This window comes from Ornithorhynchus anatinus, chromosome 14 (genome assembly GCF_004115215.2).
Source record: "Ornithorhynchus anatinus isolate Pmale09 chromosome 14, mOrnAna1.pri.v4, whole genome shotgun sequence".
Classification (NCBI taxonomy): domain Eukaryota; kingdom Metazoa; phylum Chordata; class Mammalia; order Monotremata; family Ornithorhynchidae; genus Ornithorhynchus; species Ornithorhynchus anatinus.
This window is the reverse complement of record NC_041741.1, coordinates 12,588,075-12,659,908: the sequence shown is the minus strand read 5'-3', so window position 1 is coordinate 12,659,908 and position 71,834 is coordinate 12,588,075. Positions and strand designations below refer to the sequence as shown.

Sequence of the window (71,834 nt, the reverse complement as noted above, 5' to 3'; positions counted from 1 at the left end):
GAACCTGCCCCAGGCCCAGAGCAGTCCCTCCCTGAGGATCCTGGCTGGAAAATATGGACCTTTTTGGGGTGATGACCATATGGAAATGAACCAGTACCCCAGCCCCAAAATCTCCAGGTCTACCACCCCAGGGACAGTATCCCAGGCCCAGCAACCCACAACAAGCACCTTCAAACATACCATCCCAGGCCCATCATCCCCAAATCTACCACCCACAAGGCCCAATACCCCAAACCCAGCATGCCCAAATCTACCATCCCAGACCTATCAACCTACGGGCCTCCATTCCAGACCAGAGGAACTAAAGTTCAGGGCCACAGCCTGGCCTCTTTTACCATGAGACATTACAAAATGCCTGTGAAGAAAGAAACTCCCACACAGTTGGGAAATCATGTCCCAGGTTAACACTTCCTCCTTTCTCTTCAGGGCCGAGAACTACCCGGTGTGAAACTGGAACTTGTAGGGGGAAGAGGCGGGTGGGACCGGTGATGGCTGTTAGGTAACAGTGAACAGAAGGATGGCAGTTTCACACGTCCACACTCCAGTAACTGGCTCCTGGGGAGATTAAGGACTCTGAGGCCCACTCACCACCGAGCCCCCAGGATGGTCCCCAAAGCCGGGGCCATGGCGGGCACATCCATGGCTTTTCTCCAGACCGTCGGGGTCATGCTACCTTGATTCCCAGGGAAGAAAAGATGAAACCAGGTAGGCAGGAAGCAGGCTGGTCTCTGGTGAGCTTGAGCCATTTGAGCACTGCTGGGGCACCACTGGCCTCACCTAGCTGCCCAGGACAACACTGAAGAGTGGATTTCCCTGAAGATGGAAGCCCAGAGGACTTGTGGATTTCCTGTAGCTCACCACATTGCCTCTGGCCCAGCCCTCACCCCTGCCTCCTGCTGGAGTCAGATCCCCGCGGAGTTCGATCACCAACGTAAAGTCCCTTGGGAACCCCGAAAATGGAGCTGGAGAACAGCAGAGGGAAAGAGGAAAACTTTCCATCAATTACGAGGGCTGTGACCTGGCTGTGGGCTTTCCCAGGAGAGCAGAGGAGCACCGAGGACCCTGGACAGGGCCAGGGAAAGGAGAAATGGGAGGCAAGAGAGCTGGCTATCAAGTGGCAAGGGACTTTGGGGCCACTGCCTAGTTTTCTGTATGTCCACAGCCTGATTTTATCTTAGTCTGCCTCGATCAGGTAGGCATTTGCTGTCCTGCTAGCTCAGGGGCTTAGTGTCCTAGGCAAAAGGCCTATGAGCTGGGGTCTTGGTTGGCAAGCAAAATAGGTCCAGAGGTTAGAACCACTGGACTGTGCGGCCCCCCCAAGACCACCCAAACCAGAAACCCTGGGGCAACTTGACTCCTCTCTAGAGTCAGCCAGTCAGCTCATTCTCCTGGATCTGGCCATGCTGAGCCCATCCCTACCCCTCAGTGTAAGGAGTAGGAAAACAGGGATGGGCACTGACTGTGAAGAGAGCTATTTACTGGGTGCCTGGCAGTTCACAGGGCACCTATTATTTTCAGAGCTCGGTACTGGGAGCCTACTATATGCATAGTGTTCTATTGTGTGTGTAGTAGATGTTGAATGCTATCTTGGGCATCAACTGTGCAGAGCACTGTACTGGATTCCACCTCTATGTAGAGCAATCTACGGGACATGGCTGTTTGCAGAGTGCTGTACTGGATGCTTGGGACTATGCAAAAAAATGTGATAATAAGAATAATCATCACAATAATAATTGTGGTATTTGTTAAGCACTTACTATGCTCCAAGCACTGTACTAAGCACTGGGTTAGATACAAAATAATCAGTTCCCACATGGGGCTCACATTCTAAGTTGGAGGGAGAGCCGGTTTTGAATCCCGATTTTGCAGATAAGAGAAGTGAGGCACAGAGGAATTAAGTAATTGCCTGAAGTCACACAGTGGGTAAATGGCAGAGCCAGGATTTGAAGACGCAGTTCCTGCCTTTGAGGAACTTACAGTCTAGTGAGGGAGACAGATCATATACAGATAAAGGCAGTGAAAAAGGGAAAACCTAGATACAACTGGCAACCACAAAAACAAACTATGAGCAGTCAATCAGTGGTATTTATTGAATGCTTACTGTGTGCAGAGCACTGCCTGCCCACATGGAGTTTACAGTCTAGATTAGTGCTAGAAGAAATGGTAGAGAATAAGAATAGTTACACGAGTAACAGAGTACATATTCTAAACCAAATAGTACATTAGTTACAGAGAAGCAGCATGGCTTAGTGGAAAGAGCATAGGGTTGGGAGTCAGAAGATGTAGGTTCTAATCCCGGCTCCGCTACTTGTCTACTTTGTGACCTTGGGCAAGCCACTTAACTTGTCTGTGCCTCAGTTACCTCATCTGTGAAATGGGGATTAAGACTGTGAGTCCCATGTGGGACAACTTGAATACCTTGATTTCTCCAGCTCTTAGAACTGTGATAATAATAATAATAATAATTATTATTATGAGTATCAGTGGGCTAGGGTGAGCATCAAGTTCTTAAGGGTTACACGGCAAGTCCACAGTAGATGCAGAGGGGAGGGTGGATAGTGAGGAATGAACAAATGTAATGTGAGTGATGTGGGTAGCCTTCAGGGTTGGACAGTGCAGTGGCTTTGGGCTGGCATTCCAGTGGGTAGCGGAGGTTGGCAGCCACTCCCGAGGCCCGAGTCTCACTCAGGGTGAGCTGGGGGCGGGGCCAGATTAGACGCAGAGGCATCCAGGCCCCCTAACTCGGGCATCTCCCTGCTCCCTCAGAACTGGTCTGGGAAGATAATAACAATGGAAATGATAATAATAATAATAATATTTGTTAAGTATTAACTATGTGCCAAGTCCTGTACTAAGTGCTGAGGTAGATACAAGATAATCGGGTCAGACATAGTCCCTGTGTCCCATGGGGCTCCTGGTCAAAGTAGGAGGAAGCACAGATATTGAGTCCTTATTGAGGGAACTGAGGCATAGAGCAGTTAAGTGATTTGCCCAAGGTCACACAGCCGGCAAGTGGCAGAGCAGAATTAGAACTCAAGGCCTGTGACTAGTCAGGCTGACCTACACCCCATTTGCTTTAGCTCCCTGGCCCACGGCTCCTCCCTGATCTCATGGCTGTTCCTCACCCCTCACAGGCATAGTCCCCAGTCCCCAGAAACCTGGCACAGGGGAAGGATTTTTGGCAGTCACCAGCCTAGCATCAGGGTCCGGAGAGCCACGGAGAGGCAGCAAGGTGGAGCTAAAGATTGGGACTGAATCCTTAGTCCTTCTTTGGTGGGGGTGGGGATGGTTTTCCAGAAACAGTTGCTCATTGCCCACGGAGCAGGGATCATGCAGACATACACATATACACACCCACCCACACAGCTGATCCCAAGAGCAGTAGGGCTCGCCTCTGCCTATCTGAAGAGCCTCTCTGAGCCAGCCCAGGATGCCACAGCGTACTCCCATCCTCCTCTCCGCAGACCGTGAGGGTGACTGTAATTCCTGCCCATGGGGACGAAGCGCCCTGTGAGAATCAGGAACTTGGCCAGAGGCGGGGCCAGGGGTTGGGGAGGGAAACGGCCTCAGCTTCAACCTTTGGGGAAGTCAGCCCACCCTTGACCGCTTGGGGAATGGTGAATCCCACAGGCATAGGGGCGGCCCTGCCCGTGCTAGTCTCCCCACTCAGCGGGCTGCCAGCAGCTGGAATGCAGTTAGAAAACACAGAAGACAGAGCAGGTCTCTCTGGACAGACAGTGAGCCTGAAGAAGACCAAGGTGATGGCCCAGCTGGCACCTGGGAAACCCAAATGCCGGGGATGAGTTTCTTCGACACCGTGGAGTTTGAGGCTGCTCCGATAGCAGGCCAATATCCAGTTATACCCAGAGAGCCAGAGGGTAGAAAATGGAATCAAGAAGGTTCAGACCAAGCCAGCAGACACTGAGAGGCTTGGGCCCCAACGCTGAATCTTTGACTGCTCTGTGAATGTCGTCTACGAGCTGTGCCACAATAAATGGCCAAACAGTATCCACAATAACGAGAAAGAACCGGGGCCTGGGTGTCAGAGGACTTGAGTTCTAATCTCGAATCTGCCACTTGTCTGCTGTGTGACCTTAGGCAAGTCACCTAACCTCTCTGCCTCAGTTAACTCATCTGTAAAATGGGGATTAAAATACCTGCTCTTGCTCCTACCTAGACTGTATAAGCCCCATGAGGAACAGAGACTGTGTCTGACCTCATCGCCTGGTATCTACCCCAGCACTTAATACAGTGATTGGCACATAGTAAGCAGTTAATTATTATGATTATTATTATTGTTATTATCATCATCAAGGACCTAGAATCCTGACAACCCACACAATTTCACTCTGTGGAACATGGGAGGTACCAGATAAGAGTACGATATTACTGCGGCTGCTGTAGGGTGGCCTAGGTAATCATCATCATCTTCATTATCATCTTCATCAATATCATTAGTATTGTGGAGCCACCAGGTGCTTAGAAATATAAGTGCCTTCAGTGCTTCGGTCAATCAACCGAACAGTGAGCAGTTTCTGTGTGCAGAGCACTGCTCTAAGCACTTGGGGGAGAGTACAATGTAACAGAGTTGGTAGACACCTTCCCTGCCCACAGTGAGTTTAAAGTCTAGAGGGGGAGACACACGTTAATATAAATCAATAAATTATGGATATATACGTAGGCATTGTGGGGCTGAGGAAGGGGTGAATAAAGGAAGCAAATCCTCCTGCATGCAGGAGGGAGTGGGAGAGAGGAAATGAGGGCTTAGTCAGGGAAGGCCTCCTTGAGGAGATGTGCCTTCAATGTGAGCCCGTTGTTGGGCTGCGATTGTCTCTATCTGTTGCTGAATTGTACATTCCAAGCACTTAGTACAGTGCTCTGCACACAGTAAGCACTCAATAAATACGATTGAATGTATGAATGAATAAATGAATAAAGCTTTGAAGGTGGTGAGAGCGATCCTCGGTCAGATATGAAGAGGAAGGGCATTCCAAGACAGAGGCAGAACGAGGGCTAGATGTCGGTGGTGAGATAGACGAGATGGAGATACAGTTAGTAGGTTAGCATTAGCATGGATGGGTGAGGCTCAGGTCTGTCCCCTTGGGTGTGTGGTGAGATGTGCAAAGAGAATGAAGCTGGAGGCCTTTGGCTGAGCTCAGAATGGAGGAGTCAAGGTTGGCCTGGTCATTATTCAGCCCTCATATTTGCCTTTTGTCTGATTAGTTTCCCCATTACTGGGGTGGGGAGTTTGACCTCAGAGGTCTGAAAACGCACTGGCAGACCTGACCCCAAAGGAGCTGTGCTGGGCCACAAGTGTCCAGACATTATTGTCAGGGATGAGTGACCTGAGGCTGGCCTTCGGTCCATCTTTGTACCTAGTTCTCCAGTCACTTCTGGAGTGGGCCCCAGTCCTCAATTCTCTCTGGAAGAGTGTCTTGGGCAGTCTTTTACCATCCACCCATCCCAGGTGATGCCACCATTGCATCAGTGGTCCATGGCAAAGAATGGTTTATGGGGATTGTCATTTACTATGCCACAGGGTGATGTAAAGGGCGGTGGGGGTCAGGTAGGAGTCCTGACCCTGCATTTCTCAGGGTAGAATCCAGACGAGGCTGTGTGTGTGAGTATTGGAGGAGGGTGGGGGATAGAATTTCTGAAGTCATCTCTGGCCCCCTCTGGGGATCGGGACTCTGCTCTGGGGTCTCTCAAGGCTCCAGCCCTAACAGAATGGGCCTGAGGCAGCGCCAACCCCAGATCATCTCCTGGGGAAGCTAGGCCTGGATCAGACTCTGCCTGATTCACTTTCTGCTCAGAGCCAGGCAGAACCCAGGCAGGCCTCCACCCCTTGGGGTGAGGCTGGGGGGCACGAAGGCCTCGCCCTGACACACTTCCCTGTTTTTCTTCCCATGTATGGGACATTGGTAAGGGTTTGGCAGAGGCCTCAGCCACCTCCTGGTCCCTAATTACATAGGGGAAGGGGTGGAGAGTGAAGCCTGGGTGGGTACAGGGGAAAGAGAGAGAGAGAGATGACTTCAAAAGCCAAATCCAATATGGGAGCCAGCAGGTGTGGAGAAGCTCAGCCCAGACCCAGCATTCTCCCCCTGGTACCACCAAGGACCCAAGCATCTGGGCTTCTCTGAGGGGAGTTTGTTTGGGTTGCCCTTGCCCCAGTGAGAGCAGGTCTCTATTTGGTATTCTTGAACCTGGTAGGGAGCTGGCCCTCATCCAATTAGTCAATCAATCAATTGTATTTATTGAGCACTTATGGTGTGTGGGACATTGTACTAACCGCTTAGAAGAGTACAACACAACAATATAACAGATACATTCCCTGCCCACAATGAGCTTACAGTTTAGAGAGGGAGACAGACATTAATATAGATAAATAAACAAATCATTGATATGTGCACTAGTGCTGTGGGTCTGGGGGCCGTGGTGGTGAAGCTAGCCAGGGTGACCCAGAAGGGTGTAGGAAAGGGGAAATGAGGGCTAGGTCGGGGAAGGCCTCTTGGCAGAGATGTGCCTCCAATAAGACTTTGAAGATGGGGAGAGTAATTGTCTGTTGGATATGAAAAGGGAGGATGTTACAGGCCATTGGCAGGTTGTGGGTGAGAGGTCAGTGGCGAGATAGACGAGATCGAGGTACGTTGAGTAGGTTGGCATTAGAGGATCGAAGTGTGGGCTGGGTTATAGTAGGAGAGGAGCGAGGTGAGGTAGGAGGGGGCAAGGTGACTGACAGCTTTAAAGCTGATTGTAAGGAGTTTCTGTTTGATGCAGAGGTGGCTGGGCAATCCCTGGAGGTTCTTGAGAAGTGGGGAAACACGGACTGAATGTTTTTGTAGAAAAATGATCCAGGCAGCAGAATGAAGTATGGACTGGAGTGGAGAGAGACAGGAGGCAGGGAGGTCAGCAAGAAGGCTGATATAGTAATCAAGGCAGGATAGAGTAAGTGCTTGGATTAACGTGGTAGTAGTTTGGATGGAGAGGAAAGGATGGATTTTAGCGATATTGTTTAGGTTGAACTGATAAGATTTAGTGATAGATTGAATATGTGGGCTGAACAAGAGAGAGGAATCAAAGATAACGCCAAGGTTATGAGCTTGTGAGACAGGAAGGATGGTGGTGCTGTCTACAGTGATGGGAAAGTCATGGGGAGGACAGGGTTTGGGTGGGAAGATAAGGGGCTCTGTTTTGGACATTTTAAGTTTGAGGTGATGGCAGGACATCCAAGTAGAGATGTCTTGAAGGCAGGAGGAAATGCAAGACTGCAGAGAGGGGAAGAGACCAGGGCTGGAGATGTACATTTGGGAACCATAGTCATAGAGGTGGTAGTTGAAATCATGGAAGCAAATGAGTTCTCCAAGAGAGTGAGTGTAGATGGAGAATAGAAGGGGACCCAGAACTGAACCTTGAGGGACCCCCATAGTTAGAGGGTGGGAGGCAGAGGAGGAGTCACAAGAGAGACTGAGAATGAGCAGCCAGAGAGTTAGGAGGGGAACCAGAAGAAGACAGAGTCAGTAAAGCCAAGGTTGGATAATGTTTCCAAGAAAAGCGGGTGGTCAACAGTGTCGCAGGCAGTTGAGAGGTGGAGGAGGATTAAGATGGAGTAGAGGCTATTAGATTTGGCAAGAAGGAGATCATCTGTAATCTTTGAGAGAGCAGTTTTTGTGAGTGAAGGGGATGGAAGCCAGATTGGAGGAGGTCAAGAAGAGTACTGTGAGCCCATGAGGCCGGCGGTCAAGCTATGATCCAGCCCAACCTTTCTCTATACATTCTTCCCTTCCCAGACTCCCTGGTGGGCTGGCTGGCTGGCAGGCAGATGGGTGGGGCCCCCTCCTTAGCCCTTTGTGGGGAGAAAACCGTTTGGAGGAAATTTCAAGCAGAACCGAAGCGATAGCACGGCTCCCACCCCCGCCACCCCCATGGAGCTGGCCACGACAGTCACATCTTATCGGCCAGACCTGAGAGCTTCCTCCTGCCTGGAACAAATGGGCAGAGATAATGCAGCCCCTTCCCACCCGCCTCTCGTTATCTACTCATCTCCAGCCTTGCAGGTTTTGCTGCAACAGCCAAACAGCCACTCACCCCTGAGTCAGCCTTACCCAGCTATAGATTGGACACTAGGCTCATGTAATCACGTCCTGTTAGTGCTGCAAGCCATCCATAACTCGCTGAAGGTCTCTTCTAAGCAAAACCTCTCATTTGGATGTCCCTGTGCTGATATCAGTAGGGGTGGCTAGGTCCGTACTGTGTGCAGAGCGCTTTAGTGAACATCTGTGTGCAGAACACTGTATTGGGCACCTTGGTGAGCATAATGTTGCTAAGACCCTTGGATTTTTTAAAAGACCATCTCAAAACTCTCTCTGAATAAGGCTGTAATCCCAGGACTGTTTACCTTCAGGAGAAATTTAGGCCCAGTGGAGGAGAAACCATGTTCTAAAGAGCCATTCAGAGTTGGGTACAGGAGATGCAAGAAAAGGAGGTTCAAGAGCATGAAGTAGCTTCTGGTTGAAAGTAGGCTAATGGTCAGGGATCTATTGTCAGGAAAGACACAGGCTGAAAAGAGGCAGGATTACAGTTTGTGCAGATGCGGGAATGGAAATGTTCTCCCAATCCCACAGCACCAGAATGCAGAAGGATCCCTTGGCACTTGAAGGAGATAAGTTTGGAACAAACAAGAAGAAACATTTCTTCATGGTCACGGGTTCTAATCCCATTTCTGCCACTTGTCTGCTGTGTGACCTTGGGCAAGTCACTTCACTTCTCTGAGCCTCAGTTACCTCATCTGTAAAATGGAGAGCCCCAAATGGGACAGGGACTATATCCAACTCAATTTGCTTGCATCCACCCCAGCACTTAGTACAGTACCTGGCACATAGTAAGCGCTTAACAAATACCATTACTACTTTTCTTGGCCTAGTTGGCTGTACACCTAATTGGAGTCCTGAACGCTGGCCACTGTAGAAGCAGAAAATACCAGCAAGCTCCATGGGGTTGGAGTGAATCTGGTCATTTGGGGTTTTGGATCATGAAAAGGAAAATGAGGGAGGGAGGGAGCCAGGAGTGTTGGTTGGATGGATGGATGGCCCAGCCCTAACTATGAAAATGGGCTCAATGAGGCCAAATTGACTCCCAAATCATCTCCCCAAAATTCTGGCCTGAGCTGGGAGGGAGGAACTCTGAACATGGTAAACTATAAATACCACTGATTGATTGGTTGAGGAAGGAGGTGAAGGAGGGTGGCCTAGTGGAAAGAGCATGGGCCTTGGAGTCAGAGGACCTGGGTTTTAATCCTGGCTCCATAACTTGCCTGCTGTATGGACTTGGACAAGTTATTTTAACTTTTCTGGGCCTCAGTTCATCATCTGTAAAATGGGAATTTTATAACTGGACTCCCTTGTACTTAGACTATGAGCCCTATATCTGGCCGGGACTGCGTCTGTTAAATTTATCTTGTATTTACTCTAACGCTAGTGCATGCTAACCACTGTATTGTACTGTAGTCTCTTAAGCATTTAATACAGTGCTCTGCCTATAGTAAGCACTCAATAAATACCATTGATTGGTGGGCACAAAATGATCATTATAAGGATAGATTATAAATTCTTTACTTATATTAATGTCTGTCTTGCCCTCTAGACTGTAAACTCATTATGGACAAGGAACGTGTCTGCTAATTCTGTTGTACTGCACTATCCCAAGTGCTTACTACAGTGCTCTGCACATAGTAAGTACGATTCATTGATTGATTAATGTCCCTCTGGCCAGGAACCATTCATTCAATCATTCATTCAAGTATATTTAGTGAGTGCTTACTGTGTGCAAAGAACTGTACTAAGTGCTTGGGAGTGTACAATATAACATTAAACAGACACATTCTTTGCTTCCTGCGAGTTGTTATGCACTAAATGTCAAGCACTGTTCTAAGCTCTGGGGCAGATACAAGTTAATTATCTTGTTGGGAGTCAGAGAGGCATGACTCAAGGGCATTCAGGTTCAGATCAAGGAATCTAAGTGCTCCGAGCATGGAGCCGCTGTCTCTCAGCATCCTCTGCAGGCTCTCCCAGACCTGTGCTCTTTCCAGTAGGCCATGCTTGGGGGCCAGGGAGGGTAAGTGTTCTCCCTAGTGCCCTCAGCCAGGCTCGGCCTTGCTTGTGGTGGGACCTGGGGCAGCCACCCTTCCACCAGCCCTGATGGTGACACAGTCACCTTTTCTGTCAGTCAGTCAATTTAATTTTGGGAGCACTTATTGTATGCAGAGCACTATACTAAGTGTTTGGGAGAGTACAAAATAACAGGCACATTCCCTTCCCACAACAAGTTTACACAAATACCCTCAGTTGGAGTCTGTATTCAAGCAACAAGCAAAAGTCTGGGTCCTGGGAGGGAAACAACGACCCCAAACCCAGGCCTTGTCTGGCTTTGTCTTCTTGGCTAAGGAGGCCAGGCTGCAGTGTTATCCTTCCCTGATGGACAACTGTTCCCAGGCTGGTGAGAAACATGTAATTCAGACTTTGGCTGTGGAATTGGGGGAAGGGACCCCCACCCTGTTTCAAACATTTTTGCCCCCACCCAACAGCCTCACATACCAAGGCTATTAGCTTTGCGTTCCCTAAATTTAGAGACCAGACATCTCCCAGATGATTTCTAAATTCCAGAGCAATTGCCGTGGAGATGTTTAAGAGAAGAGGAAGACAAAATCACAAACAAGAATTGGTCACAGAACTGGAGGCACTTCCTAGAGCTGAACAGACCAGCTTCTAGAGAAGCAAGGAGGCCTAGTAGAAAGAGCACAGCACTAGGAGTGGGGAGTCCTGGGTTCTAGTCTGAGCTCTGACACTAGTCAATTCCTTTAATTCTTTTGAGCCTCAGTTTATTCATCTCAATAATGGGGATTAATGATACGTAAATTTAATGACAGGTATTCTGCTGAATAATAATAATAATAATAATAATAATAATAATGATGTTGGTATTTGTTAAGCGCTTACTATGTGCAGAGCACTGTTCTAAGTGCTGGGGGATACAAGGTGATTAGGTTGTCCCACGTGGGGCTCACAGTCTTCATCCCCATTTTACAGATGAGGTAACTGAGGCCCAGAGAAGTTAAGTGACTTGCCCAAAGTCACACAGCTGACAAGCAGTGGAGCTGGGATTAGAACCCATCACCTCTGACTCTCAAGCCAGTGCTCTTCCCACTGAGCCATGTGGCTTCTCTATAATGATGGTATTTGTTTAGTGCTTATTATGTGCCAAGCACTGTACTAACCGCTGGGATAGATACAAGGTTATCAGCTTGTCCCACGTGGGGCTCACAATCTTCATTCCCAATTTACAGATGCTCTTCTCACAGTAGATGCTCAGTCATTGCCGTTGATGACAATACTGATGATGGCATGGACTTTCAGAGCATAATAATTCATGTAGAACAGCTCCTGCACGAGTGATTCAAGGCCTGTTGAACGTCAAAACCGTTGAGCTGGCTCAGGAAAGCAGGGAGAAAATATTTGTCATCACCTTATGACAGCCTGCACTGGCTTAAGTGCTGCAAAAGACACTGAACAGAATCAATGCTAGTCTGCCAGAGCCCATGTTCTCAAGAAGAAAGCCAGAAATGGCCAGTTATGTTTGAACAGCTCCCTATTTGTCACCATTAGGAATTTGAATTGTCCAGGTCATCAAAATTGATGGGCGTGCCTTCCACGAATCTCAAAATATCATCATAGAAGGCATGGTACCCCAGGATAGCAGCAGCATGTAAAAATCAAATTTAATAAGTAACTTAATAGCATTAACTTGATGATAGGAAAATAGAGAACACAGCCGTCTGCTTGTTGAACAGGATTCAGTTAGCAGGTGGTTTCTGGAGTAAGAGCCCATCCTCCCCTACAAAGCCTTATTGAAGGCACATCTCCTCATTCAATAGTATTTATTGAGCACTTACTATGTGCAGAGCACTGTACTATGTCCTCCAAGAGATCTTCCCTGTCTAAGCCCTCCTTTCCTATTCTCCCTCTCCCTTCTGTGGTGACTTGTTCCCTTTATTCATCTCCCATCTCAGGCCCATGGCACTTATGAACATATCTATAATTTATTTATTTTAATATCTGTCTCCTCCTCTAGACTGTAAGCTCGCTGTGAGCAGGGAATGTGTCTGTTTATTGTTATATTGTACTCTCCCAAGGACTCTGTATACAGTAAGCGCTCAATAAATATGATTGAATGAATGGATCAATGAACAGTGCCTCGCACTGACTTCCCCAACAGTGTAGACAGCACCACCATCCTTCCTGTCTCACAAGTCTATAACCTTGGCATTATCCTTGACTCCTAACTCTCATTTAACCCACATATTCAATCTATCACTAAGTCCTGTCAATTCAATCCCCACAACATCACTAAAGTCCACCCTTTCCCCTCCATTCAAACTGCTACCACATTAATCCAAGCATTTATCCTATCCTGCCTTGATTACCGTATCAGCTTCCTTGCTGACCTCCCTTCCTCCTGTCTCTCTTAACTCCAGTCCATATCTAGACTCTGCTGGCCGGATCATTTTTCTACAAAAACATTCAATCCATGTTTCCTACCTCCTCAAGAACCTCCAGTGATTGCCCATCAGCCTCTGCAACTAACAGAAACTCATTACCATCAGCTTTAAAGCACTCAATCGCTTAGACTGTGACTGCCCCGATCTGCTTGTATCCACCCCAGTGCACACAGTAAGTGCTTAACAAATACTACAATTCTTCTTCTTATTATTATTATTCTTAGCCCCCTCCTACCTCACCCCACTATTCTCCTACTACAACCCAGCCCACACACTTCGCTCCTCTAATGCCAACCTTCTCACTCTACCTTGATCTCATCTATCCCGCCACCCACCTCTTACTCATGTCCTGCCTCTGGCCTGAAAGGCTTTTCTTTTTACAACTACCCTCCCCACCTTCAAAGTCTTACTGAAGGCACATTTCCTCCAAGAGGCCTTCCCTAACTAAGCCCTCATTTCCTCTTTTCCCACTCCCTTCTGCATCACCCTGATTGGCCCTCTTTATTCACCACCACCCCTCAGTCCCACAGCACTTATGTACATATCTGTAACTTATTTATTTATATTAATGTCCGTCTCCCCCTCTAGCCTGTAAGCTCTCTCTGGGCAGGGAATGTGTCTGTTATATTGTCATGTTGTACTTGTCCAAGGGCATAATATAGTGCTTTACACAGTAAGTGTTAAATAAATACAATTGATTGGCACATAACAAGTGCTTAACAAATACAGTAAAAAGGGAAAGATGATTAGACTCTCTAGAGAGTGTGAGGAATTTATATTTGTTGTCTTTCCCCTTTGCCCCCAGCTGGATATGTCTTCCAAAGGAGAAACTTTTCTCTGGATTTGCCAATCAGCCTTCCCGGGGAGCACTGAAAACCCTAGAATTACCTCTCTCTCCAAGGTGCAGTGATACTTACTTTGGGTGAGCCCCATATAGGACGCGGAGTGTGTCCAACCTGATTAGCTTGTATCTAATCCACCCCTTACAGCAATGCCTGGCACATAGTAAGCACTTTAACAAATATCAGAGTTTTGTTTCTTTGCTTCTCATGGTTCAAAAAAGTTGGCCCCGTTTAGCAGAAAGGGTTTTTTTTAATCCTTGATGCCTTACAATTTTTTTAACCTAGTGTCAGATTTTGAAAACATTCTCTCCTTTGATTAAGAAAATGCTACCTTCCTTTAATTTTGTTAAAAACCCCAGAAGCCCCTACAAGAAAGGAATTAAAGATAAGCAAAAATGAATGAAACTGATCTTTAGCCAATGATCCTTAGGTATCCTGGTCACCAACCCCTCTTCTAACTCCTGTGGATGGAGATTTGGGGAGTGGGAAAGGATCAGGTGGTGAGAGAGTGCCCAAATCTAGATCAACACAACATTAAAGTTGGAATTGTAAACTGCAATCAAGAAACCACAGATGTGTGCTTTCCCTGAGACGCTAATTCTCTCCCATACTCTGTTATTAATTTCATATACAATCCAGAATCCTTCCTCTTTCAGGAAGCAAGTTAGCACTGTTTTGGGAAGCTCACCTCCAGCATGGTCATGCTACCTGCTCTCTTTACAACTGTTAAAAGTCATAGCCTCAAGGGAATCTTAAAAAGAGCTCTCCTTAACTCATTGTCTTCCAGAGGAGGTATTCATTGAAGGAAAAGCAGTGAAGGAGGTTCTTGAAGGTAGACTTGTCAGATTAAATAGAGGGAGCACATCTATAAATGTTGAAAATCCTCTGGTCCCTGAGCCAGAGACTGTAAAAAGGTCTGGGGACCACCAAGGAGCTGCCCATCTTGGCCTTGCAGCTTCTTCCCATGGGAACCAATCAATCAATCAATCATCCAATGGTACTTATTGGGCACCTACTGAGTGCAGGGCCCTGTACTAAGTGCTTGGGAAAGAACACTACCATAGAGTTGGTAGACATGATTCCTACCCTCAGAAAGTTTACAATCCAGGGGGAGAGTCTGGAATGAGAGCTGCTGGTGACAGGAATCCCGTGAAGGTGAGCAAAGGCACAGGGCAGGGTCTGGGATTCCTTGTCCAGGTGATGGGGCTGGGCCAGAAGGGCTGCTTGGAATTCTGGGCGCCAGCGTGGGAAGCAGAACGGAAGCCTGCACAGGAGTTGGATTGTGGCCCTCTCAAGGTGGAGATTCTCCCGGGGCCATCCCTATACATTCAGTTACATTATTAAACATTTGGTTTGTTAATTAAGTTGTTAATTAAGCATTTGCTATGTATTAAACACTGCCAAGATACAAAATGATCAGATCAGATGCGCTCTCTGTCCCACAGGGGACTCACAGTTTAAGAGAGCCGGCTCTGGCAACAGGCCAAGCTCTTTTCACTAGAATCATTCCATCAATCAGTGACAATTATTAAATACTTACTCTGGGCAGAGCACCAACCTAGTTGTTTGCTATTGTAGACAGACATGATATATTTGCCCTCGAGGAGCTTACAGTTTAGCTACAAGCTGTCCAAGTGGCTCATGTACTGCATCACTGCCTTGCTGACTCAGTTCCCCCAATCCAGCTGGCCTGGAGGGAGGCGAAGGGGTTGATGCTGATGCCTTATACGTGCTCCTTTCCAAGACTGGCAGCCACTTTATCATAGGGGTGGGCGGGCAGTGACTCAACAGAGTGGCTGTGTCAACACCCCTTCCCTGGCTCCAACATGTTCTTTGGTCTTCTCCCTGCCATGAGCCATGTTCCTTGCCTTCCCCTTCCTCTTCCCTCCCACTCCCACTCCTTCATATGCTTCTTCCTCCTCCTCTTCCCACTCTCCTCCTGCTCCCTGTTCCACTAGGGCTCCATGGCCCCTCTTACCTCTCCCCCCCCACCCCCACTCACTCCTGCTCCACTCCTCTTGCAGAATACTCTTCAAAGCACCTGAGCGTGTACCTAAGGCAACAGATAGGATTCCTCTACTCCAGGAGCTTATTCATTCATCATTCATTCAATCATATTTATTGAGCACTTACTGTATGCAGGGCACTGTACTAAGTGCTTAGGAGAGTACAATACAACAATAGACACATTCCCTGCCCAAAATGAGCTTAAAGTCTAGCCTGGGGGCTGGGGGAGGAGGGAGAAGACATTAATATAAATAAATAAATTAGAGATATGTACATAAGTGCTTAAACTCTAATGGGAGAGACATAGATACAGAGTATTTACAGATGGTGGGAGAATCTGGCTGGGCTGAGGAGAGCTGGCTGCTCCCTGATGGGTATTTTATTCTCCATCCGCACACCCTACCACAGGTTTGTACCCAAACCCCAACAGCCCGTTCAGCAATCAATGGTATTGGGAGAGTACAATTGGCTTGGGAAAGACTACAATATAACAGAGTTGGAAGACACATTCTCTTCCCAGAAGGACTTTACAGTCCAGAGGGGAAACAGACATTAATGCAAATAAATTAATTACGGATGTGTATGTAAATGCTGCAGGGCTGAGGATGGGTTGGAGTTCAATTGCCCAAGTGCATAGCTTACACAGAACTGGAGAGGAAGTATGAGAAATGAGGGCTTAGTTGGGGAAGACCTCTTGGAGGAGATGTGATTTTAATAAGACTTTGAAGGTGGGGAGAGTAAGAGTCTGTCAGATGTGAAGGAAGAGGGAGTCCAGGTCAAAGACAGGATGTGGGAAAGGGTTCAGTGGTGAGATAGACAAGATCGAATTACAGTGCACTGGAGTAGGAGTAGGAGTAGTAAACGCTTAGCATAGTGCTATGCACACCCTAAAAACTCAATAAATAAATACTATGGATTGATTGATTGGGGGAGGCCATGGTTTTTATGTTCCTAAAGCCCCACTTCCTGCCTGCATCCCTTTCCCCTCTTTTCCCCTCTTTCTGGGCTTCTTTGTCACCCTCTTCCAACCTGGCTTTGAACCTTCAGGTCCCCTCAGGCCAGGTAAACTGGGAACAGGATTTACAATCAGCTTCTTTGGCAGCAAATGGGTCATTTTGTCAGGGCTAGTAGACTTGTTAAAAACAAATCTCTTAGCCAGTGATTTTACCTTCCATTAGGAGGTTCTCCCCACAGAGACTGAATAGCATATCGGATTAAGTGGCAAACACTTTTACAAGTTTTGAAGAAATCTAAACCTAGAATTAAAGCAAAAATGTCCCAGCTGCTCTGCAAGAGGAAGTTTATCTTTCCCCAATGGGTGACTGTCTGATTTCACATCAAGAGCCAAATATCTTGCCTGCTGCATCCCAGAGCAAGCTGGAGATTAAGTAGGCGTAGGCTGAACCAGTGGTACCGGAGAAGTTTCTGTGGACGGCTGCACCCTCTGACGTGCCCATCCCCACCCCATAGATTACCCTGGAAACTGGAATTCTCAGAAGCCTACAGGACCACAGGGGCAGAACGACACTCTGTAAACAGATCTAAAGTTAACTGGTATTTACAACCCGCCCAGGCTGGACTCTGGGTTTCAAGGAAGCTGATTGATTGAAAACAGATGGTTGGATGGCTGGGGAGAACAGAATTATGACTGTGTGTATAAGAAGCGCGAAAGTGAACTCCTCTCCCCTCCATTAGCAATGCAGTGTCCCGTTGGGTCAAAGGGTGTTGTCTATTGGAGACAGATTTCACCCTGGCCAGAGGAAAAGTCCACAAGGTCCACACCTACTTGCCACAAGTTAGTGATTTCCATCAAGCAGCCTAACGGGGATAGGAGCAAAACAAGTGGACTCTGAAGAAAATCCACCATCTTAGACATCCCACCCCCCAACCCCTTCCCCACCAATGGTCTCCCAGTGCAGTCCTGAAATCTCCTGTTCATGAGAAGGCAATCCAGTGGTCTAGTGGATAGAACATGGGTCTGGGAGTCAGGGGTTCTAGTCCCATTCCTGCCACTTGTTTCCTATCTTAACTGCGTTCTACCTCAGGTTCTCATCTGTAAAATCGGGTTAAATACTTGTTCTCCCTCCCCTTTAGGCTGTGAGTCCTGTTGTAGGACAGGAACTCGGTCTGATCTGATTAGCTGGCATTTGCCCCAGTTCTAGAAATACAGTAAGCACTTCATAAATACCATTATTGTAATAAATATCACCACTACATTCCTCAACTATAAGGTCTTCATTTCCTGTACCGAGATTAGCAGCCATATGGTGTTTGGGATGGGGTTTTCTCTGGCAAAGCTAATTTGGGTTTGCCTTCCATCCATGATTGAGGAGCTAATCTGACTTTTGACCACTTTTATTCCAAGTTTGATTAGTGGGGAAGCTAGCAAAGGAAATTTCAAATATGATGCTTAAGTGCATCCTTTATAACTCGTGTTTTAATTATAGTTTCATGACCTGCCTCAACCTTTGAGTTGGAAAAAATCTCAATGGCAGAGTTTTCTGGGAAACTTTCTGTCCCTTCGCTCAGGAGTCGACCTGGGAAACAGCCCATCAATTCCTCTGGAATTCAAGGATATGTCTAATGCCTCTGAGTTTTCAGAGTGGATTGTGCCATTGTCTGTGCACGCTCAGAAAAGACTGGAGAGGAATGGGGTCTGAAAGCTGGCTGGCTCCCTCTGCCCTCCCCATTGGATATATCCCGGAAGGGGCAGGCAGCCATATTCCCCCAGGGGAAGGGGGACTTCCCCTAGTGAATCTCCTTTCTCAGAGTGCCTTACAGCAGGGAGCCCTGGACTACTCTATGCTAATGAGCTGCTGTTTCTGTGGTGTGAGGTTGTTGGGGGGGGAACGACAGGGATGGGGGGTTAGGAGGGTCGACAGTTAACCTAAGGTTTTTCACGGAGTTGCAGGCTTTGGGCTGGCTGCCCTTCAGGGGTCTGTGGGGTGCTAGTCTTCTGAAAAGTCCTGGGCAACAACAAGGGATTGGAGAATGGAACTACTTATTTATTTGTAGGTCAGAAACCAACCCTTGGTGTTATCAAACAAGTGATTTATGCCCCGTTTTGGCTTCTCTCCAGTTAAATTTAAGGAGGGGAGAGAAGAGCTGCTCTTTAAGTTGTCACTATAAATCCAGGGCCATGCCAAAGCTAATTACTCCTGTTCTGAAGGCACAGACAATGGGCCCAGCCCTTGACCACGTCTGCAACGTTCACTTATTCTAGAGCTGAAGTCTGGATTTCTGTGAAGTAACAGCCCCCGCTTCCCTACACCCACACCGCCCACCCCCCCCCCCCCAAACACAAACCACCTAAGATGGGGCTGGCATGCCGTAGAAATCCCATCCATGGGAATGAGAGTGAATCTAAGTAGCTCTGCAAGGCCATTGGAAGAATTCTGCAGGACTAATATAGACACTCAGCAGGGGTACCAGCCCAATGGGAAAGTAGCATAGCTTAGCGGAAAGGGCGCAGGCCTGGGAGTAAGAGGACCTGCATTCAAATCCAGGTGGGCTCTGCCATTTGCCTGCTGGGCGACCTTGGGGAGGTCACTTAGTGTCTATGTGCCTCAGTTTCTTTATCTGTAAAATGGGGATGAATTACTTGTCCTTCCTTCAACTTAGGCTGTGAACCCCATGTGGGACAAGGATTGGGTCCGATTTGATTGTCTGGTATCTTATTATTATTATTTCTCAGTGTTCAGTACAAAATAAGCACTTAAATACCACAATTATGAGAAACAGCATGGCCTAGTGGATAGAGCATGGGCCTGGGAGTCAGAAGGCCCTGGGTTCTAATCCCGGCTCTGCCACTTGTCTGCTTTGTGTCTTGGACAAGTCACTTAACTTTTCTGGGCCTCAGTTACCTCATCTGTAAAATGGGGATTAAGACTGTGAGCCCTGTGTGGGGCAGGGACTGCAACCAACCCAATTACCTTGTATCAACCCCAGCGCTTAGTACAGTGCCTGGCACATAGTAAGCACTTAAATACCACAATTAATATTATTACAGTTATTAAAGGGACAAAGGGAGCCATTGCTTCCATGGGATTGGCATAGTCAGGGCAAAATCATTATCTTAATTAGACCCGGAGATTTTTAGGCAGCTGGCTTTCCACCCCTTGGAGCCAGATGGGAATCGGAATTAGAGCCAAGATGGCAGCTCCTTATTGCTCTCTTTCTCTGATTGAGAAAGATGATGAGTCTCTGACCACTTCTAAGATACAGCCTACTTACCGTGGTGTGAGCAGTCAGCCATGACGGCAGGACCATGACTCAAGAGTGTGGGAGAGCAAGGACTAGTGGATAGAGCATGGGTCTAGGAGTCAGAAGGACCTGTGTTCTAACCCAGGCTCTGTCACTTGTCTACTGTTTGACCTTGGGTAAGTCACTTCACTTCTCTGGGCCTCGGTTCCTTCATCTGTAAAATGAGGATTAAGACTGTGAGCCCCAAGCGGGACAGAGGCTTGAGTCCAAGCTGATTAGCTTGTATCTACCCCAGTGCTTAGTACAGTGGTTGGCACATAGTAAGCACTTAATAAATACCATAAAAAATTAAATCCTTGAATCAAATAAATCTTCTTTAATAAAACCACAATGTGGAGGGGTGATGGCCCCAGAGATCAATTTTCAGCGAGATGATTGATTTATAACACTCATCCCCCTCTCCCCCAGCAATCTACTGCTGAGGAGTGGCTACCTTCCACCCAAGTGGCCTGGTGATCCCTCCTGACTCCTCCTGACCCAGCCTGTCCAGCTCATCAGGCCAGATGGCCCCCATCAGGATGGGAGTGGGTGGCAGAGCAAGCTTGTCACCACTAGCCAGCATTGATCAGGCTGACTGCTCTATGGGGATCTTGTTACCTAGCTGACAAAGGAAGAGGCAAACTCAGAAATGAAGTGAAGCAGAGAGGGCCAATAAATCTAGGTCTGTCTCTTCCTCCCATCTCTGCACCCCAAGCTCACCCCATCTCCTCCACCGTCCCTCACTGCTTTTTCTACAGGTCTATCGCCACCGGGCCCAACAGAGACCTCGCTGCTCCTGGCACTGCCCTTCCGCTGTCCTGGTTCCTTCTGAGCCTGCTGATTTTCACCTCCCAGGGCTGCAGAGTTGGGGGGTTGGAGACAGACTGGGATGGGATGGGGAGAACAAGTAGGAAGAGTGGTGTTAGTGGGAGGTGGTGGACAGGGAGGAGAGAAAGTCTCAGACTTCTCCCCCAGTCCCTCTCTCCACTACCACTCCTGCCTACCTTCTCCTCCCCCCTCGCCCTGGGACCCCCAGCAGCAGCCCTGAAAGGGAGGGACCCTCAGCGGCAGAAGTGGCTGGATTGGGGGTGATGAAACGGAGCAGGAGGGACGCTGATGTGACCCAGCAGTGCTAGGGCTGTAAAACAAAAAAACTAAAAACATCAGCTAAGAGAAATGCAACGGTAATGGAGGGGGCAAGTTTGGAGTGCAGAGAGACCATCTGAGTACATAAACACTTCACTGGCACAGAGACTCTGAGGACCAATTTCTCTCCCAACCCACGCACTCACCCCACCCCCAACGTACTCTCCCCCCAAGTTCCCCACCCCTCAACCAACACTCTCCATCATCTCCCCCAACTGCAACTGACAAATAAATTAGTGGGAGGGAAATTTATCTACCAACTCTCTTTAGGGTACTCTTCTAGAGTACTTAGGACAGTGCTCTACACACATTAAGTGCTCAGTAAATGCTGCTGATGATGACAAAGCCCCTAGATTACTAATGCACAGGAAGAGCACAAACTGCTTCATCATTTATGTAAATATGGCAGGAAAATAATTATTCAAATCATGGGCTCTCTATGAGAAAATGAGGACACCGGGATTCTGGGCCTCCTGGACTCCTTCTAAAGTCCGGGGTGCAGGAGACAGGCAAGTCTAACTTCTGTCCTACCAGCTCTGGGCACTCCCTCTGGCAGATGGATCTGACCAATATAAGGGCTGCAAGAATAGTAGTTCCCCTGAACTGGTTTTGCATCTCCAGATTTCAGCAGCAGCTCAGAGAGGAAGAGACTGGGGCTAATTATAACTGGAGGAAACTGGGGGTTTGGCCCTGGGGCTTGGTGCAAAGGACAAGAAATTGGGAGCCAGGAAATTTCCTATATGGCTTAGTGGATAGAGCACAGGCCTGGGAGTCAAAAAGAACTGGGTTCTCATCCTGGCTCTGCCACGTACCTGCTGTTTGATTTTAGGTTAGTCAGGTAACTTCTCTATGCCTCAGTTTCTTCATCTACAAAATGGGGATTCAGTGCCTTTTCTTTCTCTCCTACATAGACTGAGTTCCATTCAGGACCTGATTATCTTGGGTGTACCCCAGCTATTAGTATACCATAATTACAACTGTTCTAATCCCAGCTCCACCATTTGTCTGCTGTGTGATCTTGGGCACGTCACTTAACTTCTCTGTGCCTCAGTCAGCTCACCTGTAAAATGGGGATTAAGGATGTAAACCCCATGCGGGACATGGACTGTGCCCAACCCAATTAGATTGTACCTATCCCAGTGTTTAGTATGCTACCTGGCACATAGTCATACTGCATAGAGTACAGACCTGGAAGTCAGAAAGTCATGGGTTCTAATCCTGGCTCTGCCACTTGTTTGCTGGGTGAACTTGGTCAAGACACTTCACTTCCTGTGCCTCAATTACCTCATCTGTAAAATGGGGATTTAGACTGTGAGCACCATGGGGGACAGGGACTGTGTCCACCCTGATTTAGCCTGCTGTGGGTGGGGATTATCTCTTCTTATTGCTGTATTGTACTTTCCAAACTGTATTGTACAGTGCTTTGCACACAGTAAGCGCTCAATAAATACGACTGAATGAATTGAATGAATTTGCTGTATCCACCTCAGCGTTCAATACAGTGCCTGACATATAGGAAGTGCTTAAAAAATATCATTATTATTATTAAAATATCATAAAAAAGAGATCTGGGTTCTCATCCCAGTCCTGCCACTTGCCTGCTGGGTGACTTTGGGGAGGACGCTTGGCTTCTCTGCGCCCCAGCTTCTCCATCACTTCAACGAAAGCCACAGTTGTTATAAGATACCATTATCATTATTAAAATTATCATAAAAGGAGAGATCTGGATTCTCATCCCAGTCCTGCCACTTGCCTGCTGGGTGACTTTGGGGAAGACAGTTAAGTAAGAGTTTAAAGGGAGGCGTGGTCACGGGGGGTGGGGGTGGCCTCGTGACGTCGTAGGGAGGCCCTGCCCTCCACCCCCCTGTGCAAAAGGCTGCACCGCCGCCCTGGAGGAGTTGGGGCAGCTCGGCCTGCCTGCTCCCTCCCTCTGTCCGGCCCCAGCCCAGCCCTCTGACCGGGCCCTCGAACCCATGCCCGGGGTGGCAGGGGTCCGGAGCCGCTGACGCCTCCCGGGGAAGGGGTCCGGGCCCGCGATGCCGCTGGGCCCCGCCATGCGTCTGGACCTGGAGAAGCTGGCGCTGGAGTACATCGTGCCCTGCCTGCACGACCTGGGCTTCTGCTACCTGGACAACTTTCTGGGCGAGGTGGTGGGGGACTGCGTGCTGGAGCGGGTGAAGCAGCTGCACGGCGGCGGCCAGCTGCAGGACGGTCGCCTCGCCGGGCCCCGCGCCGGGGTCTCCAAGCGCCACCTGCGAGGGGACCAGATCGCCTGGCTCGGGGGCACCGAGGAGGGCTGCGAGGCCATCAGCTTCCTCCTCTCCCTCCTGGACCGCCTGGTCCTCTGCTGCGGGAGCCGGCTGGGCAAGTACTACGTCAAGGAGCGGTCCAAGGTGAGGGGGCGGGGGCGGAGCTGGACCCACCGGGCTGGACGGAGGGGACCCCCCCGAGGGGGTGGAGGGGCTCACCCCGGGAGGAAACCCCCAGCTGGCAGAGGCTCCCGGACTCTAGGGGGGGAGGAAATAATGAAGAGGTTGAGGTCGAAGCAAGACAGAAACAGCATGCCGTGGGATGGAGCACGGGCCTGGGAGCCAGAAGGTCATGGTTCTGACCCCAGCTCCGCTACATGTGACCTTGGGTAAGTCGCTTCACTTCTCTGGGCCTCAGATACCTCATCTGTAAAATGGGGATTAAGAGGGTGAGCCCTGGTGCGGGACTGGCTCCGACCTGACTGCCTTGGATCCACCCCAGCGCTTAGAACGGTGCTTGGCCCATCGCAGCGCCTAACGAGTACCCTGATTATTATTTCCAAACCAGTTGGCCGCCCGGACCTCTCCGGCCCCAGGGGGTGCCTGCCGCCGAAGACTCGGACACTGGGCGACTTTTATCAAGTGGAAACTAAACGTGTACCTTCAGTAAGGGCCGAGGCCCAGATACTCCATGCGCTAAATTTACCAAACTCACCGTGGGTGTATTGTTACTGTCATTACTGTTAAGTCCTTACCATGTGTAAACCCACTCTTCTAAGTGCTGGGTTAGATACAAGTTAATCAGATCGGACAGAGGTCCCTGTCACATAAAGCGTTCCTCATCTAGGAGGGAGTACAGGCATGGCATCCCCACTTTACAGTCGAGGAAACTGAGGCACAGAGCAGTGTGAGTGCCTCGCCCAAGGTCCCATCTCCCTCTGCTTGCTGTCCCTCCAGTCTGCTCCGCCCCTGCCCCCCACCGCAGCGTATGCCCTTGGCCTGTTGATACCAAGGTGTAGTTAAGCCAGTTGGTTGATACTGCAAATCCTTGTTCAAGTCCTTCCTTTCCTGCAGCCCCCAAACGCATTGCCGAGGTACAGATAATAAAATGCACCTGAACCTGATTAATTGACCACAGGGGAGTAGTCACGTCCCGAAATGAAAACTTCACCTCTTCTTAGGTGCTTCCCTTGCTGGTGACATCTTCTCCGAGATGTTTACAGCAGGTAGATTGGCAGAGCCATATGGAAGGTGGAAAGTACGTTAACTGTTGCACGTAGGCGTCTCTGCGCTCCCCTCAGTGGCATGCAGACGCTTAAGTTGTCTTTAGATGTTGCTCCAGCCGTTTTTTTTGTTCCCAGATGTTGTTTCAAGTGGCCTACACCATTTTTTTTTTATCATGGGCCAATCCTGAATTCAAAAGCTCCTTAACATTTAAAAGCCGAAGAGATCACGGAGAAATAGCAAACTCGGTAAGAACCGAGATACTGTTTTGCCATCTGATCAGCTGAGATGATTGCAACCCAGACAAGAATGGGAAAAAAAACAACAAAACACAATAAAAATCTAGGTTTTTTTTATCTGTAAATGGGGAGGGTTGTGCCTGCCCACGCTTTTTCACTCCCTAACTGAGCAGAATATTTGTAGCTGAGTTCATTCTTTTCCTCGGTAAAGGCAAAGGTGGTTTGAGGGCAAATAGTTGCTTTTAATTAGAGGAAACTAGTTTGCATTAATTAGATTTAGAGGATTATTGCTGGTTGTTGAAATAATACTTATTGTTCTCATCACTCTGCTCAAGAAATACCCAAGTTAATTGTTAATTGAATTATGTATCTTGCCTTTTCTGTACTCTTTGTCCTTAAACTCAGGATTTTGTTCAAGGTAGTAAGGTAAGTGGGGCTCTGAAGGGAGGAAATAAAGAGTCCATGGGGGAGAAATCACTGTCAGTTGATATTAGCATAGCTTCAGTGAAATGTGGGGTAGGATTTCGTGGTAAGGGGAGAAAGAATTGAAAAGCCCGTTTTCAGAAGTCTGTCAGAGGGATCTGTCATCATTTGAATGAACTGGTTTGTTAGATGATTTCGGTTCTGCGTGAATTTAGGGCAGTGGTTCTCCAGGGTGAGCTTTCTAACAGAGTTGGGAGATGAGAGGGAGGGGGCCATGCAGGGGATGAGTTTTGGGAGCCCGAATAAGTGCCTACCAACTCTTTCCGAAGAAGCGAGAGTTGGAGCTAGGCAAGAAAATGGAACGGGTGAAAAGAGATTTGTGATGCTTCGGGAGGGAGTCTAGATTGTCATTTACTATCAGGTTAAAGTTCTTTATATTATCCTGGAAAGTGAACAACTGACTAAGGGAATTCTCATGCCAACTAGAACAAATGTAAATGAGGTTTGAGCAAAGCGTACTTGTTGAAGAAACTGGGTTGCTAAGTGATGCTTGTATAAAGAAAGCTCAGTTGGGTTTTTCTGGACAGCATTGTGTTAGCCCACCAAAATTGAATCATTTTACAAAAAGTATCTCTCTTCCTTCTCCCCTCCCCTTTTTATATACTTGCCAATCTCTTTATCCTTTATAACCTCGCCACTCTTCGCTGTGAAGCAGCATGGTCTTGCGGAAAGAGCACAGGCCTGGGAGTCTGAGGTCCTGGGTTTTAATCCTGGCCCTGCCACTTCAATTGTCCCTTCTTATTTATAGAGTGATTACTGTGTGCAAAGCATTCTACTAAGCCACTTGGGAGAGTACAGTACAGCAGAGATGCTAGACATGTTCCTGTACTTGCTGTATGACCTTGGTCAAGTCACTTAATTTCTTTGTTCCTCAGTTTCCTCATCTGTAAATGGGACTCAAATACCTCTTCTCCCTCCTACTTAGTCTCTGAGCCCAGTGAGGAACAGAGACCAAGTCTGACCTGATTATCCCGGATCTCCTCTGCACCTAGGACAGTGCTTAATTATCATTATATCCCCTATCATTGCATTTAGAACTATTGGAAGGGTGGCAGTGTGGGATCCACAGCTGTTGAAGGTATCTGAGGGCTCCCTTTAAATGTTTTTTAAATTGACTTTTTTGCTTTTGACACTTGCATTATTTAACTTCCAAATTGTTTCATTTGGTTTACATGTATTCTATGTTCTATGGACCTTTCCTCCCCTGCCACCCACATCCCCCAAATCATCATACACTTAGATTGGGAGTCCCTTTTGAGTCAGAAGTCAGTCTTACTGATTTTTTAAAAATTTACTCCAGTACTACATATAGTGCTTTACATATTAAAGGTGCTTAATAAATGTTAGTAAATAATGCATGTCTGCAACAGATACTATAGCTTTACTTTATGAGAAGAGGTAATAAAGGGAAGGCAAACTGTGCTAAATTTCCCAAGACCAGGATGCCACATAATATGTGTACAAGTGATCCATTTGCCCTCCTAAAGTGCTTATTTTGGAGTCAAGTGAACTCTTTCAGCTGCTATTTAGCAGCCCTTTATTGCACCGGACCAAAAAAACAGGGGAAATTGCAAAAGGGAGCAGATGGTTAGACATCGATGATGTAGCTTCCATGCAGAATTTTACCACAGCATCCAAGTTAACTGGTAGCGCCAATACCCGCCTCATCTGTGGAAAGGGCTAAAAGAGGAGGTGAGCAATCCCCTGGGAAGTCCTTCGAGAGCTATTTTTCGGTGAAAGATAGCGGCACAGTGCCCCCTAACTCCAAGCAGATACATTGCTCACTCACCCTCGATTGAGTAATTTCAATTCAGAAGTCACCGAAATAAGCTGGTCACCACTATCTCACCGAAAAAATTCTCAAGGGTATTTCACACAGTTGTATTTGAGTGCTTACTGTATGCAGAGCATTGTACTAAGAGCTTGGGAGAATACAATATAACAATAAACAGACACGTTGCCTTCCCAGAACGAGCTTTCTGTCTAGAGGGATTTATCTTCCAAATTAATATGATTTTGGGGCCCTAAAATCACCCTGTTTTACAATAGCTTATTTGATGTCATACAGTAACTTGACAGGTACACAGGTTTCTAAGTAGAAGTAAACCCATTTAATCAGCAGGCTGTCATTAATTCTCACTGCACCATAGACTCTCTGCTTCAAAACAGAGGATGTGTAATAGTGCCTCTTGCTATTTAAAAAGAAGGACTCTACTATTCCATCAATAGGCTTAATGCAAGAAACTCAGTACAAGAGAGAAGCAACATAGCCTAGTGGATAAGAAGACAGGCCTGAGAGACAGAAGGACCTGGTTTCTAATCCCAGCTGCTCCACTTGTCTGCTCTGAGACCTTGGGCAAGTCACTTCTTTGTGCCTCAGTTACCTCATATGTAAAATGGGGATTAATACTATGAGCCCCATGTGGGAGATGGACTTTGTCCAACCGGATCTTGTATCTACCTCAGCACTTAATATAGTGTCTGGCATGTAGTAAGCACTTAACAAATACCATTTAAAAACAACAAAAACAAAACTCCTCATGATTCTGTGGTTAAGGACCTGGAGAAAGCCATTCCTCTCAAGGATTTACAGTGTAAACAGACAAAGGTCAGACCAGGAAAGGTCAGACCTTTTTCTGTCTAAATTGCCATCACAGTGATTAAAAGCACCCAGTTTGTTGAAATAAACAGAATTTGGCATATTTAATGATGTGGTCTTTTTAGTGGTTTCCCCTTGCCAAGGAGCAGCACTTTTAGGTTTTTCTTCCCCTTCCCCTCACATCATGGTCCAAATCTATCACACAGCTGTGTGGAACTGGTTAATTGCATGTGAAAGTGGGTCCCTTTCTTGAGTATGAGATGAGGGCTTCCAGATAAGCATGTTTGTGTCACTGGTGTAAAAGTACCCAGCCTGACCCCGACTTGGGCTAACAGTCAGGATTCCTTTTAACTGGATATAACTGGGTATGGTCCTGTGCCAGAGTTCAGCCCCTGAGTGCAATTTGTGGAACTGAGCTGTGCAGGTGGGTGCCACTAGCCAGAACTGTACTAAGTGCTGGAGTAGATACAAGAGAATTAGATTGGACACAGGGCTCATAGTCTAAGTAGGAAAGAGTCCCCATTTCACAGATGAGGGAACTGAGGCATGAAGGACTTGACCAAGGTCCCACAGCAGACAAGTGGCAGAGCTGGAAATAGAGCCCTGGCCCTCTGACTCCAAGTGTTGAATTCTTTCCACTAGCCTACACTGCTTCCTATTGATACCACTGATTGATTATGGCAGAAATAAGCCCTGATCTCAAATGAGCAAAGCTTATGATTGTTTAGCGCTGGCCAAGACTTCTTGAGCCTAGGCCAACCAGAGCTTACCCTGGGCAACAGGAGCTTCAACAAAACCTATTCTGTTGACCAGGGACTGTGTCCAGCCTGATTTACTTCTATCCCTCACAATGCTTAAAAGAGCGCTTGACAGCTTATAAACCTTTAACAAATACCATAGTCGTCATCTTTCTTGGTGGGTCCGGCTCCAGTTTGGAGCATCCGGGAAGGCTTGGCCCAGTTGGGTCCTCCCATGCAACCCTGAAGTATGAAGCAGTGAGTACTCTTAAATAACGACACAAGTAGCAGTCTTCATTGGTTATCCTGGGGTGGTTGAAACACTATATTGAAAGGAGTTAGACACATGCCATCAACCCTATGCTTAGCCCCCAAACACCATTCCTGTTAGTCCAAGGCACAGTCTCCACACAAATGCATCCTTGGACTATCTAACCAACTCTACATATGTAATACTAGTAATAGCATTGGAGTATGTACATAGCATAAAACACTGCCCTAAGCACCTGGGAAGTACAAAACAAGCAACTGACACATTCCCTTCCCACAAGGAGCTTACACTCCACCCTTAGGACAGTGCTTGACAGGAAAGCAGCTCATATTAGAACACATATTAAGCTCTTAACAAATATTATTTTTTTTTAAAGTGAAGGTAACCCAACCTGCAACACAAAATATAAATTGGAGGGGGAGGGGACTGGAAGAAAGTAGGCTGATAGAATATACTGGGCAGAGTTTTCACAAGAATGGTAACTGTATGGGTGGAGAGGAAGACTGGAGGAAGAACCTGCAAGATTTTCAGTAGATGATGAGAGTTGAAGGAAGGTGAGGAGTTAAGGGTGATGACAAGGTTATGGGGTTCTGTCGACTGAAAGACGGGAATGCTGTTGACTGAGATAGGGAAGTTAAGAGGAATAGATATAGGAAGGAAAAGGAGTGAGTAGCTCAGTTTTAGACATTCAAACGGAGTTGTTCGTCAGAGAAGAGCAATATATGACTGTGCAGGGAGACAGATTTCGTAATTGTCCAGGTAGAGGTAGGAGTTGAAGCCATGGGAAGAGATTAACTAGGAGGATGGGTGAAGAGCAAGGAGAGAAGGGGATTTGGAAAGGGCTTGCTGGACCCATAAACTTACGGGATAGGAACAGCCTGCGAAGGAAACTGAAGAGAGGTCAGAGATGTAGGAGGAGTACCAGGTTAGTAATGTGTCAGCAAAACTGAGACCAGAGAATGTTTCAAGGAGGAGGGAGTGGCCCAGTGTCAAGGTAAATGACCATTGAGGAAATTATATACTACTCCCCAGAGGCACAAGAGGTTGTTGATAGGATGAGAGAAACTTTTCCTTAAGCCTTAAATCAATTATGTGGGGCTCTTAAGGAAATTTTCAAGTGATTTAATGATTCCTAAAAGGGATAAGTCCCATAAGTGACCTGGACTCTAGACCCTTTTTTAAAGTAAAATTGGGGTTTGCTGAAAACGGATTTGCTCTGCACTGCCACTTTGCACAATACAATCTCTGTGAAAAGTGAGGGAGAGCTGTATTCCAATATCAAATAATGGTGGTGGTCTCTGCTGGCTCCGTTGTGCCACTGGTTTCTGTGGTCCCGTGGAAATCACTTAACATTTTTGTTTGTTCTTAGTTTCACCAAATGCAAAAAGGAAATGATCAGTTGGGTCACTGTGAGGCCAATTTGCAGTGTTTGTACAGAATTTGCAGTTTTTCTATTGCCGATTGTTCTCTGTTTGTAAAGTCAGCCTAGGTGGACAGGAGGAAAACAACCCCATCTCCTGCAGGTTTTTATATAATTGAATGTATTTGGAGCCTCATGTGTAGGACTGATAAACTAAGTGATTACTGCAGAATTTTGGAGTTAGGATTTCTTGCTTAGCATTTTGTTTAGCAGGGTTGAATTAATCACTTTATTAGCAATTTCTCATGGAGATCTATAAAGTTGAGTATAGTTGTTACCCCAGCACTCAAACGGACAAGATAGTTATTTGGTCCAAATGTTAGATCCCAGTCAGGCACAAACACTTGTTCACTTTTTTCCAATCGATCAGTTGTATTTGAGTGCTTACTATGTGCAGACTGCTGTATTGAGTGCTAAGGAGAGTAAAATACACAGAATTAGACTCATATGGACCTTTGAGCTGGAACTCAATGGGTTCTGTATCGTTGGATCTCCCTCAGCTGGGGCCCTGTCTAGAGATGGTCCTGTCAGTCCATGGTTGTCAGCAATCAACTGGAGACTATTCTTGAAGTGTTTTGATTTCCTTGAAGAATCAGTGCAGCCAAATACTTCATCTAAGATCACCCGTCAGGGTAGTGGCAAAGTTTCTTTTCTAGCTTCATTTATTTCAGATACAATTTCAAATGTGTTCTCCTGGCACCGATGGCTGGGGGAGAAGTCAAAACGGGAACTTCTTCAATATTCTACGCTAGTAGCAAGTTCAATAAAGTTGGATGAGAAGGTTGCAGTAAGTCTCCAAAAAGCTGCATAGCAGCATGCATTGCAATTAGCCAACAATAGCCGCTCTGATGATGAGTGCCATCCTGAAGAAATATGTCTCATCTTCTCTCTTCCCTCTAATCAAATGCACATGTTCTGGCATAATGGTGCATTCAGTTCTGTTCTACTGGCCTCCTGTCAGAGTGCCCAGTGTGGAGCGGAGTCCAGAACCACTGGAACTGTAAATACAACAGACAAGTCCTTTTATGATATCAGACTATGGAATTCTTCTTGGAAGGAAGCCAAGAACAGTTAAATTGGCTAGGATTGGGAGTTGATGTTTATATCTTTGTTTGTCCAGCAGGATTAGTTAGCTTGGTTAATTATACACAGGATTGATTCTCCTTTCTTTTTTCCCCCCTTGACTTCAACAGAAAAACTAGTACAGTTTGCCCTCCCCCATCTTCATGTTGATTGTGTGGTTGTTTTCATTCTTGGCTTTGCAAATAGGCTAGGGTAGATTTAATATTTATGTGTGTGTATGATATTTAGCTGGAAGTGTCTATGTATATATGAGTGTATATACATATATATGCATGAATCTTGCAGAGTTATTTTACCAAACACAGTTTCAATAAACACAATTACTTCCCTCAGCGTTCAAGGGAAATGTGATTGTGGAGATGACCTAGAGAAGACATAGTTTCTATATGCCCTTAAACCAAGGTAGTGACTTTTCATTTTGTGTGGGGACAAAAAGGGGATGGGTGAGAACTGGGAGAGGGAGGGCTTCAAAGTCAGAAAACCACCATCTTGGATCTTGCATGGGCATCTCAATCAGTAGTGTGTATTGAGTGCATACTATGTGCTGAGCACTGTGCTAAGCACTTGGGGAGAGTACAACAGAGTAAAAACAAAACCCACTCAAGGAGCTTACACTACACCCATAGACCTTATTTTTTCTTTCTTCAGTAGCAAGTGGCTTTGAGTGTAAGGTAGGAAAGTTTTTTCTGCCTTGTGTTTAACCAGAGGTCAGTTAACTGAATCATTCCAGCAAGCAACAAATAGGGAATACAGCAGCAGGGGCTGGAAGGACAGAAAACTTCCTGTTTACCTCTCTGCTTAGATTTAAAGAAACAGGCCAGAAAAGGCAGCAGGTGTGATGCAAAACTCTCACTCCCAGGGAGAGACCCATGCACATGGAGACCCTGAAAGGTATATAACCATTTTACATGAGTACTCCTTCTTAAATACCTGTCAGCAGTTTTAACTATGAAAAATCAGACCATGATAAAATAATCCCCAATTTCTTTGTGTAGTTTTTAAAAAAAAATAGAGAGAGAGAAGGAGATAGGAGGAAAAGAGGAGTTACACTAATGTTGCTTTGGATGGTGGCACTCCCACTCTATAAACGGACTGGTGTAACCCCTTCCCTGGCCTTTAGAGAAGCCAGTGGGTGAGGCCTCTCCTGTGATGATGATGGGATTTGTTAAGTGGTTACTTTGTGTCAGGACTGTTCTAACCAATGGGGTAGGTACAAGTTAAGCCCATTAGACACAGGGTCTTTCCTACAATGGGTTGTGAGGCCAGGCTCTAGACTATAAGCTTCCTTCTAGACTCCAAGGTACTTGTGGCCAGAGAACACGTCTACCAATTCTGTTATATCGAATTCTCCAAAGTGTGTAGTATAGTGCTCTGCACACAGTAAGCTTTTTAAATACAATTGATCGAAGGTTTCTGTTTGTGGCCCACCATCTGGATTTGACTAAGAATGTGAAGAAAGCACACAAGTCAAATAAAGCACCTGCCCATGGATAGAGCATGGGCCTGGGAGTCAGAAGGACCTGGGTTCTAATCCTTATCTGCTATGAGACAAGTCACTTAACTTCTCTGTGCCTCCACTGCCTCATCTATAATGTAGAGATTAATACTTGAGTCCCACTGTGTCCAACCTGATTATCTTATATCTACACCAGTGCTTAGTGTACAGTGTCTTGCACAAAGTGCTTAACAAATACCATTTCTTTTTTTTCTCTGAAAAAAACAGCATGAGATTGGTAGCCAGGAGACCCAGGCTCTATCTAGATCTAGCTGTACCCCTGGCCTGATGTGAGGCAAATGTTAACTGCATGTTTCCTCATCTGTAAAATGGGAATAAGATAGGTTGTAAGCCCCATGTGGGAGATGGTCTGTCTGATTTGATAACCTCATATCATCCCACTATTTAGCATATACTAAGTGCTTAATAAATGCTGTAGTGAACTAGGATGGTGTGCCAATTGGGAATGACTGATCTAGGGATTGGATTCTTTTGATATCAATGTTTTAAGAGAAAGCTTTAAAAAAATCTTTTTTTAAAAAAATAAATTCCACGATTGAACAATTTTCATACTTAGGGATGGGGTTTCATTGGTGATATCTTTCTAAAGTTGTCAGACTGCATGGCTCAGGAGACCCAGTAGCAATATGATCATTCCTAACAAAACAGAAATGTGCTTTTGATGGGAGAAAGGAAAGAAGAAGCAGCTTTCAGTTAAAGGGTTTGGGAGTTCTCATTTCAAGTACCTTCTATGCACAAGAGTGCTTAAAGTCAGCTTCTTCAAACAAAGAAACTCTGAAGGATCCTGATTGTAAACAAAGTAATCTTTTCATGACCTGCTCCAGACACTAACATCCTCACCTCCTTGCCTCCTGAAAGGATGGTTCACAGGATGTCACTAACAGTTGGATTACTGAATATGGAATCTTTCCCCCAAGGATTTATTTACTTTCATTTAGGAATGAACGAACTATTCTGAGGGGAGAAACCTGACCTGCTTTGTATTTTGAGTGAACCATAGGGAAGATTTTCCTTACAGAGAATCTGACTTGTCTCATTCACTGTGTAATGTACATCACAACAGGAATACCTCCTCCCCACACACATAATTCAGGTTGATAGGAAGATAATGGGTGTTTATCCCTGCCCCATAAGGTATTAGTTGGGAAGAACTGGGGGCTATGCACAGGGGGGTACCCCACCTCTTCGCCCCCACCACCCCGCAAACACACACACCACTTACCACTTTCTTACATTTCACTTTGGTGCCTGTAAGTTTTCCTGTGCCTTTTCTTCAACCCCAAAGATTTTGAAATATTTCCAGGAGTTAGTGGACTCCCTCCTGGCTGTCACCAAAGCTCATATTGGAGCTGCAGCAGTGGATGAGAGAATGGGCAGTGGGATAGGTTTTCTGTTAATGCCATAAGGTGCTCTGAGGCCCTGAAGCCAGTTCTTCTGGCAGGTTGCCTCAATTCCCATTAGGGAAGGAGTCAAGATTCTCTTTAAATCCATGGCTCTAATATTTCCCCTCCGACTGCACAGAACGGCCCCAGCTTCAGGCAAATGACTGCCCATTCCTGATTGCATACACTGGCACCACAATACATTGCAAGCATACACAACATAACAAAAAGATGTTATGCAGAAACCTATTTGAACACCCAGGCTTAAACCTTGTCTCTAGAAGGGGTTGTAGATCCATCCTGTTGCTCTGGAACCTAGTAGTTTCCGTCACGATGATCTTAAACTGGCCCTAATAGAGTAAGTATGCTTTTCGCCACTTCAGGAAAGTGCCTCCCTAATCCATCCATAGTATTTATTGAATGTTACTGTATGCAGAGCACTGTACTAAGCACTTGGGAGGGCATAATGCAATAAAATTACCAGACATGAACCCAGCCCACAAGGAGCTGGTTGGGGCAGAGACTCTGAGAGCCTCAGTGACTTCTGAGCTATAGTTTGATTAACCTTTGTTTTAATGTTTTAGAGTGAATAGACAAGAGCTTTGTCTTGATGTATTTCATTTAATAAATGAGACAGAGTGGCCTAATGGAAAGAGCACAAGAGTCCTGGCTCTGCCACTTGCCTGCTGTGATCTTGGACAAGTCACTTAACCTCTCTGTGTTTCAATTACTTCAGCTGTAAAATGGGGATAAAATACATGTTCTCTCTCCCATTTAGACTGAGTCCCATTTGGGACAGGGATTGTGCTTGTTGTATTTACCTTAGATCTGCCACAGTGCTTAGCACTATGCTTGACACTTAGTAAGCACTGTAGTAAGCGCTGGGGTAGATAGAAGATAATCAGGCTGGACTCAATCCTTGTCCCACATAGGGCTTGTAGTCTTAATCCTGATTTTACAGATGAGATAATTGAGGCATAGAGAATAATAATAATTGTGGTATTTGTTAAGCACTTACTCTGTGCCAAGCACTGTACTAAGCTCTGGGGTGGATACAGGACCTGTTCCACATGGGGCTCAGAGTCTCATTCCTCATTTTACGAATGAGGTTACTGAGGCCCAGAGAAGTTAAGTGACTTGCCCAAGGTTACCCAGCGGAACAAGTGGTGGGGTTGGGATTAGAACCCAGGTCCTCTGACTCCCAGGCAATTGCTCTTTCCACTAGGCCATGCTAGTGCTTTTCTGATGCTTAGCAGATCCTTAGAAATATTAAACAGCACCAGGACAGCACATTTTTATAAGATCCCCCTCTAGACCTTAGACTCTTTGGGGGTGGGGAAAGCATCTACCAATATTGTACTTTCCCAAGAGCTTGGTACAATGCTTTCCACACAGCAAATGCTCAATGAATATGATCTGTTGGCTGCATGAGTTGGTTTACTCGTTGTGGCTCAGCAACTGTTGATGCTCAGAGATCAGCAATCTGCACACTGCTGAGGCAGCCTGCTCCTCAAATTGTGTGAAACCCTTGGATAGCCAAGGCCTCCCACTTTTCATGTCACAACATTGTGCAGTGCTCTCCAACCCCTCCCCACCAGCAGCCAAGTCTTAAAGTCCAGGTGTCACAGCTGTGCTGGGAAGAACAGACAGTTGTGTAAGAACTGACACTAGTTCTTTCTGGAGCTTGATTCCTGGAGAGGGCAGTCAGAAATACCAATGTGGACGAGCTTCAGACCCTGTTAACATATAGTAATCCTTTGCAGTGAAATCATGACTAGATCAACAGAGCTAGAAAGCAATCAACTTGATGCAGCCCCTCTCTCAGTTGAAAATGTTGTTTGACAGAGTGTAGTGCTGTGTCTGTTGTCAGGGAAAGGAAGGCAGGGCCTGGCATGGCATGTCTGAGAACATGGAAGGATTTGAGAGGGAAATTCCCTGCCTCCAAGTGCTTTGGGGGCATGTAGACTTTTTTGTATATTTGGTAAGTGCTCACTATGTGCCAGGCGCTTTGTGCCAGGCACTGTACTAAGTGCTGAGATAGACTGTGTCCAACCTGAGTAGCTTGTATCTATGTCCCATAATAATAATAATGGTGGTATTTAAGTGTTTACTATGTGCCAAGCACTGTTGTACACGCTGGGTTAGATACAAGATAATCAGATTGTCCAATATAGGGCTCACAGTCTTATTTCCCATTTTGCAGATGAGGTAACTGAGGTACAGGGAAGTGAAGTCACTTGCCCAAGGTCACACAGCTGACGAGTGGTGGATCAGGGATTAGAACCCACGACCTCTGACTCTCAAGCCTGTGCTTTTTCCACTAAGCCATGCTGCTTCTCTATATTTTACCCACTCCAGGAGAGTGGCTCATAAGGCTCACCGTCTTATTCCCCATTTTATGGATGAGGTAACTGAGGCATAGAGAAGCGAATTCACTTGCCCAAGGTCATATAATTGACAATTGGCAGATCAGGATTAGAACCCAGGTCCTTCTAACTCCCAGGCCTGTGCTCTATCCACCAAACTATGCTGTTTCAGGGAAGGTGTCAGTCGATGCTATTCTATCGTACTCTCCCAAGTACTAAGTACAGTGCTCTCCGCATGCAGCTGATTGACTGTAGTCCTAGTCCTGTTTGTAGTACTTAATATCCCCCAAAGGGTCCTATTATTATTATTTTTAACACGGTGGAGGTGCAGCCCAATGTAGTCAATGTTCAGCTGAATATCCCCGGTGTAAAAAGGGGTCTGTTGGGTTCAGCGAGACCTGCTGCTGCTGCCCTCGGAAAGCAGTCGTTCTTACATTGCTAACAAAGAAACTCCGCAAAGGAATAGACTATTCAGGCAGCTAATCAAATCTTTCATGTGCAATTCGCTGTAAAATTAAGGTAATGGTATTTGGAAGTTCTTTGAGAATTTACTTGAGAGACCTAAGTCCTTCACCACATGTTAAACACCACATGTTAAACAGTAGTCAACTTTTTTGGTAGCAAAAATACTAATGGACTGTGGAGGAATTTATCCAAAGTCTAATGGTTTTCATTTGTCACATTTTTGAGGTTCTAACTTAAGTTTTTGTGCCCATTTCACCTCATAAATACTATTTTTTTTGGCGGGGGTGGGATTGGGGGGTTATTACTGTTAGAGTCCCTTCCCATCCCATTTCCTCTTCCTCTCACAAGTAACTTCTAGCTCCAGTTTCTTCTACTACAAAGAAGTCCACTTCAGGTCCCTGGATCTCCTGAGCCTCTGGAGCCCCTTGGGACCCCCAGCTGACAACTTCTAGGGAAATGATAGATCAGAACAACACCTGGAAAAACCTATGCTACAAGGGAGCTATAATTTATGGGCCACTGGGAGAAGGAGGGTATTTTCTGATTGCCTCTCTGCTTGAATGGGAATCTTTTCAGGGGCCTGAGGACAGATTGTGTAAAATGCTAGGTCATGAGTTGAAGCAGATATATGGGTAGTGGATGTCCTCCTTAAAAAAAATAAATAAAAAGAAGCAGTCTTCCCCTTGTACGGATTGACATTCCCTATTCTTTGTAGTTGTCAAGACTGCCTCAGAATTTCTGTTTGCTTCCCTGAATAATTTGTGCCTTATTTCCTCCTTTGATGCAAGAACTGGAAAGGATCTCTGACCAGGCCAACAGAAAGGGTCATTATGAGGTTGAATGTTTTACAAACTTCCTCCTTTCGGGATTGGGAGAAAAGAGCTCGGAGGTACACAAAACACATTCGGCAAAACTGTGTGACAATAGAGCCTGTAAGCTCCTCGAGGGCCGGTTACATGTTTTTAATTCTTTGTTCCCAAGCACTTAGCTTATTGCTCTGTACACCGGTAGGGCTCAGTAAATGCTGGTAATGATGCTGCTGCTAGCATACTGAGCCCGAGGGGGTCGTGCTTTGTACAGACAGTCTTCAAAGCTTTGCAGATCTGGTTTAAGAATTATTTGGAGTAATGGAAAGGACGGGATTCAACATGCACCCATAGTACTTAGATATAGGAAAAGTGAGAATAATTTTTATTCAAACCGAGATAATTTTGACAGTTGATTTGGGGCTCTAAAATTCTATGTACAGGGTTGAATATGAACCTATAGATTTTTTTTTTTTGGTCTTGAATTGTTTTACTCCCATTCTCCCCCCTCCCCCTACAAGGTTTTGATTCAGGGAAATCTGTAACCTATTTTTTTTTCTGCCCTCCCCAGAGTTGCTTATCTTTCCCATTTCCTTCGATGGGGAGAAAAAGGAGCAAGGGTTAGATCAAATTAAAATAATTGGAGACTTCAGCATGGCTTTATAGAGTTTGGTATAGCAGCACTAACCTGGACACGTTGTAAATTCAAAAGACCTTTAATCTCTTAGTTTGCTTATCTGTTCAAAGAGGTGAAGGGATGTTGTGATTAGGGTTCAACGGGATCTATATTTTTTGCTGTTTTGTTTGCTCTCTCCACTTTTGATGATGGATTGCATTTGGAAATGTTTCCTGGTGGCTAAACTTACCTAATGGTTAATGCCCAAATACCACCAAATGACAGTTTCCTTCAGTCTGGAATTTAACTTTCTTGTAAACATCTGAGATTCAATATATTCCGGCGGCCGTGCCGTGTGAAACTCCTTTTTGTGGTGCTCCCTGTTTCAGGAGCAGTCGTGAGAAGGCTGCAGCTGGAGATTTGGAGGGAGTCTTGCTCGTTTCCAAAGAAGAGAAGCAGCATGGCTCGGTGGAAAGAACACGGGCTTGGGAGTCAGAGGTCATGAGTTTGAATCCTGGCTCTGCCGCTTCTCAGCTGTGTGACTGTGGGCAAGTCACTTAACTTCTCTATGCCTCAGTGACCTCATCTGTAAAATGGGGATTAAGACTGTGAGCCTCATGTGGGACAACTTGATGACCCTGTATCTACCCCAGCGCTTAGAACAGTGCTCTGCACATAATAAGCACTTAACAAATACCAACATGATTACGGAACTTCTCTGTGCCTCAGTAACCTTATCTGTAAAATGGGGATTAAGACTGTGAGCCCCACGTGAGACAACCTGATGACCCTGTATCTACCCCACCGCTTAGAACAGTGCTCTGCACACAGTAAGTGCTTAAATACCAACATGATTACTTAACTTCTCTGTGCCTCAGTGACCTCATCTGGAAAATGGGGATTAAAACTGTGAGCCCTCCGTGAGACAACCTGATACCCTTGTACAGTGCTCTGCACATAGTAAGCACTCAATAAATACTATTGAATGAATATTAGAAGAGTGCTTGGCACATAGCGCTTAACAAATACCAAATTATTATAATTAAGGCTTGAAATGTATTTATTTTAAAAGGAGCTTCAGTTGGAAGCGCTGAAGTTCAAGGGGGAGCTAGCTTTGGGTTAGGAACTCTTGAAAGGTTGAGTGAACTCGACCCTTTTGTCCAGGCCGCGCGAAGGGAAGCAGGAGGAGGCAGGCGAGAACCGGAAGGGGGCGCTGCGGAGCGGGGCGCGCTGCGGCTTGGGCGGGGGGGTGAGGGGGGGAGCGCGCGGCGGGCTGTGGCGCGAGGCGGGTGGCTGCCGGCGGATTCTCCTCACGCGCCGCACGTAGCGCTGTCACTGAGCCGTCATCCGGGTGGCGGCGAGCCAGGCGCCGGCGGCCCCCGGACGGCAGGGGGCGGCCGGGAGCGGCTCCAGGACTGCGCCTGCGCCGCCCGCCTTCGGGCGCTAATCGGGGAGGGAGCCGGGAGCTTTCCCCAGGACGGTTAATTAACGGCCCTCCTGGATTGTGCCGGCCAGTTCTTTTGGACGCCCAATCAATCCATGGTATTTGAGCGTTTACTATGTGCAGGGGCTCTGTACTAAACACCTGGGAGAGTACATCCGAATTAGACACGTTTCCTGCACCAAATGAGTTTAAAATCCATTCTGTACTAAACGCGTGGGACAGTGTATGTGAATTAGACACTTTTCCTGCCCCAAACGAGTTTACAGTCCATGGTATTTGAGCGTTTACTATGTGCAGGGGCTCTGTACTAAACACCTGGGAGAGTACATCCGAATTAGATGAGCTTAAAATTCATTCTGTACTAAACACATAATAATGTTGGTATTTGTTAAGCGCTTACTACGTGCAGAGTACTGTTCTAAGCGCTGGGGTAGATACAGGGTAATCAGGTTGTCCCACGTGAGGCTCACAGTTAATCCCCATTTTAGAGATGAGGTAACTGAGGCACAGAGAAGTGAAGTGACTTGCCCACAGTCACACAGCTGACAAGTGGCAGAGCCAGTGGGACAGTATAACTGAATTAGACATGTTTCCTGCCCAAAACGAGTTTACAGTCCATGGCATTTGAGTGTCTACTATGTGCAGGGGCCCTGTTCTAAGCACATGGAAGAGTACATATGGATTATACACGTTTCCTGCCCAAAAGGAGTTTGCAGTTCGTGGTATTTGAGCGTTTACTATGTGCAGGGGCTCTGTACTAAACACCTGGAAGAGTACATCTGAATTAGCAGACATGTTCCCTGACCCAAACGAGCTTAAAATTCATTCTGTACTAAACTCGTGGGACAGTATATCTGAATTAGACACGTTTCCTGCCCAAAACGAGTTTACAGTCCATGGTATTTGAGCATTTACTATGTGCAGGGGCCCTGTACTAAACACCTGGGAGACTCTATCTGAGTTAGTAGACACGTTTCCTGCCCAAAATGAGGTTAAAATCCATGGTATTTGAGCATTTACTATGTGCAGGGGCCCTGTACTAAGCACGTGGAAGAGTACATATGGATTAGACACATTTCCTGCCCAAAAGGAATTTACAGTTCATGGTATTTGAGCATTTAATAATAATAATAATGTTGGTATTTGTTAAGCGCTTACTATGTGCCAAGCACTGTTCTAAGCGCTGGGGTAGACACAGGGGAATCAGGTTGTCCCACGTGGGGCTCACAGTCTTAATCCCCATTTTACAGATGAGGGAACTGAGGCACAGAGAAGTTAAGTGACTTGCCCACAGTCACACAGCCGACAAGTGGCAGAGCTGGGATTCGAACTCATGAGCCCTGACTCCAAAGCCCGTGCTCTTTCCACTGAGCCACGCTGCTTCTCTACGTTTACTATGTGCGGGGGCTCTGTACTAAACACCTAGGAGAGTACATCTGAATTAGGCACATTTCCTGCCCAAACGAGTTTACAAGCCATGGTATTTGAGCATTTACTATATGCAGGGGCTCTGTACTAAACACCTGGAAGAGTACATCTGAATTAGCAGACACGTTCCCTGCCCCAAACGAGCTTAAAATTCATTCTGTTACTAAACACGTGGGACAGTATATCTGAATTAGACATGTTTCCTGCCCAAAACGAGTTTACAGTCCATGGTATTTGAGCATCTACTATGTGCAGGGGCCCTGTACTAAGCACGTGGAAGAGTACATAAGGATTAGACACGTTTCCTGCCCAAAAGGAATTTACAGTCCATTGTATTTGAGCGTTTACTATATGCAGGGACTCTGTACTAAACACGTGGGAGAGTATATATGAATTAAACACGTTTCCTGCCCAAAACGAGTTTACAAGCCATGGTATTTGAGCGTTTACTATGTGCAGGGGCTCTATGCTAAACACGTGGGACAGTATATTTGAATTAGACACGTTCGTTCCCTGACCAAAACAAATTTACAATTCATGGTATTTATTGAGCGCTTACTATGTGTGGGGCTCTGTTCTAAACACTTGGGAGAGTACAATACAACAGAATTAGCAGACAGATTCCCAGCCCGTAATGCCCTTATAATCAATGGTATTGATTGACCACTTACAATGTGTTGAGCACTGTACTAAGCGCTTGGAAGAGGACAATATAACAGAATTGGTGGACAAGTTCCCCTCCCACAGTCAAGCGCTGTGCAAGTAATAGGTGCTCGGTATGAGCTATTGATTTGTCATATTTAGGCGGAATGGGGAGTGAGAATAATGAGGCTTCCAATTAATTTATTTTTAAATTTCAACCGGACAGTTGCTTTTGTGAGAATTCCCCACTTAAAAAAGATGAACTATTTTCAGATGTGAAGGTGAAACTTTAAAACTAATGGAGTCCTTGAATAACTCTTTTGATGATGGTATTTAAGTGTTTACTGTGTGCCAAGCACTGTTCTAAAATCTGAGGTAATCAGGTTGTCCCGCGTGGGGCTCACAGTCTTAATCCCCATTTTATAGATGAGGTCACTGAGGCACAGAGAAGTGAAGTGGCTTTCCCAAGGTCACACAGCGGACAAGTGGCAGGGTGGAATTAGAATCCACGACCTCCGGACGCCCAAGCCACTCTATTGTCACTCTTCTGTCCGCGTTGGGGTTGCTGTTCTTTTGTGTGAACTAGACTGTAAATTCTTTGAGGGCGGGACCTTTCTACTTACTATTGTAGTCTCCCAAGAACTTAAAATAGTACTCACTGTATTCGATAAAACCTGGTGATTGATTAGGCTAAGTGGTAATGGTAAAGAAGATAAACAACAGCAATAAACATGGATTGCAGCTAGAGCCCAAACCATTGTCATCAGGATTGGAAGCAGAATGGACAAGTTTGCATATCTTTACTTTTGCATAAGAATTTAGTAAACTAACATACTTATCAAGGAAACGGGCCAAACCACCCCCATGTTGTGACTATGTCCTGGGCGTTTCCGTCATTATTTACATACTCTGAATTTACAGCCCCAGAAGTGCAGGCGTAGACTTTCCTGTTAAAGAGCTCCGGTATGCACGACCCTTTTTTTCTGAATTTTTTTTTTTCCGCGGGTTTATGGCGGGCAGCAGCACGCCTCGACCGTGTGCAGCGGTTTCACGCTTTAGAGGAAGCTAAAATAACGAACCTAAAAAAAAAAAAATTGACCTAAAGCAAGTTTTGCGATTGCGTTAGAATTTCCGCCTCCCCAATACACTATTGTTTGAGAAATGGAAAACTAAAATGCCAGCGTGTGATCAGAATTATCCGCAGCCAGCGCCAGTTTGGGTGCCAGGCTGGCTTGATTGCCAGCATCAGTTCAAAATCTCAAATGCCCAGGATGTGGGCACTGAAGATTTAACAAACATTAATCAATCGGTATTTGCTGAGTGCATACTTTGTGCGGAGCACTATACAAAGCTCCTGGGAGCGTACAATAAGATAGACCCAAAGGACGATAATTATTGTGTTTTTTGTTAAGAATTTACCATGTGGAAAAGCAGCCTGGTTTAGTGGAAAGAGCACGGGCCTGGGAATCAGGTCGTGGGTTCTAATACTGGCTCCAGCATTTATCAACTGTGTGACCTTTGGCAAGTCACTTAACTTCTCTGTGCCACATTACCTCATCTGTAAAATGGGGATTAAGACTTTGAGCCCCACGTGGAACAACTCAATTATCTTGTATCTACCCCAGTGCCTAGAACAGTACTTGGCACATAGTAAGCACTTAATAATGGTATGTGTTATGTGCCAAGCAACTACAAGATCCCTACCCTCAAGGGGTTTTTACACTCAGCTTCCCAGGGATCTTCCTGGACTAGGTGTCATTAGTGCTAGGAAAGACTTCATTTTTTTTTAATGGTATTTGTTAAGAGCTTACTATGTTCAGGAACTGTAGTAGTGCTGGGGTGGATACAAGCAAATCAGGTTGGACACAGTCTCTGTCCCACGTGGGGCACAGAGTCTTAATCCCCATTTTACAGATGTGGCAACTGAGGAACAGAGAAGTGAAGTGATTTGTCTAAGGTCACACAGCAGATAGGGGATTAGAACTCAAATACTTCTGACTCCCAGGCCTGTACTCTATCTATGACACCACACTAAAAGGTAGTCTGGAAGCCTAAGGCCTAGGAGCTGCGGGGGTGGAACGAGTTTATATTAAGGGCTTATCCCTCGAGGAAGCTTATTGGTTGTGACCTCTTAGCTGGACGTTTAGGTTTCCACCAACTCAAAATGTTGTTTTGGGGAACTCTTACCCTGTTAAGAGATCCCCAGATAGACCTCTTACTGAGTTGTTCTCCCCCATAGACTGTACGCTCACTGTGAGCAGGGAAGGTGTCTGCCAACTCTGTTGTATTGTACTCTTCCAAGCGCTTAGTCCAGGGCTCTGCACGTAGTAAATGCTGAATAAGTGCTCCATTCTTTGTAGCGAAAAGAGAGCGGGAGAAAAAGGACCAAAGGAATCATTTGGTTTTCTTTTACTTTTCTCAGTTAACTTTCACTCACGTAGGATTTCCAGGACTGCTTTTCCCCTCCCTCCCCTCTTTGCACCGTCAAAGCTAAACCAAAATGGGAATTTCAGTTTGATTTTTTAAATTATTTTTTATTTTTTTAAGCAGAAGCAGCTGTTTCAGAAATTGTGCCTCTCTCCTACAAATCTTCTCTCATACATCACTAAATTCACTTTTTGGCAGCCTGGTTACTTGTTTAATGAGTTAGAGAGCCTTAGTATCTGAACTATTTAAAGACATGTATTCTCAAAATATGTACTATGCACAACCCACATGAAAATATACCCCCAAAGTACAGCCTCAAACAAGACAGAGGACATGTGCCTCACGTGGGACAGGGACTGTATCCAACCTGATTAAGTTGTGTATACCCAGCGCTTAGAACAGCTCCTTAGAACAGCTATGGACACATAGTAAATGCTAACAAGTACCATAATTATCTGAAGCTCTTCCAGCCAGCCTGTTGTCAAAGCCATTTAAGTACTGGCCTGAGACAGCCTCACTAGACATCATTCCTAATTTACCACTTAGTCAAATGTTAAAGATTCTATTTGAGTGGTCCGGAGCCACATGTAATGGTAAGATAAAAGGTAAGATTTGGGATTTCCCATTCCAGCCAACAGGGCATTTCTCAGGGTTTTTCTTGTACTTGCTGAGCCCTTGTCTAATTTATCCCAGAAGTGCATTGGAATTCATGGTTAAGGAGATGGGTGATTCCACCTGATCACTCTGGTAACCATCTCCAGTGCTCCTTTCCTTGAAGTCTTCATTTTGCAATGAAATTTGTTCATAGATTATTAGTTTTTTAATGGTACTTGTTAAGTGTTTATCATTTGCCAGACACTGTATTAAACACTGGGGTAGATAGAAGATAATTGGGTTGGGCACCTTCTCTGTTCCACGTGGGTCTCACAGTCCTAATCCCCATTTATGGACAAAGTAACTGAAGCACAGAAAAGTTGTGACTTGCCTAAGGTCACAAAGTAGACAAGTGGCTGAGCTGGGATTAGAACCCAGGCCTTCTGACTCCCACGGCTGGAAGGAATTTTGAAAGCATCTAATCTAGATCCATCCAATTCCCTCAAATTTCCAGAAGTGGTTCTCTGTCTCCGGGCATGATTACATACGGACTTAATGGATTTTGGATCTCTTCAGTTCTTGACTCTGTAGTGAGTCTGTCACTGTAGACTTCTTGGTTGTGTCTGATCTGATGGTATGGGAAGACAAACCTGACACCTCCAAACAGAAGCCTTATGACAAACCTACTATATTAATGCAACAAGAGTTGCCAACAAACCCTATGAATGTCAGAAGTTTCTGGCCAATCAACATCCCACTAGGAAGACTGAGAAGAAAACTTCCTCTTGTTGATTCCCTAAAGCTGTGTGTTTTCCACGTCTGCCAGCTTCATCACCACAATTCCTCCACCAAAACTGAAGGTTTCTTTTGGCTACTCAGAGTTCTCTATTAACAGCTATTCATTCAATAGTATTTCATTCAATAGTGCTTATTGAGCACTTACTATGTGCAGAGCACTGTACTAAGTGCTTGGAACGTGCAAGTCAGCAACAGATAGAGACACTCCCTGCCCTTTGATGGGCTTACAGTCTAATCGAGGGAGACAGGCAGACAAGAACAATGGCAATAGAGTCAAGGGGAAGAACATCTCATAAACTGCCTCTTCTTTAGGGCCTAATAACCAAGCATAGGAATAACCAACCAGACATAGGAAAATATTTATGCCTCATTTCAGTCAGTGAGTAATATCGGTAAAGTCCATTGTGTGTGGAGCACTGTACTAAGCACTTGAGAGAGTACAGTAGACTTGGTAAGCATGATCTCTGACCTCAAGGAGCTGTACATTCTGGTAGGGGAGACAGATGCTAATGTAAATTACAGAGAGGAGGAAGTAATAGTGTATATAAGATATATTATCTGAACAAAGAAAACAGTCCTGTTGTCTTTGTTCAGCTTTCAAGAAAATCAGTATTTTGCAGGGAGGTCTTAGGAATAATTGCTGCAAGCAGCAATATAGAAGTTAAGAGCAGCAAGAAGAGAGGTTGAAGTGGTGGTGGTCAATATGGGTGGAGCCAGTACAAATTTTGTTTCTGAATTCCTTAGAGCTGAGTGATCTTTTTGGGAAAGTTATTTTCGAGGCTGTGAACAGGGCTAGAACAGAGTGCTTGGTGTCCAATGAGCAGTTAGAAAATACACCAGGTACAGTGCTTTGCACACAGTAAGTATAACTGATTGACTCCTTGACAATTTCTTCAACCGCTAAATGGAATTAGTCAGAATGAGGATGTGGGTCAAGTTCACCCGTGTTCTTAATCCTTTAAGCAAATGTTTTCATCCAGCTACTAAAAGAGTAAAGTAGTTTCAGCTCTCAGGCTTATCTATCTTTGGGGTAGCTGCTGGCCATGCCACCAGAAGGTGCTGGTTGGTTCCTCCTGCCTTGAAGTAGTCTGCAGTGGAGGTTGTAGAGATATGTCAGTTATAAGGCAATGTCCATGAGGGCTACAGCTATGGCAATGAGTAACAGGGTGGTGGCTGCTTCCCCAAGAAGTCAGCACCTGAGAAACCCCTTTACTTATGAGAACACAGTTAATTCTTCCATAATCAAATTCTCTGAGCTTCATCAGAAAGAACCTTCATTTCTGGTTTTTGTTATCATTATTGTGACTTTATTGAGTTTATTCCTACAACAAGTGAAGTGATTTCTGAGTAAATGTTGGACTTCCTGGTAATATGGGAGGTCAGTAATGGGGTTGGCCTCCTACACCTACTTGGAGTCAGAGGGGACTCATTTCCATATTGACCAACAGTGGTGCCCAGGGCATCTCCCTGAAGCCCATCCCTGGATCAGAACCAGCAGTTGTGTACCCCATCTCCACTCAGGTTTGATTCCCAACCAGGTTCAACCCAATGTCACTAAAATTTGCGGTGTGCCTCTCACCTAGTGTGCATCTTAATTTTTAAATAAATGATTGATATGGTATTTCAGGTGGAAATCAGGGAAAACAAATTGTTGTAAAAACAGATTTTTGTAAAACTAGTTTAAACCAGAAACAAAAGACCCAAACTATTAGGTAGAAAATGACTTTCAGGATTCGTAAACCACATCGTGAGGTTGGGTGGTGGTGGCGAGGAGGTGCCCTTATAAGCTAGTGAGGAATGGGGCTGTTTCAGGCTGCCATTATGTGCACATGGGTCCCTCCCTCCCAGACTCTGAAGCAACTTTACTCCTGGTGAGGGCAAATATGGCCGAAAAGATGGCAGCACCCCTTTCCTCAGTGGGGACACTTCCACTTGGTGGAAGTGCTGAATGGCCAAGCGTTAGGTATTGGGGAAGCCAGCGAGGTTTATGAGGCCGCACTTTGATGTGGTGTGAATAAACCATTGCCTTTCAAGAACCTCAGACCTGGCCTTTAGTTGATGCCAATAGGCAATAAGATAAAATGGAAGCACCGAATGTGAAATCCATCCATTTTCTTTTCCCCCAGGGGCTATATGCCTCCCTACCTTCTGGGGCCAGGTGTGGCTCTTTCTTTCCACTACTTTAGTTTGAAAAAAGTCACAAATAATTAGTGAGAAATAGCCTATTTGGTAAATTAAAAACACCGACTATTAATGTCTGTCTCCCCCTCTAGACTGTAAGCTCATTATGGGCAGATAACGTGTCTGGTATCTGCTAATTTTTGTAAACATGCTAGTGCTTCATACAGTGTTCTGCACAAAGTAAACTCAATAAATTCGATTGATTGACTGACAGGTGTATTCTCTCAACCCAGGCCCATGCTGCTACTTGATACATTAGTCAGGCTACAGGGTGTTGACCTGACTTTCCCCCCAACCCTGCCCCCAACTCTCAGGACTGGATAGCAACTTGATGGACCTGATCAGCTTCCTGTTTTTGCAGAACAAAATTGGCCCTGGCGAGCAAGCGGCCAATTATCAAAACAAAGTCCAGCCTACTCAGCTCATCTGTTTCTTGGGTTGCATTAGAGGGCGTCCAGAGGCCAGAGGAACAGCCGGGAGCCTGCCCAGACCGGGCTCATCTCCCGGGCCTGGTGCCAAGCAGCACATTGATTGAATGAGATGCTGTTTCAACAGGCACCGGGAGGCCCCTGATGATTTCCTTCCATTGTCTCAGGTGCCAGGAAAGCGGATAGGCACGCAGCAAGTGAAGTCACCTCCTTTTCACCCACGAGCAAGCACGGTTTGGGGCTAATTGGCATCTTTGCTCATCTCCCAGTCAGCTTTGCCTTTTGCCTTCACCTTAACGAGCCAATGGGTGGAGTGCCTCGATATGGGCTTGCCTTTGAGTTGGATCCTTCCATGAATGTAGTATTTTTTGCCAGGCGTGATTTACTAAATGAGGCTTTGGAAAAGTTCACCCCAAACGGATGAGTCATAAATTCCCAGAGGTCCCTACTTCTCCTGCTGCTGCATCAAAGGATTAACTCCATCCCATTATTTACCATGTGTTGAGTGCCAAAGACTTGTCAGGGTTGGGGGTGGGGAAATACTGCCCATCATTGTTTAAGGCTTCAGCGACTTCCCTTGAGTTATTAGCTCAGCAGAGTGGTTTTTTTTTCAAGGTACATTTAGCTTGTAATGTTCTCTCCCCCCCCCCCCTTTTTTTTAAAAAAATTCTTTTGTTTGCTGCTCTGAGTATTACCTTCATCCAGGTAATTGTCATCCACCCTTCCTACCATCTGGGAACTCTTGAACCAGGCAGTATTTTATTGGAAGAGATTATCCTCAAGCAATTACCACCTCCCCCCTCCCCCCCCCACCCTCAATCCTCTCAACGGAAGGTGTCATGAGAGCTGGCCCTCATTCTATAGGGAAAAGTGTCTCCCAGATGGTGGGGAGACAGAAGTGAAGGCAAGGACTAAAGCAATTGACCATCTGCTTCCAGGCTTTCCCTCAACAGGCTCTCACCTCCTTCCTTGCTCTCTTGTCTTGCTACATCCCAGCTTGTGCTCTTTGCTGTTCTGAAACTGGCCTTCTTACTCTACCCCCCTCTCAGGACTCCCCTGCCTCTGACTATTTTTTTTCTCCAGCTTGGAATGCCCTCTCCTCTTAGCTTCTTCTAGGGGTGTCCCTCCCTTCCTCTACATAGTCTAAACTGTAAATTCCTTGTGGGCAGGGAATGTGTCTCAAATTCTAAGAGTTCCAGAATAGCAGCCAAGATTTCAATTAACTCCTGGACAGGTACTTCATAATAATCTTAATAGTTGTGGTATTTAAGTGCCTGTGATGTGCTAAATGGTGGGGTAGATATCAGATAGATTGGACACAGTCCCTATTCCACGTGGGGCTTGAAGTTTGAGGAGGGAGATCAGCTATTGAATCTGCCCCTGCCCCACCTTCCTAGTTTGAAATGGTCCAGCACCACTACCATATATTCCCTTCCCACTTTGGTATTGCTCAGTCAATTATATTTAGTGAGCACTTACTGTGTGCAGAGCACTGTACTAAGTGCTTGGGAAAGTACAATATAACAGAGTTGGTAGACATGTTCCTTGCCCACAAGGAGCTCACAGTCTAGAGGAGAACACAGACATTAATATAAACTACAGATATGTACATAAGTGCTTTGGGGCTAAGGGAGGAGTGAATAAAGGGTGCAAATCCAAATTCAAATGTGAAGCAGAAGGGAGAGGGAGAAGAGGAAATCAAGGCCAGTCAATCATATTTATTGAGCCCTTACTGTGCACAAAGCACTGTACTAAGCACTTGGGGGAGTAGTAGTAATTGTGGTCTTTACGTGCTTACCATGTGCTAGACAATGTATTAAGCGCTGGGGTAAATATAAGGTGATTGCGTTGGACACCATCCCTGTTCCACATGAGGTTCACAGTCTTAATTCCCATTCTAGAGATGACATAACCAAGGCACAGAGAAGTGACTTTGTTTCACAACAGACAAGTGTCAGAGCCGGGATTAGAACCCAGGTCCTTCTGACTCCAGGCCTGTGCTCTACCCATCTGGCCACACTGTTTCTGTTTAGAGCCTAGTCGGGGAAGGCCTCTTGGAGTAGATGCACCTTCAGTTCAGTAAGGCTTTGAAGGTGGGGAGAGTGATCGTCTGTTGGATATGAAGATGGAGAACGTTCTAGGCCAGAGGCAGGATGGGAGTGCAAAGGTCGGCTCTCTAAAATCTAGATGCCCTGCCACCACCCCATTGACTCTAACCCTAAACAGAAACTGGAGCCAGCAGAGAGGTCTTCAGATTCATCTTAAAACCACCAGCAAAGGGAAATTGAGGAAACTAGCCTATTTTTAAGGGATTGGAAGAGATCAGTCCTTCCTCTCTTTATGTGGAGGGAGGCTACTCAGACTTGGGTTCCAGAGCAGGACAGTCAAATGGCATTATTGAATAACTGGCTCTGTAAAGTGTAGAAAGGCCAGTGAAAGTTTTTATAGGCTGTGCTTTGAAATAGCTTATCCCTCCAATGCAAATTCAATATATGTGTTGTAGAGTTTCCAAAATCTGTGTAAACCCTCAGAGAAGCCTGTGTCCTGGAAGCCCTAGTTTGGAATTCTGTTGTTTTTGAAGCATTGTATTGTCTTTCTAACTCTCCCCACACCTCAACCACACATTTGAGCACCTACATAGTTACTGACCTGGGCAGGATTTGAATTGCTACTTAAAAGCAGGTGTTTTCCACCTCTGCTGAAAACAACAACTTTACATCATTAACCTGTGATCTCAAGATTTCATCTCATATGCATCACTGTCACCTCCTCATCCTTCCGCTCTCCCCCACTCCCCTCTGCACAGAGGAGAACTAGAGCTGAAGGAGCAGAGCAAAGTGCATGGCTTCAGTCACTGTTGCCAACTTCCCAGAGCCTGGGGATGCTTCTTGCTGTGCTCCCTGAATAATAACAACAATGATGGCATTTGTTAAGTGTGTTATGTGCCAAGCACTGTTCTAAGCACTCAGTTAGATAAAAGGTTGTCCCAAGTGGGGCTCACAGTCTTAATCCCCATTTTACAGATTCAGGTAACTAAGGCACAGAGAAGTTGTGACTTGCCCAAAGTCACACAGCAGACCCCTGTGTGACTCCCAAGCCCATGCTCTTTCCATTAAGCCACGCTGCTTCTCAAGTCTTCCTTGAGCCCTGTGTGAGACAGGGATTGGGGTACATCTGCGCTTGACATCATAAATGCGTAACAAATACAATAATACTAATACTGTGTGGATCTAGGGAACTGGTGGTTGTGGCAAAGAAATTTCTCTTCTCCCTGCTCTGACCTCTGTTTCTCCACTTGTCTTTGTGCTCTCCAAAGTTGCTTGTCTCACCAGGGAGCCCAGCACAATGGTGCTCAACATGGGTAGGATCTTCTGCTTTCACCCCCTCTACCCTTTCACTTGCCTCTAGTGGGAGCAGCTTAGTTTTCATTGTCAAACCCCCAGCCTCTCATTTTTCCTGGCTTCAATAGATTTGTCTAATAGAGCTGTCATTTTTTTTTAAAGCGTACGTGCTACAAAGAACATTTCTGGGTGTTGAGAGGGTTTTTTTTAGGGGGGGTGGTGGAACGACGACAATTTCATTCAGTCTCTGTAGACAAAAAATCTTCCATATCTTTAGGTCTGTTTTGTGGTCTCAAAATTAATATTTGGTCTCATCTTTGGTTTTCCTCTTGATTTCTCCGACCAGTAAAGGTGACATTGCGAGAACTAAGTAAACTGTGGTCTTATCAGTAAGTTTGAAAATGATCAGGCAGGAAAGAGACAAGATTTCTAAAGTGTGCTTGGTTACTCCTGTGGCTTGTCCCATGACAGCAGACACGTACAACTAGCCGCTAGCAGAGGATGACAAGTTTGTCTTTGCAGACCAGCTTAAGAGCCTTCTTTCTACTGCTCCACTTACTCTCTTCCTCCTTCTGCATGAGCCCGTAACTCAGCAACACCAGTGACTCTTTCATCGACAAATACTGAATGTGAATATTTTGATGGAGAACAAGAATTTTGAACCCCCTCTGCCTTACAGCAAAGAAAGTAGAGACCTGAACTTGGTGGGAAACGAAGCTCGCTTTTTCCTGTGCTTTTCATTGCTGAGCAAAGTAACAAAACAACTGGAAGGACCAAGTTGGGTCAGTGGAAGCAGTTTCAGAATGATGATTCAGTGTCATGAAGTTTCAGTTTAGCAATCGTCAGCCACCTGGGGAATACCGGAGAATGGCGGGGTGATTCTGTCACTGCCCCTTGTTCCAGCAACTTTCCAGCTGCTGAAACTCTTCCCCCCTCCCCCCTCCCCCCTTCCTCCTTCCTTTCCCTCCTCCTTCCCCTCTGTCTCCCTCTTCCTCCATCTTCCTTCCCCTCCCTCGTACGGAAGGCTGTCCTGCATTAAAGGATATAGGGCGATGATTTGCAAACCTATACTTAAACCTAATAATGTAAACTTCTTTTCAGGAAGCCAGGGGCCTCCTATTTTTACATAGTGTTGTAGTGCTTATTAATTGTGCTGCAGACACCTGGGCATTTAATAAACTTCATTTGATTGTTTCAATTTCAAGATGATCTGTTGAAAAGATTGTGCATTTGGAGGCCATTCTGGGAAGCAGGAGTCGTCACTGGAGTCAATTAGATTAGTATTATGATAATGAAAAATCTGGACTAGCGCACAAAACATGACATTGGGCACAGCCGGAGGAGCTGCTTGCAAGCATCGGGTTGTGGGAAAGTCAAGGGTTGTGTGGGGATTGGTGAGATTTGGGAGTCACATGAAGAAAAGGCCCTGGTTTGGGGAAAGCACCGAGACTTTGCTGATGGGATGTCTGTGGGCTTCCTTGCAGGCGATGGTGGCTTGTTATCCAGGGAATGGAACCGGTTATGTCAGACATGTGGACAACCCCAATGGTGACGGTCGCTGCATCACCTGCATCTACTACCTGAATAAGAACTGGGATTCCAAGGTATGTTGGGGAAATATACACTCAGGAAAAGAAACTGCAGGGGCAAGGAGTTGCTGAGTGAAGATCCCCTGAAACGGAAAGCTGTTGATTCATCCCGGTTGCCCGTTAGCCTTAGAAATTGTCTTGCTGTTTCTTCCCGAGGAGAATCGCGGACGGGCAGTTTTAACAGGTCAAAGGCATGATCTCTTTCGAGCTCCCTCTGAGGCAGAGGGGAATCAAGCTTTTGGCCTGGCTCAGAGCTGACGTGATCCAGACAGCAGAAACCTAATTAGAGGCAACAAGATTGAGTGTTCCTCCCGGAAAAAAGATTGAGACTTTAAAACCAAACGGAGGCTGGAGGCTATAAAGTCATCCCCAAAAGGGAATTAACTTCGCTGTCCGTATGTGTGTGTGTGTGTGTGTGTGTGTGTGTGCCTCTCTCTCCCTCTCCCTCTCCCTCTCCCAGGATGAAGGATTGTATCGGTGGCTGCCTGCCATAGTTGACTCTGGTCTTATCACAAAAACCCCAGATACTTGTCTACTTATGTGTTTCAGAGTCATTGTGTGATATGTTTAAATAAATGTCAAGTTTTCCAACTTGTAAAAGCAAACACATGTATGCAACTGCGTGGGATTCTTATTTTTGCACTGAGTGATTTATTGGTTTGGGAAGTGAAGGACTTTCTCAAGCTTATTTGGCTTCTGAACCTTCAGCATCTGCATTTCCTGTCTGTTGGGGGTCACAGATATGGGTTGCCGTGAAGGGATTCTGGTAGTCTTAGTTGAGGGCTCTAGGAACTCTTAACCCACTAGAAAACATTGAAAACACTTGGGAAAGTTCATCTGTCCCCATGTGAATTTTTCCACTTGATGGTGGGTCTGGATAGATAGATGTCTTTAAGAAGCTGGGTTTGAAGGATTGAATGATGGTAGCAAAAATAAATTCTCATGGAGAACACACTGCTACATATCAACTCAGGTGGCATAGAGAGCCTGCTTATTTTTCTGAGGCACTCCAAGCAAAAAGAAGTTGAAGTGGCCATTTTATAACTGAGGAATCTTAGGCACAGTTAGGCCAAGGCTTTGCCAATGGAAAACCCTGTCGGTGGAAGCCTCTGCCCGACACCACGGTATGGGTATAGGAGGGGGGAAGCTCCTTGTCTTTATTATTCGCATAGTGAACTGGTGATAATTGATGAAGTATACGGGGCACCCGGACATTATTCTGCACTGTTGTTTTCAGCTGCATGGCGGGGTCTTGCGGATATTTCCAGAAGGAAAGTCTTACATAGCAGACGTGGAGCCCATCTTTGATAGACTACTCTTCTTCTGGTCAGATCGCAGGAACCCACATGAAGTGCAACCATCCTATGCAACCAGGTAAATAAGATTCCAAATTCCAGGGGGAACCATTAAGAAATTGGTCCCAAGGCATCTTGTTTCCATACAGAAAAGAGTTGGAATCTTTTTTGGTCCATGAGCTTGTGAGCATCTAAATTCTGGTCTAAATCCAGGATATATTCACAGTGGCTCTTCTTCAGGGTGGGTGGTCAGGAGTACCTCCCAGTGTGCTATTTTTTTACCGTGAACATACCAACCCTGAGGGTGGTTTGTCCAAGGTCACACAGCAGAGAAGTGGCGGAGCAGGGATTAAAACCCAGGTCCTTCTGACTCTTCAGGCCTGTGCTCTTTCAACCAAGCCAAGTTGCTTCTTAAGAAACCAAATGCTGTGGGTGCGAAGTCCTTTCTCCCCCACCCTCCTCTTATTCTGTCAGCTGACAGTCAATCTATAGTAGCTATTAAATGTGTGCTGTGTGCAAAGCACTGTGCTAAGTGCTTGGGAGAGGATTGCCCATCCCAGATCTTAATTGCCTCCATTGGGCACAAACAGGTTCGTGGCTGGCCGGGTGTTGTCACTTAGGAGAATGGACCTGTATTCATATATCCCTTGGGCTGGGAGCTTTGTGTGTAATGGTAAGGTTTCCGTAACATCCTTTGGCATAAAAGACCACAAGCAGAGCCCTTCTGTCTGTCTCAGTACTACCCTGACTTCACTGGCCAAGGGCTGAGTTTTGAATACTACTTTGCTGCTAGTGTGTGATGCTGCCCCTCTGTTGACTTTGCAGTCATAAAGATGAACCTGGTTCTTGTTACCTTTGATGATGGTGAGATTAATATGTCATCTCTGTCCTTATGGTGTTTGGAGAGATTCATATATGTAGACTCTGGACTTTTCTCTGTGCTCACTGGGCTCAAACCTTGGATTTTTTGGACTTTGTTTATGATGATTTGGGAAAGCCATTGGGTTTTTTTTTTTTTAAAGACATTTATTAAGTGCTTACTATATGCCAAGCACTGCAGGTTAGATGCAAGCTAATCAGGTTGGACCCAGTCCCTGTCCTAGATGGGGCTCATAGTCTTAATCCCTGTTTACAGAAGAGATATCTGAGACATAGAAAAGTTAAGTGACCTACCCCAGATCTCACACCAGGGAAGTGGTGGAGATGGGATTAGAATCCAGGTCCTTCTGACTCCCAGGCCCATGCTATATCCACTAAGCTATGCTGCTTCTCTAGAAAATACCTGGATGTCACAAGTATTTGATGTAGCAGTTCTGTTCAATGAGTACACCAATTCAATACTTGTTTTGAGGGACACTTCTTTGCAAGCTGCCCACTTCAAGGTGTGACATCCGAATTAGTTTTCCATGTTTTAGAATGCTTTGCTCAGTATCTTAACAGTGCTTCAGTCAGTTAAGTCACTGTGCATATCCCTTCAACTCTTACGAAATCTCTTCCATGATAGAAGATTCCCTTTGTCTTCTGCTTCTTATGCCCATCTGATGACTGACATATGGAGTGTATAGGCTGCTTTTTTGCTAATGATTTTTTTTAGTCAATAAGAACCTTTATTTTTGTACTGACTTTCATGATAGGCCAAGTGAAAGAATGGTGAATGAAATGTCCAAGAGAAGTAGGAAATGTGAGCCTCTTAGACTGGGGAAAGGGAGAAAGGAGAGTTGGGTTTTCTTTATTTTCAGAGTTACAGAAGTGCAGTGTGTAGTCAAGAGAAGCCCAGGCCTTTGTTTTAAGGTTTTCTGCTTGGGATCCAACAGTGTAACAATGAATGTTTGGCATCTCCTTCTACTAATATTTTTGTCAGTTAGGTGTATTTATTGAGTGCTCTGTGTCTTGTAGGTATGCCATGACTGTGTGGTACTTTGATGCTGAAGAAAGAGCAGAAGCCAAAAAGAAGTTCAGGAATTTAACAGGTAGGTGGCCTTGTTCACACTTTTTCAATTAAATATGATCCATGATGTTGGATCACAATTTTCCACATGCTTTACTCCTAAAGGAATCAGAGCAAACCCAACTGCTTTAAAGCAACCCAACCCTCATTTTGAATGAAGTCTTACAGGGTTTAATCCTGAGAGTATAGCAGTACGTGTTAAAGGAGTACACGTTTAGGTCAGCACTTCGGCATTTTTTGATGATTTAAAAAAAATTAATCCTAACATTCCATTTTGATAATTGACCTGGAAACATTTTGCACTCAGCATTGCATATGTCAGAGGTGCTTATATTTAGTAGTACTTACAGCTGAGGTTCAAAAAGGCCAATTTGGAATAGACTGACATCCTCTCAACCATATGATTTAAAGAGCGCCTTCTAGATAGGACATTAGCTTCTCTTTTCTCCCTGTCCTCCTCCAGAGAACTGGTTTTTGTTATTGAACTGGGCTTCTATTTTATTTCCCCCCTCTGCCATGCAGGGAAGAAAGAAGCTACCCTTAATGAAGACTGATCACCGATCTACCAACATTTCCTCCGATCCTGAATTCTCCACAAGTGATGTGATCCAAAGATGACCTCTCCAGTGGCTAATTGGGAGATGAATGTTCTTCCCACCCACCAGAATGCACTATTTGCCAGTCTCTCTTGCCTGTGGTACTCGGAGCAGCCTCTCACCAGGCCTGCTTCCAACTTCAGAAACCGGACTTGATTCTTTTTTTTTTTGCCTTACTTGGGTTTGCTAAATCCAGAGTCAGGCCCAGCCCCTAGCTGGCTAACAGCTTAACTGCTGGCTTTGGGTAACATCAGTCATAAAGATAATGAGCATTAGAAAGGAATTAGGGGAGGGATGGATCTCGTTTGCACTTTATATAAGCTGCCTAGCTTGAAAGAAAGAAGCTTTGCAGAGACAAATCGGGTAACAGGTGGCTCATGCAGGCGACGCAAGGCATTGGCAAGGAAGCTCCCAAGTCTTCTCAGAGCAGTTTTTGGATTGACTTAAGGCCGGCCGTTGGCCTACTGTTCCAGAAATGTAGCTTAGCTTCATGTATGGTTACCTTTGAGGGGACAGTTTTTTTCCTGGTTATTGACTTGCCTGCTTCCATATGTGAAGGATGCGTCAGATAATGGCTGTTTGGAAAGTCAGCCCCCTCCAAGCCCTAGAATTGAATGAAGACTCCATGGAGAAGGGACCCCGACTCATTCCCCATACATGTCTCCTCCCCTGGAGAGACTGATTCTACCAAGACGAGCTGGTTCTGTTCCCCATACAGCTGCACATCCTGTCTGGAATCCAAACTGAAATGTACTATCTGCCTGGCCGCCATGGAAGCCAAGCCTGGAACTGGTCAGCCCGAGTCTCTGATGGTGGCCACACCCCCTTGATTGCAAACTTGCATCTCTTTTGAATTTTTTTTTTTTGAAGTGAGGAAAAAGGAAACACTACTAAGTGGGATATCCTCACTTTCATTTCCTTTTTTTTTTTTTGAGCTCTCCCTCTCTTCACCTGATACATCGGGAAAAGCATGGCAGGTTTAAGAGGAGGAGAAGCTGGCTTTTCATTAAGAAAATGTAAATTTTAAAAAAAATCCCAGAAGTTGGCATCACTTAACGTCCTCTATTCCGACTGCTTTTATTCCCACAATCGGCATTTCTTCAACGATCTGTTCCCTTGGCTCTGTCCCGTTGCAGTTGGCAGCATTACAAGGGTTTCATGTTCACTCGGCTGGAATCGTGGAACCGTTCTACCACTGTATTATTAGACTCACTTTTCTTCCCGGTCTTCCGGGTTTCCTATGCCACCCGTTTTAGCTGCCAAAGTTTTGAAGTTTTAGCTGCTTTGGAGTTCTCACCTGCAGTGCATTGTGGGAAGGAGGCAGGAAACTTTGTGAACATGCTTCATTGCGTAGGGGCTTTGATTTTTTTCCCCTCTGTGGATCTTGAAAGCCCCAACACTGCCTTCCCCTCACAGACCCCATGGAAAGCTGTCTTCTATTAATCTTTTTTTTTCTCTCAGCCTCCTCTTTTCCCTGGTGTAAGGTGGGAAGAAGCTTACTGGGATTGAACACATTTCAGAGCTCTCCACCAATCAGTGCTATCTGTGCTGGGTAGAATTTTAGAATCCTTCCGGCTGGTGTGGGCTGATAACTTGCTTGAGGGACAGGTGGAGGGTCCCAGAGTCATTGCGCTCAGGCTGGGCAGAGGGACAGCACAAAGCTGCAGCTCTCACCCGAAACCCTCACTTGTCTAATTCTTCCCTCTCCAATTCTGCCCTGAAAGGCAGGAACTAAACAAGGTGGCTGACTAGCAGTCATAAATTTCCCCCCACCCAAGCAGTTCTCCAGGGCTGTTAACTGACTGGTTACTGATTTATCAACTCGAAGAGTAGGACACCTGCAAAACTTTAACCAGCCTCTTCAGGACTTCCTGTAGATGTCTGTGGTGGCCGTAGGGAGCAGTAGCTTGAAGCATTTACAGTAGCAGCTAAGGTGACTTTTCCCCTTTTATTAAAAATGTTACTTGCTCATGATCTTTTTTTTTTTTGAGGGTGAGGCAGACCCTTTGGCAAACCCTTCTGCAGATAGGTACCATTTAATATGATCGAATAATACTTAGTCTTGACTAATTTGCATGTCCAAATTAACCCCCTGAAAATCCAGCTGGCCTAGGGAGAAGATGGAGCCAGGCCCCCAGTGATTGCTCTTTGGTGTCTCCCAAACTCCAAGAGCTCTGTCTGTCGAGAGGAAGGGGCAGTTGCTTCCTGGTTCAGTAATCTTATCAACTGCATTTATCCTCTTGGCAATGCTATGTTGGCGCCCCTCTAAAATTACATCACCTACAACTGGACAAAGTTTTTGCTCAGCAGGATTGAATTGTAACCCAAGATTGAATTGCACTGAGGTAGGAAAATGAATTTGAAGGTACAGGTAGACATTATTTCTACAAACAAATACATACAGAGCTGCCAGTGAACCATAGGTTAGGTTTGAACAAAAATGAAGTTCCAATACTTTGATCCAATTTTTATTTTTAAAAAGGTAAAACGATGTCAACTGCCTCTGTCATAAAGAAATCTCTGGGTCTGATCCCATAGCTGAAAAAAACTGTTTCCTGGGTGCCTGTTAGAAAAGGAGGCTAGGGAATGCCCAGACTTGGTAGCAGTGCTTGGGAAATCGCTCATAAGACTTTGGGAATTTTAGGTACTTCTGTTATTGCTTTCACACTGAAATGGTTGAATGTGGTGGTGAATGGGGTGCGATATATGCATCTCTTGAAAAATAAAGTCATTGCTTTATCCTTGAACTGTGTAAAGGAGATGTCTGGCAAGGTCAGGAAATGGGTGGGAAACCTTTACAAACTGTTTTTAATTTTTTTTTCATATCAGTTGAAATTGTTACCCATCGCACAATGGTATTAAAGTGACTTTCCAGAGTTTTGTAACATCCTTTCACAATGTATTGTACCCTGTATAACTTCAACACGGCAGACGTTCTTGGGGAAATGTATCCGCCTATCAAAAAGCTGGAATTCAGGGTTTATTCATCCTCGCAGCTGCACCTCCGTTGGAGGGGCTCAGCTACACATCACAAGGATAGTCACACTGCTCCGGAAAAGACACATAAAGTCATCTGAATGTTATTTATGTCTTAATGGCAATGTTGGAAGTGAGCAGAGCTTGCCTTCTCGTGGAAAAAGTAGGCTGCCGTTTCTCCAGTGGATTTAATTTTGACTCTTTCCATGGACATATGGTACACATGTCTGCCGTGTGTCTTTTGCCTCCATGTTAGTACAAGCGATGGGCCCCTGTAGTTCTGGCAGGGTACATTTCTTTGCTCTGGGGACATATTTACCTTCCCTGCTTGAATTTGGCTGTAACTGCAATAGGGTTGAGAGGGGCCTGCAAAGGTCATTATTAATGCCAGTAGTATTGCTTTCAACTGAAAAGAAACCTGCCTAAGGGCAGGTAAATGAACTAAATGACCAGAGTCCCTTTCTAACTCTATGAAAGTGCTTTGCTGTCTGAGCTAAAGTCAAGGTGAAGAGGAGCAAGGAATTTATTTTTTAAAAGCACAATCAATTTATTGGTTCCCTCCTGGGGAATGTATATCCCTCTTGATGTCTCTGATCCTGTGAATGGGCTCTGAAAGTTTGCAATAGCGTTCAATTTGCCTCTTTCCTCTTTTGTGGTGTCTCTTCCAGTCTCACTGGGGCTCTTAAAAAGGTCCAGAGCTTTGGAAAAAGCTACCACTTATACCACTTGCAGTTAAAGCCTATGAAACAGTTTGCAGGCAAATCATTTTCAATTTACTTTGGCACTAAAGCATTGTCAACAAATCTCTCAAGACACTTTTGTGACTTCAAAGAACCAAAATTCCTCTGCTTTCTGGGTTGTGTGCTGGTCAACATGACCCACTTTCTAGACTGAAGCTGAAATGTGTTCTCATGTGTGTTGTTCTCACTCAAAACCTTTTGTTTTCTTGGATTGAAAACAGTAAATCATGGCGGGGGGAGTCTATTTCAGATTACAGGAGTCAATAAACACTGGGCTATACCAAACTCTGCCTTTGACTGGTTATTTGCATCCATTTTGTACTGGTAAGGGACAAATGAGCACTGTTAAAGGAGCAAACCTTGATGAAAGATTGGGGTTGGAGGTGAATGAGGAGTCTTAGGGGGTGGGATACCACTGGACCTCTAGTACCACTTTCTTGGAACTGCAGCAGTGGTAGTATTTAGGATGAGGAGAATGGGCAAGGGGAGTTTTGAAATTGGCCTTCTTCCTGACTAATCACTTAGCTGGCCAGCAGCAATGTCCTGACCAACACTCTGGCAGCCGATGTGGCTCGATGGGATGAAGGAATCCTGAGGGAGAAAATAAGTCACATTCTCTAGCCATGGACTCTTTCCAGTAGGTCCATATGTTTCCTCCTTGGGGATGGGACAGGGAGCAAGTACTATGGGCCTGATACCGGAAAGGTCAGCCACCTGCCAAAGGAACACCTCCCTCCTTTCTCTTGGCTCCAATCTCCCTTCCTGCAATTTTTAAATGTTCTTTTACCTTGGGCCTTTGCTGTCTCCTTGGAGGTGCCAAGCTCTTTTTTTCACTCTCCTGCTAAGACAGATAGCATTCTTAGGGTCTAATCCTCATCTGATAATCTTATTTTTATCCAAGTCTACATCTTTAAATCAAATCTGGAGCTTCAAGATCCACCTTGGTTGGTTGTGGAGGGTCTGAGAGCCTCCGAAGTTGCAATAACATGGATTCAAGTGAATGTGAGCCACGTAATGGCTTCCCCTTCCATTAGTAGCATACTGGACAGCTGGGAACTTTATGGGGAAAAAATGCTGTGTGATGGCAGCTTTCTCCTCCACTCACTTCTTTAGTTCAGATAGGGTGGGAAGGATATTACAATAGGGTGTATGCATAATTTATGGGGTTTTCTCAGCAGGGTGGATCCTGGGAATTATCCTTGTCTAGAAGCCAAGTCTTATTCTATATAATAATACTATCCAGAGTAGTGAAGTGACTTGCCCACAGACAACCAGCTAGTCCAGAATAGGGGGATTTGCAATTTGAATGCAAGCAGGGAACATAGCCCTCCCTAACCCAAGCCTTGTGTTCTTGAGCTATAAATATTTTCCTTGAGCAGACATGAACAAAACTGGCCACTTGCCATTCAAATGTTGTCTTTTTCATGTAACTTTGACTGCTGTTTCCCCAAGCGGGCGTGTGAGGAGTAAACTGTTATCTCAGCCATTCCGGATCATCTCCCAACTCCCCAAGGATGATGACTAAATATGGTTATGGCGAGACTTCCCGTGACTCCCGAAACTCCGGCCGCTTTCCAAGATTGAAGTGCAGATTTCAACCCCAGGCAGGGGACTGGGAGAGCGATAGAGAATGAATGTCCCTGGTGAATGACTGTCCCTGATGGGTGTCTCTGAAGGCCTGTGTGTGGGAATGTCCATTACTGTTTTTGTTGTATTTCTTTGGTCAAAGCTTTTAAAACGGTTGGTACATTTTCCAGTGTCACCTGCTGGCTGCACCTTGAGATGGAAAAGCCACATGGGGATTTAAGACCCAGAATGGGGAGATAGCCTTCTCCAGTCAATGGACACTTTATACTTAGCATTATCTGCCTCTTCTCTTACCCCTAGATCACCTGATACTATGCTGTCTTCCTTTTCCAAAGGTCTCAAAGTTGTGCATTTACACTAACCCAGTGCAGTGTGACCTAGTGGAAAGAGTCCTGGGAGTCAGAGAGCCTGGGTTCTAATCCAGGATATACCACTTACCTGCTGGGTGATCCTGGAAAAGTCTCTGCTTCTCTGTGCTTTAGTATAATAGAGATTCAATGCCTTATTTTTTTCTCCTACTTTGATTGTGAGCCCCTGATTATCTTGTATCTACCCCAGAGCTTAGTACAGTGCTTGATACGGTAAGTACTTAAATACTATTATATTATTATTACTACTTACAGTTTAGGGCATGACTGGAAGTTTCCCTAATAGTGTGGACTTTGAGAGGACCCAGCCCTGGGCTATTGTCTTGTTGAGGGAGGGAGAGGCAAGGGGAGGTGGCTATTTAGAGTCCAGAGTCCTTTCCTCTGATTATCTTATCCTAACAGTGAGGCGTCCCCTCTGTTGTGACTGTTGAGTACCACTGTGATATTGGCTATGCTTTATACTGCCCCGTTACCTGTGTATGTGTGTTCTGCTCAACTAGACCCGATATTTCCTCTCCCCTCCAGAGGACTGTATACCACACCATTCCAGCTGCTGGGCCTGCCTGGGATCACACTGCCAATGCTTCTCTTCATTAATTCAATCGTATTTGTTGAGCGCTTACTATGTGCAGAGCACTGTACTAAGCGCTTAGAAATACAATTCGGCTACAAATAGAGACAATCCCTACCCAGCAATGGGCTCTTCCAGCATGTTGGTGCCCTTCTGAGTGGAACCTAATAATAATGGTATTTGTTAAGCGCTTACTATGTGGCAGGCACTGCACTCACAATTGAGCCCTTTTAATTCGTTCCTTCACTCCACCTCGGTGGGCAATAAGGACACAGTGTGGGGGAGGGAGTTGTGTATACGTGTGTGTCAATAGTATTTATTGAGTGCTTACTCTGAACAAAGCCCTGTACTAAACTCTTGGGAATGTACGATATAACAGAAACATTGCCTGCTTACAGTCTAGTTGGGGAGGTAGACATTTAATATAAATAAATAAAATTAACTATATACGTGTGTGTGTGTGTGTGTGTTTGTGTGCATATCTTGGACAGCAACTTCTGGGAGCCCCTCACTTGTCCGGGTTCACTTCTCCCAGGCTTCCCCCAGCCTCTTCTTCAGGAACCACTTTTGGTTGGTGATATCAGAACTAGTCCCCCAGTGGCCCTTGGGGTTAGTGGACAAGGAGATCTTGTGATGTCAAATGCATTGCACTGAGCATGCAGCAAAACTGTGACATTGTGAGCATCATTTTGTGGAAGTAAGCCCAGTCATCAGAACCTTCAGCATCTCTTCCTGGGGGAAGACCCCTAAAACCTCCTTGGATCTGGAACCCTTCAGTCCCCTTCCCAGAACCATGTGATCCCAGACTCTGTGACAGGTGAGGTGGAGGGAGATGGAGACATTTTTATTTTAGATTTTGAACATTAAGGCATTTACAGAGCTATGGCATCCTCTGGACCATAAGCTCTTTTTTAAGGTATTTGTCAAGCACCTTTTATGTGCCGGGCACTGTACTAAGTGTTGGGATAGATAGAAGAAAATTAGGTTGGACACAGTCCATGACCCACATGGGGCTCCCAACTTTAATCCCCATTTTACAGTTAGTATAACTAAAGCATAGAAAAGTTAAATGATTTGCCCATGGTCACAAGGCAGACAAGGGGCAGATCTGGGATTAGAACCCAGGTCTTCTGATTTCCAGGCCCATGCTCTTTCTACTAGGCTACACTGCTCACTGTGGGCAGGGAACCTGTCTACCAACTGTGTCGTATTGTACTTTCCCAAGTGCTTAATGTGGTGCTCTGCACATAGTAGGTGCTCAATAAATGCCATTGATTGGTTGCATTTGCTGATGGGAACAGACCAGCAGAAAACCAGAATATCTGCTATAAAAATCGAGTGACCTAGCACTCTACCGGCCTAAGGGAAGGTGGTTGCTATTTTCTTTCCCCTCCGAGGGATTCAGAGCATGCCAGCAGCCTAGGGAATGTCCCATCGGGGCCTCCTTTCCCTTGTCATTTAGAAACCCTCCACCAAGTCGTTAAACGGGGACATCACAGGGTTTTAGCGACGCCTTGTGGTCCCAGGCAGAGATGCTCAGTGGACACAAGGCTGTGTGTACCTCCACAAAATAATGCTCACAACGTCGTTATTTCGCGGCATTCCCAGGGTACTGCATGTGCCATCACAAGTATCTCCTTGCCCAATAACCCCAAGGGCCACGGGTGATTAGTTAGTTCTGGTAACATCAACGGATGGGAGAATAATAATAATGTTGGTATTTGTTAAGCGCTTACTATGTGCAGAGCACTGTTCTAAGCGCTGGGGTAGACACAGGGGAATCAGGTTGTCCCACGTGGGGCTCACAGTCTTAATCCCCATTTTACAGATGAGGGAACTGAGGCACAGAGAAGTTAAGTGACTTGCCCACAGTCACACAGCTGACAAGTGGCAGAGCAGGACCCCGGATAAGTGAGGAACTCCAAGAGGTTGCTGTGGCCATGGTGTGAGTGTGTGTAATAATAATAGGTATTTGTTAAGCGCTTACTATGCGCCAAGCACTGTTCTAAGCGCTTTTCTAAAGTAATCAGATTGTCCCACGTCTTTATACCCATTTTATCGATGAGGTAACTGAGGCACAGAGAAGTGAAGTGGCTTGCCCAAGGTCACATAGACAAGATTAGAACCCACGACTTTTGACTCCCAAGCCCAAGCTCTTTCCTCAGTGTGTTTTCTCTTTTTTTCTTTCTCTCATATATATATATATACACATACATATATATACGTATATATATACACACACAAATATATTCAATAGTATTTATTGAGTGCTTACTATGTGCAGAGCACTGTACTAAGCGCTTGAAATGTACAATTCGGCAATAGAGACAATCCCTGCCCACTGACGGGCTTACAGTCATCGATAGATATCTATATCTATAGAGAGAGAGAAGCAGCGTGGCTTAGTGGAAAGAGCACAGACTTGGGAGAGGTCATCAGTTCTAATCCCTGCTCTGCCACTTATCAATTGTGTGATTTTGGGCAAGTCATTTAACTGTGCCTCATTTACCTCATCTGTAAAATGGGGATTATGACTGTGGGACAACCTCATTACCTTGTATCTACCCCAGCGCTTAGAACAGTGCTCGGCACTTAGTAAGCGCTTAACAAATACCAACAGCGTTATTATTTTTACTTGTTTTGCTTTGTTTTGTTGTCTGTCTCCCCCCTTCTAGACTGTGAGCCCGTTATTGGTGAGGGATCGTCTCTAGCTGTTGCCGAATTATCCTCTCCAAGCGCTTGGTAGAGTGTTCTGCACACAGTAAGCGCTCAATAAATGCGATTGAATGAATTCCTGCTTTTGGACTGTTGAAACTGGTCAAGTTTACAAAATTTCCCCTCCCCCGCAACCCAGCCCTGTTGATTGCTCTCCGCCCCTTCCATCTTCTGGGCTAAGCACCATCAGCTGGGAGCTTCCAGGAGCTCCACGAGGAAGGAGGTGAGGAGGAAACAGCCCGTGTCCCTCACCCGGCCGTCCTAGGCCGCAGGACTCCAGAACAACAGGACTGCTTCTGCCTTGGTTTACCAATTCTAACCCTGCTCCAGGGAACCCGGAGAAGCAGCCATCAGAGGTCGGGTCGGCCTGGGTGAACAGAAGCAGAAGAAGGAGATTTTCCTTGAATTTATTTTCCAGAGGGAACCGGTCCCTCTGCCCACCCCTGCGCTTGGGTGGAGGGAGGTTGGACGCTGACCTGCCTGGCTGTCTTCTAAGCGGGGACGGTCCTGAAGGAAAGTCTGTTCTGCTGTAATTCTGCTCATCCAAACCGCCTTTAAAAAGAACGCAAAAGGCTGATATTTTCTCGAGATCTACAGCCCGAGATAATGCCCATGGAACCCAGTCGTCCATTCCCCAGGCAGAGAAGACCCAGCCGCCGCCCACCCAGGTAAGCCCATTCATTCATTGATTCATTCAATAGTATTTATTGAGCCCTTACTGTGTGCAGAACACCATGCTAAGCGCTTGGAAAGTACAGTTCGGCAACAGAGACAATCTCTACCCAACAACGGGCTCACAGTCTAGAAGGGGGAGAATTATGGTATTTGTTAAGCGCTTAGTATGTGCCAAGCACTGTTCTAAGCGCTGGGGGGCATACAAGGTAATGAGGTTGTCCCACGTGGGACTAAGAGTCTTCATCCCCATTTGACAGATGAGGTAGCCGTGGCACAGAGAAGTTAAGTGACTTGCCCAAAGTCACCTAGCTGACAAGTGGCGGAGTCGGGATTAGAACTCACGACCGCTGACTCCTAAACCCGTGCTCTTCCACTAAGCTACGCTGCCCGACCCCGTCTCTGGAGCCCGCCTTCCCCTTGGGGCACGGTCAGCCTCTCGGATAAGGGTGAGGGTCCCCTCGGGGAGAGCCCCTTCTTGAAAGTCTGCAGTAGATTAGTTTTCGCAAGTGACTGGTGAAATAATTCTCGTCTTTCACTTGCGTGGAAGCTCTTGGAGCCTCGGGGAATACACTCTAATAATAATAATAATAGACCAATTGTGGCGCTGTATATCCTGAGCCTCTTTCCTGTCCTTTTGGATTGACCCTTCTAGGAGAGAATGTCTTGCATAGTGTAATAACTTCGTTAGGGGATTTGAAATTGCCTTACTAAGATTAGACCCGTGTAGCAGATGAAAGGTGAGCAGAGTGGTGGGGCAATGAGGCTGGGAAATCCACGCGGAATTGGACATCGAGGAAGGGGAGGTTGTGGCTGGGAACTTCCCCTGTCCCTCTGAGTCCATCTTTTCTGCCCGAGTATCTTGGTGTGACCCCAAGCCCCTCGAGGGACGTGGGGAACTTGGTCGTTAACCCCTGTGTCCACCATGGTATTTTTGGAGCGCTTACTATGTGCAGAGCACTGTACTAAGCACATGGGAGAGAGCACAATGCTGCAGAGTTGTAGTGCTTTCCCTCCTTCCTCCAGGAACTTCTAGCCTGGAGGGCCCCTAACTTCTTATGAGATCAGTTTTCCCACGTTAGTGATTGACCGTTTATTGATCGTGTTATTTGTTGGTCACCTTCTGCTTGTGGAGCTCTGAACATTGTGTGCTCAGCCCCACAGTAGAATTGAAGGACTCAGTCCCTGCCCTTCAGTTGCTTATAATTCAGTGGGGGTTAGAGAAGGGAAGGATTTACAAGTAGAGAAATTAAGAGGAGAAATGAAGAAGCAGTTGCTAATAATAAAGAGTATGGAATGACTAAGTACTGAATGTAAATTAACATACGGAAAAGTGCTAAAAGGGGGTCTGCGGGCTTGACACCACCTGTGGTCCTGGGAAGACCTGAGGCTGACACATCCCAGGCTCGATCCTGGCTGACTTTGGCATAGGGTTTGGTAAAGGGAGAGAGAAGCAGATTGGCAAGTAGGAAAGCACCCCTGCGGTTTTGTTGTTTTCCCACGTTGTGGGGGACCTTTGTTTCTGGAATCCTGACTATGGTAGGGGGCCATCCGAGCCCAGAGGCGGTCATGCAGTCTGGCTCTGACTTTGTTTATGCAGATGTCGATCCAATAAAGGTTTATAAAGTTTGTTAAACACTTACAATGTGACAAGCACTATATTAGACTGTAAGTTCATTATGGACAGGGAATGGGTTGGTTATATTGTACTCTTCCCAGCGCTTAGTACAGTGCTTTGCACATAGTAAGCACTCAATAAAATGATAGACTGACTTACTACTAAGCTGTGGGGTAGATTGCCTTGTACCTACCCAAGACAATCAGATCGGACACAGTCCCTGTCCCACATGGGGCTCACAGTCTAAGTAGAAGGGGAAGCAGGTCTGGGTTCTTTCCATTCAGTCACGTTGCTCCTCTAGCTGGAGTAGGAGAGGCCCGAGAATATAACAATAATGATAATTGGTGGAATTTGTTAAACCTTTACTGTACGCTAGGCACTGTACTAAGCGCTTGGGGTAGAGACAAGATAATCAGGTTGGACATAGTCTCTGTCTACCTGGGGTTCACAGTTTAAGTAGGAAGGACAACATTTTGCAGATAAGGATGCTGAGGCACAGAGAAGTTAAGTGACATGTCTAAAGTCACACAGCAGTCGAGTGGTGGAGCTGGGATTAGAACCTAGGTCCTCTGACTCCCAGGCCTGTGCTCTTTCCACTAGGCCATGCCACTTCTCCAGAAGGTGAAGGGCAAGGCTAAGGTATAGTTTAGCAACTCCTTCCCTGGCAAAGCTCCTGCTCCTTTCTTTATCAGGAAGAAGTGGAACGCAGGGAAAATTCTTTAATTAGTTTCCAGCTAGCTGCTTTCCCCCATCTTCACCCCTGCAGTCAGATAGCTTTATCTCCCATTTAAAATCAAGCTCTGTCCAAATGGCTGTTTAGGTTTCCCTTTGAAGAACTGTCAGAAGGTTCCTCCTACTCCCAAACTGTTTTGAGAATTTCCTTCTCTCCCTACTGCCACAGACAGAGACTGGGAGGGGTCTGGCTCAATCTTGCCTCCTCTCCAACCCTGTCAAGAGCAGTATTTATCCAAGCAGGGGGCAGGATATTAGGGACTGAGGGAAATGCATAAAAGAAAAGCAGGCTGGGGTGCCTGCCCTCTTGAAGATTACAATCTCATGGAGGTTGGAGGGAAGATAGACATCTCGTGCGATTAGATAAAGTGTAAGAGCATAAATTGAACATCAGTAGGCAAAGTTGCAGAAGTATGCCTTTAATAACTATGTTCTTACTATGATCCAAGCACTCTGCTAAAGGCTGGGGTAAATAAAAACATATCAGCAGTTATGTACATAACTGTGATTTATTTCTGTTAATGTCTGTCTCCCACTCTGGTCTGTAAGATCCTTGTGGGCAGGGATTGTGTCTACCTACTCAGTTACATTGTCCTCTCCCAAGTGCTTAGTATAGTGCTCTACACACAATAAGCCCGCAATAAATATGATTGAATGCACATGATTGAATCCCTTTTCCACCTGGGGCTCACAGTCAAAGGGGGAAGGAGAAGAGGTATTTAATCCCCATTTTACAGATGAGGAAATAGAGGCATAGAAAAATTAAGCAACATGTCCCAGGTTACACAGGTTTCAAATGCCAGACCTAGGATTTAGAACTCAGGTCCCCAGATTTCCAGGCTTGTGCTCTTTCCACTAGGCTGCCTTGCTTCCCATGCTACTCTGGGGCACATTGAAAAGTCTTAAAGTTCGGGTCCTGTGATATCTGGAAGGAGCTTTTGGGACAGGCATTCTTTCTGCAGGATTAGGAGTGGGGATCAGGCCCTGCAAAAGAAGAAGCCTGAGAAGAGTGAATAGTTGAATATAAAAGGGGAGAAAGAATAGAATAGAGTGGGAGGGCTTGGCCTCAAGTTGGCTCAAGGGTTGGGTTTCTTTGTTACCAGACAAATTTTTGATTTGGTGATGGAGGAAGGTGACAAAATGTGTCTGGGAGGTGAGGGTTTATATCTGGAGCTGATGAGGTCCAAGTTTTGCTGTCAAGCAGCCTCCATTAGGGTGAAAAGTCAACTTGGCCTTGCAGTTAGGAAAGATGAAAAGTTTTTCAAATTCAGTGGAAATCAGTGGAGAAATCCAAGAGGTGAATTCCAACTGTTTTAATGTTGATGAAAAACCAGTATCCCTCAACAGGCAATACTGCTGTGCATTTTACAGTTATCCATTTAATATTCTTTGGCATTCTGACAGCCACCAGTCAGTCAATCAGTGGTATTTACTGAGAGGTGACTTTGTGCAGAGCACAGTATTAAGTGCTTGTGAGAGTACAAGGGAATAAGTAGACACATTCCCTGCTCTCAAACCTTCTTGAAATGCTCTGTTTAAAGCTTACTTTACTTTAAAAGAAAATATTTATGTACTTACTGTGTGCCAAGAACAGTACCAAACCCTGGGGTAGATACAAGATAGGTTGGACACAGTCCCTGTCCCACATGGAGCTCATGTCCTTAATCCCCATTTTACAGATGAGGTAGCTGAGGCACAGAGAAATTAAGTGACTTGCCCAAGGCCACACAGCAGACAAGTGGCAGAGCTGGGTTAGTGCCCACATTCTGCCTCCCAGGCCCATGCTCTTCCCCTAGGCCATGCTGCTTTACTATAAATAAGCTAATGTTTCTAATCAAAGACTTTAAACTTCGTTTAAAATGTTTTCTTCTCTGAGGGCCTGCAGGGTTCCTTAAAGAATCTCTGAGAACTTGATTTTTTTTTGCTCAGAAATGTATTTATTCCCTGCCTTCAACAAGTTCTCAGTCTAGATGGGGAGGCAGTCTATTGAAGGCCTCCTTTCATTCATTTAATCATATTTATTGAGTGCTTACTGTGTGCAGAGCACTGTACTAAGCATTTGGGAGAGTACAATACAATAATAAACAGACATTCCTTGCCCACAGCGTGTGCATAGCACAGTACTAAGGACTTGGGAGAGTATAGCAGAAGCAGAGACACAATCACTATCAGTAAAGAGCTCTCATTCTTAATTGGAGAGGCAAGCACACAGCTATTCATAGGAGGAAAAAGGGCTACAACTGGTTTATGAAGGGAGGAAGGGAAGATGGATAAATAGATGCATAAATAGCAGAAGATGTAAATTAGAATGTACTGAAGGACTACAGGTGGCTGTGAGTACAGAAATGCTAAAAGGGGACTTGGGGTGACTGGCAGAGAAGGATATTTAATAGGAAAAGCCTCCTGGAGGAGGCCAATTTTGAGGAGAGCTTGAGGATAGGGAGGACTTAAGTCTGGTGGATTTTAAAAGGGAGAGAATTTCAGGCAAAGGGGAAAGATGTGAGTAGGGGCCAAAGGTGGGAGAAAAGGTGCAGAATTAATCAGAGAACACCTCTTGGAGGAGGTAGTTTTTTGGGAGGATTTTAAAGGTGAAGAAGAGTGTGGTTGGTAGGTTTTAGGAGGGAGGGAGTTGCACGAAGATGGAAAGTTGTGAACAGTGGATCGGAGATGAGGAAAAGGAACAAAGGTTTGGGGGCAAGCCTGACCCTAGAGGGTGTGCCGACCTGCTGGTGTGCCCATCTGCTGGCCTTTATTTTGCCAATAAAATAGTGAGGGCATCGGGAACGTGGAGGCGGGAGAGTGTTGAGGGCAAGGGTCACCTTTACAGTGTTTGGGTCTGATAACCTTTATTTTGCCACCACACTAGTTATGTCATGGCGGGGTGGGGTGGTGACGGCATCT

General features: G+C 45.8%; 1 protein-coding gene across 1 annotated transcript; it reads left to right on the top strand.

Annotated features, from left to right (window-relative positions):
• The first annotated feature begins 22,657 nt into the window (after window positions 1-22,657).
• On the top strand, window positions 22,658-60,955 carry EGLN3 (egl-9 family hypoxia inducible factor 3). The gene is made up of 5 exons (XM_007662579.2): window positions 22,658-23,180; window positions 53,011-53,130; window positions 54,353-54,489; window positions 56,307-56,380; window positions 56,881-60,955. The coding sequence occupies exons 1-5, from the start codon at window positions 22,824-22,826 to the stop codon at window positions 56,910-56,912; spliced, it is 720 nt and encodes a 239-aa protein (XP_007660769.1). The 5' UTR covers window positions 22,658-22,823; the 3' UTR covers window positions 56,913-60,955.
• Window positions 60,956-71,834: the final 10,879 nt, after the last annotated feature.

What these genes read in the sequence shown, in the direction of transcription:
- EGLN3 (XM_007662579.2), top strand. Translation starts at nt 22,824, where the DNA reads ATGCCGCTGGGCCCCGCCATGCGTCTGGACCTGGAGAAGCTGGCGCTG. An exon ending in CAACCATCCTATGCAACCAG is followed by an intron (nt 54,490 to 56,306) that starts GTAAATAAGATT and finishes TGTGTCTTGTAG; the next exon opens with GTATGCCATGACTGTGTGGT. An exon ending in GAAGTTCAGGAATTTAACAG is followed by an intron (nt 56,381 to 56,880) that starts GTAGGTGGCCTT and finishes TCTGCCATGCAG; the next exon opens with GGAAGAAAGAAGCTACCCTT.